General features: G+C 45.3%; 1 long non-coding RNA gene across 1 annotated transcript; it reads left to right on the plus strand.

Moving 5' to 3' along the window:
* The first annotated feature begins 6,385 nt into the window (after positions 1-6,385).
* Positions 6,386-19,449, plus strand: LOC138540856 (uncharacterized). Its single transcript, XR_011289386.1, has 2 exons — positions 6,386-6,470; positions 16,480-19,449. It is a non-coding gene; the product is annotated as an uncharacterized lncRNA (long non-coding RNA).
* Positions 19,450-72,089: the final 52,640 nt, after the last annotated feature.

Raw genomic sequence — 72,089 nt, forward strand, 5'->3', positions numbered from 1 at the left:
CACACACTCGAGCCTGACGTTGACACAACATCATATGGCACCCCAGATGATAGGCACTCGGACAGCAGCAGCCCCATCCAAGCTCTAAGCATGTCCCCATGCAGCCCCCCCCAGGCAGCGCACAACTGCCAGCCCGGTCCCCGTCGCACCCGGGGTACCTTTCGTTACGGGAGCTGCCGTGATGGCACGTCTGGACATTATAGAGGCCAAAAAAGTAGAAGCCATGGCCAAAGTGCACAGCCAGCACATCAAGGCCATCAGCGCAGCCATACGGCATGCCAACAAGTACATTGCCCGAGACAACGCGCGCACCCGGAAAGTGGTGGATGGATGCACCGTGACCCTGACAGGTTTCAACCAAAGGGTACAAGAGTTGTGCGAGGCAGTTTCTGCACATACAGAGCAGACTAGGGAATCGAAAAACCTTCTCTGCCAGCAGCTGCAGGTCATCGGGTCGGTCCCATCGACCTCCACTATACCAATGGAGGGATCCCTGGAGCCTTCACCCAGGCGCCGTTCATTGCACCACCTGATATCCCACACACCAGAGAGGCCAGGACTTGGAAAGCGCCTGCAACCATCATAGATGGACATGGCACTGTTGTGGGTTCCCTGAGAACATGCACCTACCTGCACTGTTTTGGGGAGTGCACTGGGAGGAGAGGGGATTGTGTGCTGGGTGTTCACTGGGTGAAGGGGGGATTGTGTGCTGGGTGTTCACTGGGGGAGGAGGGATTGTGTGCTGGGTGTTCACTGGGCGGGGGGATTGTCAAACATATAATAAATCACATTCACAAATCATACAAAGCATGGACAGTCATGATTGTGATAAAGTGCTCTTTAATGTTCAAGTGATATGTGTCAAATGTAGCCATCACCCGTATCAAAAATAATTCTCAATCAAGCCCTGTCTGGCCAACCTCCCCTCCCTCACCCCATTCCTGTGTACACGTGCAATAGCTTCTGGCACATCATCATCTTCACTCCCATCCCAAGGTGGCTGCACATCAGCATCAGGGGGCAGTGGCACATTCCTGCGACAGCAAATGTTGTGCAGCATGGCACATGTAAGTACGATTTTGCCCACTTTTTCAGGTGCATACATCAATGCCCCTCCCATACGGTCTAAGCACCGGAAGCGTGCCTTCAGCAGTCCAAATGCCTTCTCGACGCAGATGCATGTATGTCCATGGGAAATGTTGTATGCCCGCTCAGCTGGAGTGTGTGGATGACGCACAGGGGTCATGAGCCATGTGTACTGGGGATATCCCGAATCACCTGCAGGGGAGAGAATGCAGGTATGAGGACAAGGTTGGTTCAGTGGGTACACAAGGCTAAGTCATCAGTGACATTGGCAGCAGAATGAAGTTTGTGTTGAAGAGGTCTGCTATCTGATTGCAATGTTGGCATACACCCCTCGCCTTCTGAGACATGCATGGTCTGAGGTTGCCATGCAGCTGTGTATCTATGTATATGTGAGTGCTTATGTGCATCACACTCATCTTTCACATGTGGACCAGTTATGGTCATTTACATTGTGGTGTGTGCTGTGCAAGGGGCCGCATTGATTCGATGGACTACTTACTACTAGTACCACCCCTGTTTCTGAATGTAACAGTAATCTGTCCCTTGTCACTGGAGGAGGCGACCCTTCAATCTGCTTATGCATGCAACATGTTGTTGGCCCATGTGTCATTGGCATTCCCTTTGGCTGCTGTTGCGTTTGCTGATTGGCACAATTATGTACAGTTCTCCAGGCATGTGATTGGCCAATCAGGGGTCCGTGTTTCATTGATGTACTTTGTCGTGAATCACACTACTTGTGGGTAGTGCTTTTGTGGATGTGCCTACTTTTGCGCACCATTGGCATGACTTTCGGGTGGCTAGGGTGGGATGTATCTGCTGTGTCAGGGTGAGAAGCAATACTGCAACATACACAGGAGGCTTTGTGGTAGTTGGGCTTCCATATGTGACTGTGCTGCCACATGTCTTTTCCATTCAGACTGGGTGTGTTCTGCTGTGTTGAACATATCCAAGGGTTCTCATGCGAGCTACATGCATGGGAATGTTGCAGTGCTGGTGCTGCCTATGTCTCCTGCTGGCATGCAGGGATTTCACTGTGTATGTCCACTGCCATCAGATGTAATTTAACATGCATTTTGGAATACATTAGTACTCACCCAGCATCCATGTGTTTTGGCCTCAGTGCCTTACCACGTACGCTGGCAGGGTATTGTTGCGCAGGACCATGGAGTCATCGGTGGATCCTGGATAGCAGGCGCAGCAGTGGCTGTAGGTGAGGTCAGGGCTACATGTCATCTGCACATCCATGGAATGGTAATTTCTACGGTTTCTGTAGGCTGCCTCATGTGCCGGGGTGGTACTAGTGCTACATGTGTGCAGTCCAGGGCTGCTATGACATTGGGGACTTGGGCAATGGCATGGAATTGACCCTTCAGTTGGTTCACCTGTGCCTGTGTGGCTGGCAATGCAATGTGCTCATTCACATGGAGCAGCAGTGCATCCAGCACCTGTCCCAGCATGGCGCTGAAGGTGGACTGGGCCATTCCATGCATCATGGCAACAGTGTGTTGGTAGCTGCCAGTCCCAAGGTATTGTAGCAGGGACACAAGCTTCATGATCGGGGGCACTGCAGTTCTGATAGCTATACGGCTGCCGATGTCAGCCTGGATTGTGTCCAGCAACTGGGTGATGGTTGCCCTGTCCAGCCTATACTCGGTCACCAACTGCCCATCAGTCAGGGCCCAGGGTGTTGGCCTGACCCTGGGGAAGGCTGGCCGCCTTGCTGGTGCTGCTCTCCTCCTCCTTCTCCTCATCCCCACCACCCCCTGTGCTCCCAGGGCCCTGGCCTGGTTGGCTGGCCTCTGTAGCTCCAGGAGCACCAGGTAGATGTCCACATCAAGGCTCCCAGCTTCAAATGGCAGCATGGTGTTTGAAAGTGTGTGTTGGGTATGAGTGGGTCCTTTGTAGGTCTCTGATTTGCATTGGTTTCACCTGGGCCTTTATTGCTGTCTCCTCCCTGCTCCTGTTGGTGTAATGGTGTTGGGGAGGGTGTGTTGTGCATGGGTAGGTCTTTTGTAGGCCTCTGATTTGCAATGGTTTCACCTGGGCCCTTATTGCTGTCTCCTCCCTGCTCCTGCTGGTGTAATGGTGTTGGGGAGGGTGTGTTGTGCATGGGTGGGTCTTTTGTAGGCCTCTGATTTGCAATGGTTTCACCTGGGCACTTTTTGCTGTGTCCTGTGTTCTTTTTCCTCCAGCATTTGGCTAGGGGTATTTTTGGAGTATTTTCTGCTGCTTTTCTGGCGCTAATAGCACCTACGCCAGACTTGTGATTGCTCTGTAATAGCGCAAATGGATACTGGCGCTGTTACAGCCGGCGCTATTACAGCCGGCTGTACTTGCGCCGGCTGTAATAACACCAGCGGTATTTGTACTTGTGATCCGGCGGATCCTTAAATGCAGCCTTAATAGCGTTACTGTCGGATTTAAGGTTTACCGCCCAACTCGCGATGACGCCCTCTGTCTGTTGTGAAAATGTTATGGTCCATTCTGCTTATAGGTAGGAAGCTACACTCGCAATTTGCCTATATACAAGCAACCATATTGTTAACTTGCTGTCACAAATCTATCCATTCACTTTCCATCTGCGGTGAAGGGGTTTTGACCAGCTATATGCATTTATGAGCGGATATATCCAGATGTTGTGGTTATAAAAGATGGCACCATTTACTTGAATACACACGCTACAAAGTTAGTCTCTGATCTTCTGTGTTTACCCTCCCAATATACGGGCACTGGCAGATCCATTTTGATGCAGGACACCCAGTGACCATTTATTGAGGAATTTCCAGCACTGTGCAAACTGAGCATGTGAACTTTATGAGACTGCTCTTATTTTCATGTATGTGTTATTATTATTTTTCTTTTATTAATAGGCACGCAGCCACGAGGGTGCAGAGCCGGGACATACAGCAACTCTATACCAGGGACATTTTGATGGGAGCGTTTCCCTTGGTTACTTAGCAACCGTAAGTTCACTCTCAGGGACAGCCTTTTCCAGCTCCTCGGACTGCACACTGCATGCTGCTGTGAGTGACACGGGCATCTCATTGATTCTTATACATCTCTCCCGTACGAGCAGTGAGACCAGACCCATTCAATCCAGGTAGATGCTCTCAGCGTATCGTCCCTCTAGAGGGAACAGGTACGTGTGTCATGCATTATAACAAGAGTGCTTGGCAACACCTTTTGAATGTTTTACATACGGGATGTCCCTCCCAAACATAACACTACTTTCCTTTTTTTAATGTTAGATTCAGGCTTTTGGCAGCCATCTTCGGGTATTTTCGGAAAACGTTTATCCAGCCATCCTAATCCTTTACAAGTTGTCGAAATTGAAACAATATTATGCCTCCTATCGCAGCAATTGCATGTGTATTGGCCTACGCCAAGTTGTCTAAACATCATATGCGAACAAACTCTGTGGCAAGGTTTTGACCTTAGAGAAAGTAATGTAAGTCGCCATCTTGGATTAAGCCGCCATTTTAGCTTATCTTGTAATGTGGAAGTCACCCTGAACATCAAAATGGAGGCCGAATGACATTCTGAGTAAGATTCTGGCCGTTGTGACCTCCGTACATACGAATAATTAATATGCCTGCAGGCCACTTGTCGGGGTCGCGAACTGAGACCTTGTCCTATTGTAGACCCATGTGTAAATGTACAACTATATCAGCGAAACTAATCAAAATGCATATATTATAGGATTGACCTGGCAAGGAACCCATAAGCCCGATCCCTAGAATGGTTAACCCGCGAGGGGGTTGGCCAAGGGCTGGATAAAGAGTATAAAAAGCCCAAGTATTCCAATGTACGCTCTCTCTTACTTATGCATCGAACCTTCGTTGAAGTTCGTTACGTTACTCTGAGAGCCGAATAGCTATCCGTTTTTAAATTGACTTTAGTAACTGTTGTAGCTTTTAAATAAAGCACTTGTATGTTCTTTGTAACCTGTGTTGGTGTGTTTCGTTTTGGGCTTCCCGGCCTCATATTATTTTTATGTTTTCACAGTTGGCGCCCGAATAGGGACCCTCAAGATTGATGCCGGATCATTGAAGGTTGACGCAGACTATCGAACCGGGATCGGACGGTGTGATACTGCGGGCCCGACCGAACGAGACGCGATATCTCGGCAGCGCTGCACGATCCGATCCTTGGACGATAGTCGTGTGGTCTGACACAGCATCTTGACGAGGGTCCATTTTTGAGGCGGGCAGATTTGTCGAAACCACCAAACACAAGGTAAAATTTGTTAGGTAAGTTCTTTGGTAAACCGTACTGTCCTCCTTAGGTTTGGTCAGGTGCAGTCATGACCCGGCTCTTAATTTAACCCTGACAATTTGAATTTAGCGTATTGTATCTGCAGACACAATTACTGACCAGGTAACACCAATTTTTTGTGAAATGCCTGGGAAGTTGTCTAGCTGCTTTAGGGCTCTGTTCCGCAGCGATCGACAATCTTTGGAATTTAGCCGCCCGGCACCCCAGGAGGGGTCGCCGGCATGTACTATGTACTGTAAGTATGGCATTCGAAGTATAGTATTTAATGATATTTGGCACAAACAAACCAGACATGCCTCCGAATTTCAGTGGCCAATCAATGGTAGTTTCGAGATCCCCCGTATTGAATACCTAGAATCGGTCTTGCTAAAAAAGAAGGCCAGACCTGCAGCATTTGATGTTTTGCAGAATTGGAAAAAAGAAGCGTTGCAGCAGCTTAAAAGTAGGGATAAACATGCACGCCGTCATAAAACAAATGCCGAAAAAGCGTTGTTATATGATAAAGAAAAACATTCGGAGTCAGACAAAAATATGGATAGGGCTTTCTCACTAGGTATCCAGAAAATGTATCCTTCTAAAGATTTCCATGTTTCTGAAGAATTTATTGAAAAATTGTTAAACGAACGCAGGCCTGGTGCCTCTGCGCCACCTCCGTATGATCCTCTCCCGGGTGCTCTGCCCATTCCTGCTGTTGTTCCTGTTGTTATTCCTGTTCCCCCTGTACAACCTATTGTTCCTATTCCTCTAGTTCAGGGGTCTCCAAACAGTCGATCGCGAGCGACTGGTAGCTCGCCAGAGCCTTTGAAGTCGCTCGCGTTCGACTTTCAGAAAGAAAAAAAAAAAGATGCAAGGAAGTGCTCTGACCAATCACAGGCCTGCAAATCTGTAAAGCATATGGAATGCATCCTGTGATTGGCAAGAGCAAGTTCCTTGCTGTGCAAGCTGTGCTCCTATTGGCTGAATGGTTTCCCTTTGTGCTGTGTAGGAAATCCCGGGCTTTCTCTTTTAAAAGCACTGTGGCGCACGTTTTTTTTTTCTTCATGTTGTGGCTGCCCTGGCGTTTGGAGTGTGGATAGAGGTAAACAGAGGCTGCCTAAGCTGAGTTTGAGGTGAGGTGAGGTCGGGTGGGTGGGGAGAGGTGAAATGTGTGTGTTTTTTTTCTTTGTATCTGTTTACCTAACTGCGGCCCCTCCTCTCATGTGTCCACATGCCGTCAGAGGAGGGGTGGGCAGCTTGGCAGAAAGGAGCCCAGGGTGAAATGGAGCTGATTACTGTCTCCGCTCACCCTGGGCTATTTTGCAGTCATGCAAGTTATTTTTAGAAGGCAGGGCTCTGGCGAGGAAGCCCCCCTCGGGACTTCCTCGCCAGAGCCCTGCGTTTCTCAAAGTAACTTAAATGACTGCCACTGACCTAGAGCGAAACGGAGACATTCAGCATTATAGCTGCTTGTCTCCGTTTCGACCCTAGGCTATTTTGCAGTCATGCATGTTATTTTTAGAAGGCAGGGCTCTGGCGAGGCAGCCCCCACTCTGGACTTCCTCGCCAGAGCCCTGCGTTTCTTAAAGTAACTCATATGACTGAAAGTGAAACCTGGACAGTTTCACTTTTAATGGCACTTCTCAATAGGGCTTCTATACTTCAATAGGGAATTGCATACTCTGATGCCATGGAAGCAGCACTTCCGCCCACCAGAGCTTCTTTATTTTTAATGGCACAGTGCGTGTACTTCGCAGCCACTGTGCTTTACATTTAAAGAGAACGAATTGTCATTTCTCAGCAGGACTGCAACACTATACCATTGTGTTCTGTATGTTGTTTGCTTCTTCACCACCAATGTGAGTTCATGGCACTGGCCCCATGTCTCAATAGTAGATCTGGCTACATTCAATTGGCAACAGGCATGTTCACTCCTGAATGAAAGAATGAACTCTCTCAGACACAAGTTATCACCCCTGCACACATAATGAATTAATATGGTATGATCTATAGCTCGAGAAAACTGGAGTGAGAATTTAGAGTGTTTTAACTGAAATATAATTGTCTTCCCAGATGGGAGACTGACTCCTTTAATATACATGGGGTCACTGAGATGAGCAAGAGTCAACCTGTATGTTTGCAGTCATGTATTGGCTGGCGCAATATTTGCCGAGGAATTGCATGCATCATTCGCCCGCATTCAAGTATTGAATTGATGAAACTGTTGTGTATTTATTTATAAATGTCGGGACTTGCAAATGCAGTTTAAAGAAATTCATATATTTCCATAAAATGGTATTGTCCTCTAATACCTAGCACGGCACTGTATATTAAGTTAGCAAACCCTTTTAAGTGAACTATTCTTGGTGTTTTACTGGGAGAGGGTATTGAAGCTTGTTTGCTTTCAATCTGTTTGAAGGATCACCACTTGATCATAGTCAAATGCGTACCTGACATTAAAAAAAACTCATGCTTTTCCCTTTCCCAGCCTTCACCTTTGAGGACTCCTCTCTGAAGTCCATGCTCTGTGAACCTGCCAGCATCCTTTATATCAGTGTAATGACAGACCTAGCTGCTTATTCAGTCTCCCTTGTCCACTAGGGTGATGTCTCTTCGTGTTTACCACTGAACACTGACAGGTAGCTTAGGCCTTGCTTGAAAATGCACCATAGTGAGGTTAGTAAACGCTGACAATAACGCATCGGAAGTATGTGGCAAAGGTGGTTCGAATGGTCCAAAATTCTATGATGGCCAACAGCACATCACTGCTCTCTTGCACTTTTCCAGCTTATTCACAATATGGATGTTTTTAAGTTAAATAACCTGTGGTGAAATTCACTTTTCAAATATGAATGGACTAATAACAAGTTTCAGCAAGTAGAGTTTTAAAAGCAACCAGTTCACTTTTTTGGGATGGAATTGAGTGGTGAAAAGAATGAGACTTTGTGTACCAACCTGACATAGCGGTCTTAATTGGATTGACCTGTTTCCCATGGGTTATAAACACATGCTATCCTTTTTCCTCAATGCTTCACTGCACAGGGCAACCTAAATGCAAGTAGCCCACAACTAAATGTTTTTTAGAAGAAACATTGATTTTTTTTCTTGTAATTAAAGAGTGCTTTGCATTTGAAGTTCTGTGCCAAAACTAGCTAAAGATTACAGTTCTGAGTTGTTGAATGACCTTGCCAAGACTTTGCACGGCAAAAATACACTTTGCACAGTTCCATGAATCAGTTTGTTTCGGCAGTACAGTCACTTTTCAGCAGCGCAAATTCACTTTGAACCGGGCTAAACCGGGCCCAAAATCAGCAAGTGCACCAAAGAAAAAGTGGTGCGCAAAGGCTTAGGAGAGCAGAGAGCACAGCAGAGGGAATATTTAAGCTTAGTTTGAACTACAGCACGCCAGTGGGTTCGCTAGGAATCAACTTTAGGGGGCCACTGACAAAGGTAGGGGGACGACAGACAAAAGTAGGGCTCGCTCACGTACTTTCATGCTTATTTTCCACTATGCGGAAAGTGTTATCTGACTGGACCACACTATGATTTTGTGTTTGTGGTTCGGCCATTGCCCTATATGCCCGGGCAGGAGTGTCATTCAATATATTCAGGAAATTGCAAATGTGCTAAAATGGCACTGGTTTCTATTTTTGGACTAAGCAGAACTTTGTGCTCAATTATTTTTAAAACCATAATAACACATTGAAATCCTCCTCAGATTACATTGTGCGTGCAGTCCCAAAAGAAACGTACAAACGACAATTGTTGAAATCATGGATGCAGAAGTAGGCGGACCATCCAACAAAAGGCAGAAGACGTATCATTTTCATCAGGAGTGGGAGACCGATTTCTTTTTCGCAAGTGTAAAAGGGAAGTGTGTGTGTTTAATCTGCAGTGCCAAAGTAGCAGTGGGAAAAAAGAGTAATGTCGAGAGGCATTTTGTGACAATGCATACAAATTATGAAAAGAATTTTCCTAAAGGAAGCCGTCTGAGAACCCAAAAAGTAGCTGAACTAAAAGCTGCCCTGCAGATGCAACAGTCATTTTTTACTCAACCAGCAAAGAAAGCAAATGCTGCAACAGAGGCATCCTTCAAAGTTGCAAATTATTTGGCAAAACACAAATGTACTTTTACAGATGGTGCAGTGGTGAAAGGTGCAATGGCTCTCGTGGCCAGATTTTAAAAACTGCCCTGAAATTATGTCTGCCATTTCAGATGTGCAGTTGGGGGCAAACACAATGGCAGGGAGGGTATCTGCACTATCTGCCAATGTGATGGGGCAGTTAGAAAAAGATTTGAGCATATGCAGTTTTTTTTCCATTCAGTGTGATGACTCAGTTGATGCGAGTGATACTGCTCAGCTGGCACTGTTTGCTCGAATGGTGTTTGAAGACTTCACCAACAAAGAGGAATTTTTGACCTTGCTGCCTCTGAAATCCACAACCAGAGGTGTTGATATCTACAATGAGGTCAAGAATTATTTTGTCAAAACAAAGATTCCATTGAACAAGTTGGTGGCAGTAACTATTGATGGTGCACCAGCAATGACCGGGCGTCATTCTGGTTTTGTTGCGTGTTGTAAAGCAGACCCTGATTTCCCTCCATTATTGCACTACCACTGCATCATCCACCAGCCGGCAATTTGTGCAAAAGTGATGGGTTTTGATCATGTGATGGCCCCTGTTGGGCGAATTATTAATTCAATTCGTGCAAAGGCCAAACAGCACAGAATGTTCAAAATATTCCTAGAAGAACTGGAAGAACTATCTGCGGCAAATGGTGATCTATTGCTACATACAGAAATCCGATGGCTTAGCAGGGGGAAAATACTACGTCGCTTTCTTTCACTTTTGCCAGAAATCAAAGACTTCATGAGGTCAAGAAATGAAGACATCGGCCAATTATGCAGCATTTCTTGGCTACTTGATTTGGCATTTCTGGCAGATGTTACTGAACAATTAAATACCCTGAACTGTGAACTGCAAGGCAAAGGTAAAACCATTGCTGACATGATAAGCGCAGTAAAGACATTTAACTCCAAACTTAACCTGTTCAGTGAACAAGTGGTGAAAAAGAAAATGCATCATTTCCCTTCTGTTACCCAAATGCTGACAGACAATAAAGCTAGCTAGTCCTGAACTCCTGAACATTGACAAATATAGCAGTCTCCTGAGCAGGCTTAAGGAGGAGTTCAGTGACCGGTTCAGAGATTTCGAGAGGATTGAACCGTGTGTGATGTTCATCGCAAACCCATTCATGGAAGTCGATGTTTGTGAACTTGCAGAACAAATGGGTGAGCTGTTTAACCTGAACAGTTGTGCTACAGTTGTGCTATGGAATTGGAGATTGTCAGCCTGCAAGGGGACATTCAGTTGAAGAGCAGGCAATCTCACACCAATTTCTGGAGCCTTGTTGATTACAAGGAGTACAGTAACCTTTGCACAGCAGCATTAAAAGTGACTTCTCTTTTTGGTTCCACCTATCTCTGTGAATCTGCATTTTCAGATATGAACTTCCTCAAATCAAAATTTCGAACCCGTCTGACTGATGAGCATTTGAGTGACTCCATCAGAGTAGCTGTATCAAGTTATACACCTGACGACAGAGCACTGGTGGGCGGCATGCAGTGTCAATCTTCACACTGAATGTCCCAATCATTTTCCCACATTGTGAATTCTTTTTATAAGATGGCTTCTAATAAAAAAGAATGCAATAAAGAGGTTTTTGAACTTTATTAACATAATCGTGAAGCACTATTATTCCCTCTATTTATAAAGGGGAAATTAACAGCAAAAAAAAATAAGTACAAGTTCCAATGTTTATGAACATCCCCCACCCCCGATCGCTCGCAAGTAGCTCTCCACTGTTAGCCCTCCACTGAAAGTAGCCCACGCCAATGAAAAGGTTGGAGACCCCTGCTCTAGTTGTTGTTCCTCCACCTATCCCGCCACCCCTTCCTCTTGCGCCGATAGTTGCACCCTTATTGAATTTGCCCACACCTCCGCTCCCGAGTGGTTCTGTATTGACTGAAGTTGATCAGGGTGCGGGGTCAAAGCTTGTCACTCGTAATACTGTTTCCGCAGACAAGAAAAGAGAATTATTTGCATGGGCTAAGCACTGTATGGAGAAAGGTGATCAAGTTAACGTTTTTTCCACATTATCAAATTCGAAAAATTTTCCCGAGAAAAATGTTTTTATCGAAGGTTTGGGGACTCATTTATGTGTGATGTGGGGTAGATTACAAAATTCGGATCTCCCACAAGGAGTGAGGGATCTAAATGCTTTAGCACTTTCGAGGGACACAGAGGAGAAAGTACATGGTCATGTTGAAAGATTGTTTGAGTATAGGAGGGACTTTGAGAAATCACGAGATGAGGATGATGAAGACGACAGTATGTATGTGCAGAAACGGTTCCTTCCGTGTCGTAGATCGGCACCTGAGGAAGTACGAATTTGTACCAAAGATGCGATTCGATGGATCTCGGATTCATCGATATCGCCAGATGAAGTATATGACAGGTATAGTCAGTATACAGTAGAAATGCAGAGGAAGGTGATTCAGGTAATGGTACAGTACCTGCAGGAAGAATGTGTAAAGAAGAAGGTTAGTTGTCCTATAGAGTTATTGGGAATTTGTAAAAGGGCTTTTTCGCCCGACACTTCTTCGACTGCCTTAGCGCTCGACCTGGCTCTGTTGCTTAGTAAGCGGTCGGAGTTACCTATATCTCAGTTGCCTATGAGAGAGGTTCCTCCGACATTTGTCCCAAAGGTTGAGATTCCCGCTAACGCTGGGACTGGTGCACCCGCTGTGGATATCCCTGCACATTATGTATCACAATTTGTTCACCTCCCGTTTTCACGACAGGAAGTGAACACTATTAGACAATCAATTCCCGATATCAGGAAAAACCTGACAGGATTCTACAAAGAGATAGAGTCCGTTTTGCAGTCCTCTGTGTTCACCTTGAGTGACATTGACTTGCTATTCCCTGTACTCCTGCCCGTAGATTTATGGAAGCAGGTTCGAACAATAGACGATGTGCCAGGATTAGGAAATACGTGGGCTAACATGACTAGGATTGAAAGACCAGCTGGTGAGAAACCACCTCAGGTAATACTTACTTTGCCTGATAGAATTGTCGCAAAATTGAAAACCATAATTCCTGAGAAAATAATTATTTGTGACAAGCTTACGGCCTGTGTTCAAGGAAAAACTGAAGGTGCCACCAAGTTCTTTAATAGATTCGAACAGGTATTCTCTGATTTCAGTGGACAGGACTTGGGCACAGAGTCTGGGAAAAGGTTGTTTGTGGACAAATTTGTACGTGGGTTGTTGCCCGACATCCAGTCACAGATTATGTCCTCTGAGAGCGCTTGGCAGGCGAAATCCCAATCTGAAGTTTTGCACATGGCTCAGTATTATGAGAACCGTGTGAATAATGAAAAAGAGAAAATAGAGAAGAGGAAAGGAGATTTGAAGACAAAAGTATTGTTACAACAAATTGTTAGAAATCCCAGAGGAAGTACGTCACAGATCAGAGGTCAGTATGTCCCAAAAGGAAACGATCCTTTGGGTCCTGTGAATGTTAATCAATGTGCCTATTGCCGCCAGGAAGGTCATTGGCGAGCACAGTGCCCCGTCCTTCGACAAATGTCAAACAATGCGTTTGGGAGTATGGGTAGATGACCTAGAGGTCGCCCTGGAGCAGGGGGCCCTGATAGAGGCCAGTTTTCACAAGATCCTCAGCAACCTTTTTCACGGGAAAATCAGACTTCGAGTGTGGACGCAAGAAACATATTTGATCACCCTTCTGCTGCCTACCTTTCTGAAGAGCTTCCTTCTGATAACATTGTATTCCGTTAGGACTGCCCGAAGCAGGGTTTGGAACCCTCACCTATTCCCGTTAATCAGAAAGGTCCCTACGTTGAATTGTTAGTGGGGAATAGGAAACATCAGTTTTTGATAGACACTGGAGCACAGAAGTGCTCCATTGATCATTCCGGGGTTCCAAACATTCCACTGTCAGGGCAAACAAATGTTTCTGTAGGGTTTTCTGGTATACCAATTGTTTCTTCGCCGGTGTCTGTTTCTTTGGGTCCCTTTACGGACCATTGTCTCTTCCTTCTGACTTCGAACTGTGGAGAAAATTTGCTGGGGTTAAATCTGTTGAAGAAATTGAATGCAGTAATTCATTGTTTCATTGTTCCTCTGATGGAGTACGACTGACGGTTTCACCACAGCAACTTCCCAATTCTCTGTTTTTGACTCGACCATTGCCTCCAGAGTTTAGTGTTGTTCCAGAATGTTTATGGGCGGCTGACGACAATGATGTCCGGGTGCTACAGATTGAGCCCGTTCAAATAGTTTTGAAGCATGGAGTCAAACTTCCACGCATTCCGCAATATAAAATATCAGTTGAGGGCAAGCGTGCTTTGAAGTGCATTGTCTCCGATTTAGTGCATCGAGGGGTGATTGAAGAGATTTCAGGTAGTTTATGTAACAGCCCAATTTTGCCTGTATACAAGAAAGGCGACAATGCAATCCCATACAGTTTTATAATTGATCTTCGTGCTATTAACAAAGTTGTTGCCCCACAATTTCCAATTGTGCCTGATGTAACAACGATACTAACAATGATCCCTGCTAAAGCTACGCACTTTAGTGTTGTGGATTTAAAGAATGCTTTCTTTAGCATTCCTATACACAAAGAGAGTAGATATTTGTTCGCGTTCACCTTGGGAGGACGTTCATTTACATTTACTCGGGCACCTCAAGGGTATACTGAAAGTCCAAGCATTTATAGTAGAGCTTTGAAAGAGCAGCTCGACACCCTTGAATTGCCACCTACTTGTACACTACTTCAGTATGTCGATGATTTGCTTTTGGCTGCAGATTCTGAAAGTGCTTGTAAAGAAGGCACTGTATTGTTACTTATTCATCTGGCCGAAAACGGTCATAAAGCTTCGTTCAAGAAATTTCAATATTGTTGTCAGGAGGTCGCCTATTTAGGCTACCTACTGTCAAAGGAGGGGAGAAGATTGACACCTGAAAGAATAAAACTCATTTCTGGCATGTCTGTTCCAAATACACAGAAGGAAGTCAGGGCCTTAATAGGTATGGCTTCTTAATGTAGGTTGTGGATCCCGAACTTTTCACTAGTGATAAAACCGATGTTGGCTTTGACGAAGAAGGGCATTTCTCTGCCGCTGCCATGGAAATCGGAACATCAACGATCATTTGAGCTTCTCAAAACCGCGTTATGCTCTGCACCGGTTCTGGGTACTCCAAATTATGACAAGGCCTTTGTGTTGTTTGTGCATGAATGTGATGGATGTGCTTTGGCTGTGTTAACACAGGAACACGGAGGGAAGAATAGGCCGTGCGGCTACTACTCCTCCGCCCTTGATCCTGTCGCATGCGCTTTGCCAAGATGTTTGTGAGCTGTCGCTGCTGCTGCCGCATCTGTAAAACAGAGTGAGGGAATGGTCCTAGGCCATGATTTAATTTTGATGGTACCTCACTCTGCAGATGTCCTATTGAATAAAACCCAAACGCAACACCTCACTTCTGCACGGCTGACAAGGTATGAATTAATTCTGTTTGCCCCTCACATTCAAATTAAGAGGTGTTGTGTTCTTAATCCGGCTGAACTTCTACCTTTCCCGCAAAATACTGTTTGCGGTGATGAAGAATTACATAAATGCCTGTATACCACTGAACAGGAAACGAAGGGCAGGATAGATCTTATAGATACTCCTTTAGGTAATGCAGAAGGGGAGCTGTTTTGTGATGGCTCCTGCTTCAAACTCCCAGATGGTACATCTACAGCTGCCTATGCAGTTACTACGTTGAGTACGGTTGTTGAAACTAAGAGAATTCCGCATAACTCTGCGCAGGCCGCAGAGATTATAGCGTTGACCCGAGCTTGTGAACTCTCCGAAGGGCATACAGTAAACATATATACTGATAGCCAGTACGCCTTTGGGTGGCTCACAACTTTGGGAGGCTCTGGTCGGAAAGAGGGTTCCTAACCTCACATGGGACCAAGATCCAGCATGGTCCCCTGATAGTGCAATTGCTCTCGGCACTCTCACTCCCTAGGCAGTTAGCGATCATGAAATGTGCAGCACCTCGTAAGGTCATAGATGATGTTGGAAAAGGGAACCAGATAGCCAGCAAACGGCTACAGACCTTAGCGCAGACATGTATGCTCTAAAGGGAACAAAAGATGCCTATGTAATGGATGAGGGTATTGGGTCTGTGCGAGATATTCAAACTGATGCCACAATAGAAGAGTCTAAAAGGTGGGCCGAAGGAATGGGGAAACTGGATGATGATGGGTGTTGGGTGGATACATCTGAAGGAAAATGGTTGCTCCCTGATTCATATGTGCTGGCAATGGTTACGATGGCACACGGTCCTCCGCATGTGTGTGCTCAGCAGATCACGAAAATGTTAGAACAAGTATGGGTAAATGATAAAACTTCGAAGATTGCACAGTGCCATGTTCAGAATTGTATGATTTGCTTACAGCACAATGTGGGGAAGGGGACAGTAACTCCAAGAGGAATCTTTGGGCATCCACTTTGATTTTATCGAGATGGAACAGTGTAGCAATCTAAAATATGTTCTTGTGATTATTTGTGCCTTTAGTAAATGGGTCGAGGCTTTCCACGTTAAAGATGCTACTGCCATGACCACTGCAAAGACTATGGTAAAAGAATTATTTCCCCGATTTGGGCTTCCAAGGGTAATTTGGTCAGACAATGGTCCCCATTTTGTTGCAGCAGTAATTTTGCAGATATGCACAGTGTTACACATTGAAAAACGATTTCACTCGGCTAGACATCCTCAAAGTGCTGGGTTGGTAGAGAGACATAACGGCATTCTGAAGAATAAACTTGCAAAAACATGTGCTGACACCAAACTAAAATGGCCAGATGCCTTACCTATTGTATTGTTAGCCATGCGAACCACACCTCAAACTAAGACTGGGCTCTCCCCCTTTGAGGTAGTGATGGGGAGACCTGCTAATATTTGGTGTCTTCTGAGGCCTAAAACATTGAGGGAGGTTGACAATGTATTGCTTGTAGACTACTTCAACCAGTTGACTAAAAATCTGTATTTCATTTATCATCAGGTCCAATCAGCTTTACCTGTACGGTTTACGGGCCCAGGACACGATATTCAGCCTGGAAGTTGGGTCCTAGTGAAGGCCTACGAAAGGTCTTCCTGTCTCGCTCCTCGCTGGAGGGGACCCTACCAGGTGCTGTTGGTCACCCAGACAGCAGTGCGGGTGGCTGGAAAAAAACATTGGATCCACGCGATGCATGTCAAGAAACTTCCTCACCCGACGCCACACGTTACAGAAGAAGCAGAACCCCTCGCTGATGCTACAATCTCTGATCCTGGAGTAGCAAACAGCACTGTGAGTGCGTCTGAGAATTTCCCTGAGCCCGTGGAGCTTGGGGAACAGTCCATTTCGTCTCCGCACTCTTTGAAAAAGTCATTTCCGGAAGACATTGTTTCAAGTTCTGCGACTTCCGTCACCTCTGATACGTCGCCTCCCTCAGGAAGTGACGTTACCTAGTTTCCGGATCAAACAGTTTTGGGTACCACCAGGTACGACCTTCGACGAAGAAAATAGAACTACGGCACGGGTCTTTCCGTGCATTTGGAAAGAAGAAGTGATTGAAAGTTTCCTCTTGTAAAAGAAAGTTTCTTTCGAACAAAAGAAAAAAAAGGGATTCTGTTGGCTAGGGTTGGGAAGGACTAAGAAGTCACGCGACCGTAGTGTCGCCAGCAACGAACATTGGGGTCGTTGATTGAGAAACTACGATGCCTGCCACCTCCACCGCTGCTCCCTGCACTGGACTTGTAAATAAGGGGGTGACCAACTCGGACAACGAACAATGTGCCTGGGCCCCGAAAAGTATTGCTGTGTTGTGTTAATAATAATTGGAATTTGTGTAATTACCGCTGTGGGACTTTGGTACTTCGAAGAAATGTACCCTCTAAAACCTCTACTGCCAATTGAGATTGTACCTACTACTTTGACTCCCTCTGTACACCTTCACACCTTGTCACCTAGAGACTCCCAGCATAGATGAAAGTATCATAATAACACTTTAATGATAGTAATGAATGCAACGCATGCCATTTTTAATAAGAGTAATTGCTGGATTTGCACCCATTTACCGCAACATGGGAACAAGGGGCTAGGATGGTATATTCACCCTTTACCTTTAACGACTGCTTGCTATGCCTCTCTTAGAGCACTATTCTTTGGCCGTTGGAATTATAGCGTCTCAGGGAACTTTGATGGAACTAATTTAAATGATTTTGAGAAACGTGAATTGACTCCCCTGGGATGCTCGCTTTTTGAAAATAGAAGTAGACCAAATGTCGCTTCTATTAGGCCATCTGATAAACTACCTCTTCCTTTCCAAACTCTAATTTCCTTTAAAATGGCTCCGATAGGCAATAAGGACGCTGTGCCCCCTTCCTACTCTATTAATCATAGCCCTGATTCAGTCCCCTTCTGTGTACAAAGAAATGGCACTCGGCCAATGGGAGATTTTGAAGGTTGTATAAACATTGTAAATTTGACTGGGGAGAACAGGCCTCTGTATGTAGGGGGGCCTGTTTATTTTGTTTGTGGTAGTTCAGCATTTCCCTGGTTGCCCAAGGATTGGCAAGGAACCTGTTATTTAGGAATCCTGTTACCTGGGGTATTTATAGCTAGTACATTGGAAGTTTCTAAGGCTCACCCACGACGGGACGAGAACGAAGATACCCCTGGGCAAGTATTGGGAGATATAGCGAAATCAGTTGTGCCCTTTTGGGGACAGATAGCAAACTCTGAAAACATTAGGGGGTTAGCAAGAGTACTGGAGAGAACCATCAACCGGACCACGGATATACTCTACAATATGACACTAGAACAAAAGGCAATAAGATTGGTAGCACTCCAAAATCGGATGGCATTAGATGTCATTCTGGCAGAACGTGGTGGAGTATGCAAATTAGTGGGGTCCGCTTGCTGTGTTTTCATACCAGACTCCTCGCCGACAATTTTTAAAGCAATACAGAACTTGCACATCCTTAGTTCTAAGGTGCATGTTCCGGTGGGAGATTGGAATATTAGCGCCTGGTTCTGGGATTCTCTACGATCCTGGGGTTGGAAGGTGCTTTCTGTTATCCTGGTTATTTTGGGAATCCTGCTATTCCTTTGTTGCTGTTTCCAATGTCTACCTAGTATATGTGCAATGCTAGGGGGGTGTTGTGCTCAAGCGGTGAGCACAGTAGGGCACAAAATGTACGCCCCAGATACAGCATCTAAAGAGTTTGTGTTACAAGAGGTTCTGATGAACGACCTAATGGCTATATACATTACAGATAATGATTCAGGATGTATGGACAATAATGCATGGAGTTATAAGTATTAGAAATGATATTAGCACTTGGCATAGTCCAAAAGTAGGGTTTGTCGGAATTGAAACAATATTATGCCTCCTATCGCAGCAATTGCTTGTGTATTGGCCTACGCCAAGTTGTCTAAACATCATATGCGAACAAACTCTGCGGCAAGGTTTTGACCTTAGAGAAAGTAATGTAAGTCGCCATCTTGGATTAAGCCGCCATTTTAGGTTCTCTTGTAATGTGGAAGTCACCCTGAACATCAAAATGGAGGCCGAATGACATTCTGAGTAAGATTCTGGCCGTTGTGACCTCCGTACATACGAATAATTAATATGCCTGCAGGCCACTTGTCGGGGTCGCGAACTGAGACCTTGTCCTATTGTTGACCCATGTGTAAATGTACAACTATATCAGCGAAACTAATCAAAATGCATATATTATAGGATTGACCTGGCAAGGAACCCATAAGCCCGATCCCTGGAATGGTTAACCCGCGAGGGGGTTGGCCAGGGGCTGGATAAAGAGTATAAAAAGCCCAAGTATTCCAATGTACGCTCTCTCTTACTAATGCATCGAACATTCGTTGAAGTTCGTTATGTTACTCTGAGAGCCGAATAGCTATCCGTTTGTTAATTGACTTTGGTAACTGTTGTAGCTTTTAAATAAAGCACTTGTATTTTCTTTGTAACCTGTGTTGGTGTGTTTCTTTTTGGGCTTCCCGGCCTCATATTATTTTTATGTTTTCACAAAGTATCCATGAACTACCCAGTGGAATGACCATCTGTCCCGTGTGATACAGCGCTATAAGCATTGCCATTCTGTGGTTGCACCAGGAACTTTGGTGGTCACCAGTGTGCGGTAGTGTGAGGTAACCTTCCCTGCACATTTTAGGCTCCCAGCTTCAAATGGCAGCATGGTGTTTGAAAGTGTGTGTTGGGTATGGGTGGGTCCTTTGTAGGTCTCTGATTTGCATTGGTTTCACCTGGGCCTTTATTGCTGTCCCCTCCCTGCTCCTGCTGGTGTAATGGTGTTGGGGAGGGTGTGTTGTGCATGGTTGGGTCTTTTGTAGGCCTCTGATTTGCATTGGTTTCACCTGGGCCCTTATTGCTGTCTCCTCCCTGCTCCTGCTGGTGTAATGGTGTTGGGGAGGGTGTGTTGTGCATGGGTGGGTCTTTTGTAGGCCTCTGATTTGAAATGGTTTCACCTGGGCCCTTATTGCTGTCTCCTCCCTGCTCCTGCTGGTGTAATGGTGTTGGGGAGGGTGTGTTGTGCATGGGTGGGTCTTTTGTAGGCCTCTGATTTGCAATGGTTTCATCTGGGCACGTTTTGATGTGTCCTGTGTTCTTTTTCCTCCAGCATTTGGCTAGGGGTATTTTTGGAGTATTTTCTGCTGCTTTTCTGGCGCTAAAAGCACCTATGCCAGACTTGTGATTGCTCTGTAATAGCGCAAATGGATACTGGCGCTGTTACAGCCGGCGCTATTACAGCCGGCTGTACTTGCGCCGGCTGTAATAACACCAGCGGTATTTGTACTTGTGATCCGGCGGATCCTTAAATTCAGCCTTAATAGCGTTACTGTCGGATTTAAGGTTTACCGCCCAACTCACGATGACGCCCTCTGTCTGTTGTGAAAATGTTATGGTCCTTTCTGCTTATACGTAGGAAGCTAAACTCGCAATTTGCCTATATACAAGCAACCATATTGTTACCTTGCTGTCACAAATCTATCCATTCACTTTCCATCTGCGGTGAAGGGGTTTTGACCAGCTATATGCATTTATGAGCGGATATATCCAGATGTTGTGGTTATAAAAGATGGCACCATTTACTTGAATACACACGCTACAAAGTTAGTCTCTGATCTTCTGTGTTTACCCTCCCAATATACGGGCATTGGCAGATCCATTTTGATGCAGGACACCCAGTGACCATTTATTGAGGAATTTCCAGCACTGTGCACACTGAGCATGTGAACTTTATGAGACTGCTCTTATTTTCATGTATGTGTTATTATTATTTTTCTTTTATTAATAGGCACGCAGCCACGAGGGTGCAGAGCCGGGACATACAGCAACTCTATACCAGGGACATTTTGATGGGAGCGTTTCCCTTGGTTACTTAGCAACCGTAAGTTCACTCTCAGGGATAGCCTTTTCCAGCTCCTCGGCCTGCACACTGCATGCTGCTGTGAGTGACACGGGCACCTCATTCATTCTTATACATCTCTCCCGTACGAGCGGTGAGACCAGACCCATTCAATCCAGGTAGATGCTCTCAGCGTATCGTCCCTCTAGAGGGAACAGGTACGTGTGTCATGCATTATAACAAGAGTGCTTGGCAACACCTTTTGAATGTTTTACATACGGGATGTCCCTCCCAAACATAACACTACTTTCCTTTTTTTAATGTTAGATTCAGGCTTTTGGCAGCCATCTTCGGGTATTTTCGGAAAACGTTTATCCAGCCATCCTAATCCTTTACAAGTGTCCATGGACTACCCAGTGGAATGACCATCTGTCCCGTGTGCTACAGCGCTATAAGCATTGCCATTCTGTGGTTGCACCTGGAACTTTGGTGGTCACCAGTGTGCGGTAGAGGTAACCTTCCCTGCACATTTTAGGGTCCCAGCTTCAAAAAATCCTGTCCTACAGAAGCTTCTTCAGCCAAGACTGGAAGGATGCCTGCTGTCGTCTGTATGTGGTTGCGGTCACTGGAACTTGCCTTTCCCCTGTCCTGAAGAGGCTTGCATTGGTGAATCTTTCATTTCTTCATCGCTAGGGGTTGCATCTAGCATTTGGACATGACCGGAAGAAAGCTTGCACCCGCAGCTCTTGGGCACCTCTCACTGGAACAAACAGCAGGAAACCCAACCTTCAGCGAGGCTGAGTCCACCCATCAATTCATATGGGAAAATTAGAGTCAAGGGGAAATGTAAAAGCAAAACATTTGCCTCCCCCTGTTCACCACAGCATAACATTGGGAACTAGTCCCTTCATAGCCTAACATTCCATTCCACTGCATTTTGATCGTCGAACTTGGATAGTGCCATCTGAAAGATAAGAACACATTTTACTTATCTAGTAACTTTGTCACATCTCTTCTTTTGGACAATCACCAAGACAAGTAATTTACCTGCCACAGATAGATTCTGGGGAGAAGCATTGTGGCTCCTGTGACTTTTTGGCACAAGACCCCACTCTTCTTAGCGATTTGACTGATGACGTTATGGATAATCACTTGTAACTTGTGTTGATCTTTACTGCATCAATTCACTTACCGCTTGTCGTGTTTAAGTCATTTGAATGCATTTTGCGATAGTATCACCTGCTAGATGCGTCTGTGTCTTTCAGGCCTAGAATAAATACATACAGTCTAAATTGAATTATTGTATGCTTCACTGTGTGGACTCATTGTGGACCCCTGACCTGACTCACAATCTACTGAGAATTGCCATGACTGCTCTCCACATTTATCTTGATTGGGTTTAGGCTACCCTCCCAGTTCCCTGTTCACTATAACTAGGGTAGCCTCCTAAAATCTGTCCACCTGGGCAGATTCTAGAAATCCATCTTAACAATGCTCAGTAAATAAATGTCATGGCAGACAGTGGCACAGTAAGAGATGGCTAGACTGGATGCACCAAAATGCGAATCTAGCATCATAATAGCTTGTGTTATCATAGATGCACAGTTTAAGATGTCATGCCACAGTAAGAATGGGTAGACTGGCTGTGCCCAAATTCCAGTCTAAACTTATAATAGAATGTATCATGCGTGCTTTATCATAGATGCCCAGTATAAAATGTCCTGGCACAGTAAGAATAGCTAGAGAGCTAGAGATTGGATGCACCACAATACCAGTCTAGCCCCCTAAAACCATGTTATACTTGCTTTATCATAGATATCCAATACATAATTTCATGCCCCAGTAAGAACTGCTAAACTATTTGCACCAAAATACCAGTCTAGCCACATAAGAACATGTATATTGCTTGCTTTTCCATAAACGGGTAGAATAAAATGTCATTGTGCCAACGTAAGAATGGCTACAGACTGGCTACACCAAAATGCCAGTATAGCCACGTAATAACAATGATTATGCTGGCTTTATCATAGATGCCAATATAAAATGTCATGCCTGCTGCCCACCCTCTGAGCCCGGCACCTCCTGCCACACACACACACATAGCCACCATTGATACTCGAATGAATACCCAGTAAGAACTAAGTATGACCTTCTCTGTCTCTCTCACGCGCACCAAGAAGCCACAGCATACCATTCCAACACTTAGCTCCCAGAGCATACAAACAAACACAATGCATTCTCATTTATTCACACAGACTACACACATATGCACAACACACACCATACACATCCTTCACTTGCTCTCTGCACACAACACATGCATATTTGTGTACATACACAAACATATTACAAACACGCACACACACATTTAAACAAATACAAAAAAAAGTTAACCTGCGTTTCCTATGCAGTAGCTACAATGCTCCAACTTTCTTGGCCAGCTCTCCCTAGTTCTGCCACACGCAGACAGAAAACCAGGAAGATCTGCAGGAGATATTCCTGGTTCCTGTCACTCAAGCACTCCTTTGCAGCCAGAAAGCAACATGCCCCATTGCCATCAGGTATGCGGCAGTGCAGAAGCGACCAGCTGCAGTGGGCCCCACCACCACCCTTGTCCAGAAACCTGGTGTCTGACTTTAGTCAGGCCAACCTGGATGATGGCAGAGGCGCGGGGTCTGAACATGTTTGTGCAGCACCACGGGCTGGAACTGGGAGCCTGGGCACTGGGCCAGGTGGTGGGCCATGCCCCCCCTTATAGAATGAGGTGGATAAATTGGTGTGCCACCACAGTTGGGATTGGGGGAACACCGTTGTCCCCCCCTACAATTTCGCCCATGGATCTACTTCCGTGCATTTAGACAAAAGGGCCAGCGTAAAAAAATTAAAAATAAAAAAAATGTACCTTGTGTGGAAATCCATTTATTTGAAGAAACCCGGTTTTGCTTTGACACAGTTGTCATGGTTGGTCCACCCATTCCTCTCTACTTCCACTTGACCTGATACCATGTTGGGCGTCACCCACGAATCTAACTCATGAGTACCAGCACGCAACCTGGCCACATAAGGAATGAAATAAGATTTATAGTTTGTGCAAACATTGTACATAATTCATGAATTTCTGTGAATGCCCCAGGAACTTGCAAAAAGTGGAAATGTTCTCACCCCACTGATTTCTCTAAACTCTTTTCCAACAAAACAAAGAAAGCTTGAGCTTTATTTGTGTCCTGAATTTGAATCTGCACGGTGAGAAATAAAACAACTCAAACTTGTTAAACACGTGTATGTTGTACTCCATTTTCATTTTGAGGTATTTGTGAGGTGGAGCCAGAGAAGGAAAGAAATGTACAACACTGCCATCCCCATCCGCTTGGTCTCATAAATGTGAGCCTTTGGTGACGATTTTAAAATGAAATGGATTCTATGGAATCTGCATGTTTTTTGTACCTGCAAAAAGCACATAGATTCCAAAGGAATCCATGTGAATGTTGTCTGCCATGGGAGGCAGCATTTACTATCCGCTTTGCTGTTGGGTGCAAACTTACTCTGAAACTCAGTTCGACCGAGGTTTCTATGTTCGAATTACACCTAAAACCGAAGTAAATTAAAATAGCGAGGAGGGGACTGCGTGCACAGAAATCCCATCTGAGATATTCAGAGGGCAATAAAAAATGAGTCCTGTGCTGTTGACTTGTCTTAAAAGCAGCGCTGGTCACTGGGCCGGATATGACTGGATCTGTGATCTGGCAAAACATGTCTCCCCTGATCAGGGAAATCTATTTGCACCCGTCAAGTGTTTCAGTATTCTTGACCTGCTTAAACGTTGGCAAGACTTTCATTGTTCCTGACCTGCTTAAACATTGCCGAGACAGGATTTAGGATTTGAACCCACGACACTAGGACCAGGGTTGAGACACTTAACCACAAGACCACTTAAACCCCTGGCAAGGATGCCTATGGAATTGTTTGTTAGGTATCAAAGGTTTTCACCATCTAAACTTTGCTTGCATCAATATAGGAAATGAAACGCTCCTCTCATGGGTTCGTTTCCCGGGACTCATGATGAACCTCTCCTGAAAAGCAATTTTTTTTTTTGTTGGGGGGGTTTGACCCCCACACAACCCCTGTTGCTGGTGGGATGCCCCAGTAAATAACGTCCTATTCCAGCACTGCTTACAACTAAAGCAAATGATTCTACCACACATATTGCTTTCAGGTTTGAAGGGAACTGCATGGAAACCATGTCTCAGATAACATTAAAGAGCAGATTTGACATTAAGACAGAAGATATTTCTGTATGTAGAACTCAGAGTACAATGTTCTCCCGGTAGACCTTCTAAATCAGAGACTGGATTGTGTGAAATTCCAAAGGCCCAGGGCAGTGGCTGCTTGTAGAATTTGTAACCGTGTGGGTGGTGCTCTTTAAAAGAGCTTAGCAGTAAAATGGTTTTAATTTAATTTAATTTTAACAATATGCTTTCAGCTTCTTTTTTTTTATTAACCTATCCCAAGAGTGTAATGAGATTTGATGCAAAGTTTCTTAGTAAATCCCTTTGGGACAATAACTAAAATAACTGTAAATAGTTAAATGAAATAAAACCGCTCTTGCAGCATTCACAAGGTTTTCTGGTGCAGAAAGCGGATAGCGTTGGATATCAGTTTCCTTTTTTCTCTGTGTGCCTGGTTCCACCACCTGCCAGGAACTGATCATGTTTTCATAGAAGCCATAAAGCAAAAAACAATTAAACCCGCATTTCCAAACTCCACAGCAAGTCGAGTGACTCTGGTATTCAGACATCTCAAGTGGAAGGGGCAATGGTATATTAATGGGACCTTCTGGACATTGGTCAGGTCTGGAAAATAGATCTGCGCACGACATAACATTATTTCCTTTGTTTAAATACCTGGGATGTACAAAAGCAGCGCACTCAGCATTGCAGTGAGGGACTTCATGCGTTTGTGTAAGTACATCTTCTGTGTCTATGCAACTATCATGTAGCATCCGGCATAGACATAAAAGAAGTTCGTATATAAAAAAAAATACGAAATTTCTTGGTTTTTGTTCAAACAGTGTGCACTCAATTTATAAGAATTTGCTCTGGAGAAATTTAGGAAATGCTTCACGATCTCGGAAATGTAGCAATTAATAGTAACAATATTCTAACATGTGTTCCTTTTATTCGATTGGCTCCTGTGTTCTCTACCATGTCTTCCTTTCCCCTGCCCTTCCCATTTGCTTGTGCTATTATACCCTTTAGCGAGTGGAACATGGAGGAGAGGTCCTGTTATAAAAGCTGAGAGGATTGTACAGTGCACAGTTCATATGGATTGGAGAGCTGTCAGAGGTGCTGCCCAGTGGGTCTGCCTACAAACCAATATGCACTTACATGTATGTCTGGCTAAATAAACGCTACGTGTCTCCTGGAACCAATGAGTGGAGTGGTTATTCAGGGGGAGGTTGACACTGCCACAATACGGCTTTTGAGGAGCACAGCAGGCCCCTGCGGTGACTAAATATAGTTATTGATATTTATAATTATAAGATCCGGATGCTCCTGACCACCCTACTTTAATGAATGCTTTGCAGCCATTAAAGAACATCTTCGGGCCCTGTGCATTCTTCAAACAGGTACCTACCAGGGCACAGTGGCATGAGGGGTAAACAGTGCGTTTGCCTGGATTTGAGTGACACTGTGGGTGGGTAATGGTACATTTGACACTGAAGTCACTCACTCCTGTGAAGTATACAGAAGGGCACTAATAGTACCTAGGTCCCGGGCCTCTTGAGTGTTGGCATTCAATGTCATCCAATTTCTTTACGGTAGTTCTGATCATGCCAAATGTACAACCATGCATCTAAAGTAATGGGAACAGGAGTTCAACAGGAGTGAGCTGAGCTAGAGAAAAGCACCCTGCAGTGCCGCTCAGAGGCACTGGGGGCTCAGCATAAAAAGCACAACATTCAGCATAACACGCATGCAGCATAAACAACGCCATACAGAAAGAGAAAGAGAAAGAGACTCTTACAGGTGATGAAGAGAGCAAAGGGGTATTCCATGACATCATTTTAATGGATTGGCGTTGAGAAGATTCTCGGGAGTGGGGAGGGGCAATTAAAAAAAAACCTAGGAGGAAAGGTAGAAGGATGCACACACCACCACATTACCCCCTTTTATAATGAGTATAGTTTAGTTCATAATAAAGTCGTTGTATCTTTCTAACAACTGCGTGCTTCAGCAGGTTCTCTGGGGAGAGCAATTCTCCTTACTTATGTCTTCATTGCTCTCCTCTGTTGCTTTGTTTCTTTACCCTTGACTGTGGTTGTCCATCTCTCTGAGTGACTGATTGAGGCCTTCCTGTCTCTTAAATTCTCCTTTTGTCTGTGTGTCCTAGTTCAATGCAGGTAGAAACATTTGTCTTTTCTTCCTCTCCCGCCTTGATACTCTTCTAAACTTCTCCTGCTTTACTGTTTGCTTTACAGGGCTGCCGCCTCAGAGTTCCACCTTCTCCGTCTCTTGTTTGTATGCAGTGGTCTTCAGTTCTTTGCACTTGGATTCAGGCACTAGACTGCGGCATTGCTTCTTTGTCCTTGTGAGGCATCTGGATTTTCACCCAGTCGCTTTGAAATACGTTGTGTTCCTTCACTGCTTTCTTTGCATGATGTATGTGTTGCACCTTCCTTACTCTGGTTCCTGCTCTTCTTATTTTGTTTTCCAATTCTGTGTGTTTTTGGGCACCCGTGCTGGAGATAAATTCGTATTTGATTACCTTCGCCTCATGATGAAAAATGTTACCATGCTTGTCACCTCACTGCGCCCAGCCATTCTGTTGCTTTGGTGCGTAGCTGTGCCTTCGTGAGCTTCTTCGCAGTCTAGATTTCCTCTATATGCTGCCTGTATAATTCTTTTCACATATCTTTTCACGAGTTCAACTGGCCATTCCCCTGTGGGTGGTACAAGGGAGATTTCTGTGTTTTATACAATTGCTTTCTAGGTATCTCTTCACTTCGTCTGAGGTAAACTGCGCCCCGTTGTTAGCTACTTTGGATACCTCTCTCGTTCCTAAATACCAAACATTTCACAGTTGACCATGTCCTGATCTCTGGCATAACGTGTTCTTCTGTTCATTTCGAGATGCAGTCATTCATTACTATCGCATATTTTAAGTCATTGGATAATTGTTCCACTGGACCTATGAAGTCAACTCCTATCTGGGGCCATGTTTTGTCTGAGCATTCCACGTTCGCTTGGGGTACTGGTCTTGTTATTAGTCTTTTATCTCCTACTCTGTATGTCATGCAGTTGTTTAATCATCCCTCTGTCTTTTTGTCCATTTGACGCCACCAGTACTGATCCCTTATTCTCCTTTTCATCAGGTTCATGTCTGTGTGTTCTTAATACTCACACTCCAACCATGCCATTTGGTCCCTGAGACTTGGTGTTAGCGACCTCTCATGGCCACCCTTTCTTCATGCACTCCTTTACTTTCTTTAATGTTTCATCTTCCAGTAAGCTCTTCTGCCATCCTTCTAGACTTTTGCCTTGTTCCCCTTGTTTTGAGTTATCTACTTCTAGGACTGCATGCAGTCTTCCTTCAGATATATTTAATTTTCCACCCTGGACGTTGGTAGACTGGAATGCCAATCTGCTTGTCAGTTCTGCCATCCAAGGATGTGCGCTATTTTGAAGGTATACTCCTGCATTTTCTGGCCAATCAGACCAATCTTGGAGTTTGTCCTCCTATGTTTCTGGGTCCAAGAATGTTCACTAATGGGTTGTGGTCCATTCACAGCTGGATTTGCCTTCCCCAAAAATACGTCCTGAAGGCCTGTGGGAAGGCCAACATCTCTTTGTCACGACCTAGTCTCAGGCCAAGGAACTCGGGCTCTCTGGCCCTCGCCATATTATTTTAACAAGACCCAAAGGGCCCTATTTTGCCCCTCTTGGGTCCCTTGGAGTCAGTCCTAGCGCCGTTGGCATCATGCTCACATAGCAGGTGCGGGTTTCAATGGGCAATGGACTAACATGGCTGCCCCCACAAGGACCAATGGGGAACTGCAACTAGCAGTCTAGCATCCAGGGCGGGGCCCACCCGGGCCCACCCCGAAGGCACCTGGGATACCTGCTGGGTATTTAAACCACGCCCAACTCGAGGGACGCGCTTTGCGTTATTCTGCTCTAGCAGCGTGACGTTCACCAGGTCCTGCTCAGCATCTTGGCCTGCACGGGCGAGAGAAGACGAAGAACCACAGTCATCCTTACTTGCCCAGCCTCAGCTCCTCCATCCATCTGGAGTCTTCTTGGACATCATTACCTTCCTCCAGCAACATCCCTGGGAAGAAGGACGAGAATAAAGACATCAAGTAAGCTTGCTTACCAAGCTCTTCTGGAAGGCCATTGCCACTCGAACATCGTCCACCGGCAACTGGTCCCGTTCGATCACTTCTTCCAGGATTCCTCCCGTGACCTGCAAGGAACAACAGCACAGGTTAGACAACTTTCAAGGACGCTCTCAGCGCAGCGCTTTGTGCTTCCTTTACCTTCTTGAGCTCTGCTCCCAGTATCAGCTCGTTTCCACCATCATCCCTTCAGCACCTTCAAGAAAGAAGGAGAAGGTTATTCGGAACAACTACAATTACAGACATTTATTCTTAATACGAAAGACTTACCTGAAAAGTGGAGTTGCAGCTGGTCTGGACTCCAGGCACACGCCAGTGAAGTAACTCAGCGGAACGTTGCCCAGTGACAACGCGCCCCTGACCAGCACAACAGGACGGAGAGTGCACCTTAACGAAAACCAAGGAGAACCGCAAGGGGAACACCGGGAGGTGGGTCTCGAGGGAAGGAGTAGTAGCTAAAATCCACCTCCTGTCTTCTAGAACTGACCCCTGGCAGCACGAACCCTGGAGAAGGTGCAGTGTTCCCAGAAGCATCCCTGACCAGTCGAGCGGCGTCCCTGTGGATACAAGCTGAGCGTTACATTCTTTTTCTATAATCGGGTACTGCTGCTCCGTTGTCGTCATTTCTTCGTCAGTGCTTTGGGTGCAAATGCTATGGTAGAGGATTCCTTTCTTGAGTTTTGCATGAGCAAGGCTCCTACTTCAAATGCACTGGCTTTGATCACTACTATAGTCTTGTTGCTCACATTGAATAGTTTTAAGCTGGGAGACTTTGCTATTTCGGTCTTTACTTAATCAAATGTTTCTCGGCAGTGTGCTGTCCACTTGAACCGTTCACCTTTTTTGAGTAGTTTTCTTATGTATTCTGTTTTGTCATGGAATTCTTTCCCAAGTTTTCCCCAATCAGACTTTCTTTTGACTGACTTCCTGCTGCTGAGATTGTTTGACCTAGAACTTTTCGTTTTGTCTTTTCTTTTTTGTACTGTTCGTAAAAGTGCTGTGGTGTTCTTCTTCATTGGCTATATAAATCAGGACGCCATCCTGAAAATATTTGGTCTTTTGTAACCCCTGAAGAATCAGTGTCAATAATGTTTTGGAGCACGGAAGCTGCTGAACACAGTCCAAGCAGCATCCTCGGATATTGATGGCATCACAAATGCAGTCAATTGCTTTGACTCAGGGTGACATTTTACCTGATCATGTGCACTTGTTATGTCTAGTCTAGAGAACATATATCTAGTGACTGCATAATTTCTGTTATATTTGGAATTGGGAAATTGCCACTTACTATAGCCTGGTTGAGTGTCCTGAGGTCGAAGCATATTCTCAGCTTATCGGACCCATTCCTTTTCATTATCCCCACTGGGCTCAGCAATTCTGTTGCTTTTACTATTTCTATCATTTTGATTTCTTTTTGCAGGTTCTCAATTAGCTTCTTCAGTTCTTCTCTCAATGATGTGGGAACCGGTGTCACCTTTTGCTTGACTGGCACTGCTCTTTCATGTAGTTTGATTTCAGTGTCTCTACTGAGTTTTGGAATAGTTCTGCGTTGGTGTATCACTTCTCACTCACTGTCATAACTTGTTCTTCGGCATTGGGATCCAGCTTGATTTTTATATCTGCATGATGTTGCCTTCCTAAAAGTGCATCTCCTACATCTTTGACGTACACCTATCTTTTTATTTTCAGGTCCTTGAATGGTATGTCTGCTTCAAATTGATGTATTTGTTCTTATAATATTTTGGTTTGATTCCAGTTTCCTTCAACCTTTTTTCATCTCCTTCCTGTATGCATTTATATTGCTTCTGGAACATTAGGGTAAGGGCCGACCCTCATTTGTCCCATATTCCTATCTGGTTGCCATCTATCAGTACTTAACATTGTTTAAAAAAAATATTTGTTACCCTTTCAAGTTTCTTCTGCTTTGTAGCCTGACTGGCTTTATTTCTAGCTCTTCCTCTGATTCTTCGCTGTCACTGTCTTCATTCTGTACCTGTTTTAAAGTCGTTTTCTACATGCTCTGGCAAAGAGGCCTATCATCTGGCACTAGACATATTTTTTTGTGTGGGGCGTTCTCTATCATTGCTGGGTGACTGCGCATTCTGCATGTGAAGCTCTCTCTTTGGTACCTGGGTTCTCTTTCGTGGCCATATTCTCTTCTCTCTTGATGGCTCATTGTTCTGCCGCTTCCCTTCGTAATAGTCATCCTCCACTGTACTTCATTTATTTGTATGACTCCTCTCCCTGGGCTTTGGTTGTGTTTCCTTTGTCAGTGTAGTCTACCCTCTTCTGCACTGCATTCCTTCATCATTACCTGGTCTAGTGTGAGATCAGTAGAATTATTTATTGCATATCTATGTTTTTGCATCCTACTTCCAGGGGTCCCTTAACATGGGCGCAAGGCTGATTCCGGTTTCACTAGCTCCTTTAGTGAAGTGTGGTAATCATCAACTAGTTAATTTACTCCTTGATTTCTCTCATATCAGTTAAGTCTCTGCCTCAGCACGTCCACCTGCTATAAAATTTCTTTTTTAGCCTATTCAGTGTTTCCTTATACAGGCTTTCACGTTGAATCCATCCTCCTCCTTTTCAACTGGGAGTGTCTACATTATGTATGGCCATTCTATCTCCAACACATTAATTAGTACCGGAGCTTTCCTTTTTCCACTTATTTCTTGATGCCAGAGGCTTCTATTTATATTTAAAGCTCTGCAGCCATTGTTGCCTTGATTTAGTTGACTTTTGTTGGAGGTTGTGTCTTATTGGGGAAAATTCAGGATTTGGCAGTATTTTTTTACCGTGATATTTTGGTGGTAAACTGGCAGTAAACTGGCCTTACCATCAGAGATAGTTCAGTATTACCCTATTCTGGTGATAATATAGTGTTAGCTTGTGTTGGTGGTAATTTTAGTGGTATCTTACCTTGTGGTATTTTCAGAATTACCTTATTTTTGTGGTATAGTAGTGAGCATAGCTTTTTATACTACAGCCCCATCATAAAACAAACCTTTCCTCTCTATTAGAATGTCTCATGGGTGCCTGTAAAGAACCCCCCAGACCTATCACACTTTTAGAGAACCCATCTATCGTATGTGGCTTGTATTACTGGCTTATTTACATCCAGTAATCTATGTGTCTTATCTGACACTGCCTTCTCTTTCGCATGCAAAGAAGGACTCATTCACAACACATACACACACCTTCCTACCTTGCAGGTATTTATTCACTCTTCCCCTTGCTTGCTACTTTAGCTACAGTGTTAAAATAGCAAATGGTTTACCGCTCTGGTATAAACATCAAACCTTTGTGATTTCCTTGTGTAGAAATGATTCACAGACGCATGAAAGGACACCAAAATCCCAGCCTTTGTTTTTTTGTAGACTATGTATTACACAACCATAATAAACATATTTAGCATCGGGCCTACAAAATATAAAAGAGAACAGAAAACAACAGACACATTGCAAAAAAAACAAATTTGGTGTTCAGCACTTTTAAACATGGAGAGAGAGACATGAACATGCAGTATTATTTTTTCTAACTCCCTGCACTGCCAACAAATTACAAATTACAAATGCATCTCTTCATGGAAAAAATATAGAATGCATTTCATTGTGCACAGGAACTGCATTAATAATGTTAGAGGGATTGGGGTTAATATATTAGTAATGCAGTTAGTATAGGGTTATTTAATTATGTATTTCTAATGCAGTTCCACACAGATGAAGACATCCCAATTGTAAAATATGCACATTTTTAAAATGACAGCACACTGTGCTAAATGCTTCCAAAATTAAACCCATTTTGCTGGTTTAGCTTAATTCTTTTAAAAAAAAAAAGTTTGCTGAAAAACTGTGCCTCGCACCTTCTTTGAAATGGCTGCATTTACATACTGCATACTCCATACTGCCAATAAACGACATGCTTTTATGCTGAAAAACTGTGCCTGGCTGCCTTTCCATACTGCATAATGCATACTGGCAGTAAAATCCCCATATATATCCTTACACCGCCCTGTGCTTTGTAAGACGTTCAGCGGTGCTGCTACCAGTTGTTACATTTTTCTCCTAGAGATTTATCAGTCTTATGTGAAGCTCTGTTTCATTTATTGATTAGGTTACATGTAGAATGTCCAGTCACACAGGAACTCAATTTGCTGTGCTCTGGTGCTCTCTCTTTCCTTGCTTGCAATTTGAGGGCTTTTCCACGCTTCACCCTTCACTCTTGAACCACTTCCCCATGTGCGTGTGTCACTACGTGACATACACGTTACACACTTCAGTACTAAGTGTTTGTTAATTTCCATTTTTATTTTAGTAATTTTTGTTTGTTCATTGTATCAGTTTTCCTCCAATTTGTTGTTTGTGGATATTTGAGAGGAACTTGGTATTATTATTATAATTATAATTATCATTATTATAATTACTATTGTTATTAGGATATTTATTGAGTGCAGACCTAGCTTGGGAAGGAACACAGCTCTTTACAAGTTATTGGGGGAAATACACAGAGAGGTAGATTGCAGGGATTAATACACAGTTGTGCTGAGCTGACCGCAGTTGAGGGGGTTCAGTAATTCACAATTCTACAAGGACCAGGGTTCAATCGCCACTGCGTGTGCTGAAGTTTACCACATCATTGTCTACATTCTGGGGCCACTCATATTCCTCACATCCTCACGTGTACCACTTGTGAAGTGGCAGGAGTGAAAGGAGGATTTTCAAGACTATGGGCCTCATAATAAGTGACCCGGTCCAGAAATAAACGTGCCAGTAACAGGTTGCCAGCACCTTTTCAGGACCGGGTCACTGCGAGTCTACCGGTAGGCGTACTGAACTACCAGCAGGCCTGACATGCAGGCCAGGCCTGCCACCCATGCCAAAAAGATCCCATCTTCACTGAAAGACTTGCCCAATCCGGACGACCGGAAAGAGACAGCGGTCCCAGAAACGAGAGAAACTGCTGCCAGTCCGCTGCCGCTAAATCTGTCCGAGCGAGAAGTGAAACTCGAAACAATGCCTGAAAAGATTGCCAAAAAGGGGGAAGGGCAAAGAGTGCCCCAACGTTGCCCAGCAGAACCTACATCACTGTTGGCCGACACGAAATCTGCATTGCAAATAACGGCAGACACTAAACGTGTACCCTTTTGGCGCCCACCAGCACTTGCCATTGCACCAGAGCCAAAGACCGAATCCGCATCACTGTTGCAGCGCACATCAGCATCTGCCATTGCACCACAGGCTGGCTCTGAGCCTGGATCTGAAAGTGCACCGGCACTGTTCACGGATCACACAATACCAGGAGTGAGGCGATATGATTTGCAGCCTCGAAAGACAGAGTGATCCACAGTTCTTTGGTGTTTATGCTAACCTCTGGTTCCGCTCATGGATGGAGAAGGAACTACAGGTGTAGAGGAGAGAAGCGTGAGAGTTGTGCAAGTCGGACAATTCAAGACTGGCGGCTCCTCGGTGCGATCATAAAAAGTACATGTGTTCTGAACCAGAGCGGACAAGCTGGGCGCACATGCTACAAAGGCAATAGAAAACTGTTCAGAAGTCCTCTGAGCAGTGTGAGAGAGGATAAGTGATCTTGCCTAAGAACGAATAAGCAATCCAGGCTGCAAAGGGCTGGCAGACTAAACTGTTGACAATTCCTTTGAACTTATTGACATCCGGAGAAGTACGACGAAGAGAGATATCCACGACAAACTTTGTCAGGAAGAAGAAGGACGGTGAGAAAAACGTCGGGACTGGTTTCAGCCTCCTCCTGCACCACTGCTGAGAATAAGTTAGTTATAAAGACTGTAAACTTAGGGAAAACGCATGGTAAAAGAAATTGTATGCTGGCTTTGACAATAATCATGTGCTTCATGAGTGTGGTAGCACCAATAACGAAAGCCTTTGTGTTCTGGTATGTGGAGTCTATACACCCACTGGGAATGTTCTTACCAATAGTTAATATGTCCACTACTGAAAGCCTGGTTCAGGTGATTACTTATACCTTGTCCCCAATGGAAGAGAGACACAGAGAAGGGTATGGGAACAATACGCTATTACTCATCATGAACATGACGCATGCAATTCTAAAGAAAAATAATTGTTGGGTGTGTGCCCATTTATCGCAGCACGCAGGGAAAGGAATAGGCTGGTATGTACAACCATTACCATTAAGTTCTGCATGCAGTGCATCTTTAAGTGCATTGTTTTATGGGAAGTTGAATAAGAGTAGTACGGGTCAATTAGATAGAACAAACATGAATGAGTTTGAGGAAATAATTATGAGGCCTGTGGGTTGTTCCATATTCCATAAAGCGCAAGCGATGATCCCAGAACCTACGTCTAGAAGTACGTGAAAAATAACATGACAAAATAGACAAGATAGATTGTCCCCGCCAGTTAAAACATCTGTGATGACGTTTCGTGTAAGGACAGATGGGAACAAAGATGCAATCCCCCCTTCTTACACAGTGAATTATAACCCGAGAACTGTCCCCTTTTGTCTAAAAAAGAAAGGCTCCTATTCAGTAGGAACATTTACTGGATGCATGAATACAGCGGTACTAAAATGGGAAATAGAACCAGAATATGTGGGAGATCCTGTCTATTTTATATGTGGAGAAAAAGCATATCCTTGGTTGCCCACAAACTGGGGAGGTACATGTTACCTAGGTCTACTGTTCCCGGGAGTGTTCCTCTTAGAAACAGCAGACATGACCAGGCTATCCAGATCTAGAAACTGAAGGAGTAGCGAAGGTGTGTTGATAGCAAAGGACGTAGCAAAATCATTCATACCATTCTTGTCCCAGATAGTGAACTCCTATAATATAAGGCAGCTGTCCAGAATACTAAAGGATACGATAAACACAACAACAGATATATTATTTAACATGACGTTGGAAGAAAAAGGAATTAGGTCAATGACGCTGCAAAATAGAATGGCTCTCGATGTAATCCTGGTTGATCTTGGGGGAATTTGCAAGATTGTGGGATCAGCGTGCTGCGTATTCGTAGATGACTACTCCCCTACGATTTTTGAAGCAATAAAAAAAATGCATGTCCTAAGCTCCGAACTCCTTACTGGAGAAGGGGGCTGGGGAATAGAGTCCTGGTTTTGGGGAATACTGCGTTCTTGGGGATGGAAGTTGATTGCGATATTAGTGGTATTGTTTGGAATATTCATAACGTGCTGTTGTTGCAACACTGCCTACCGATAGTTTGCACTGAGATAACTGAGGGATGTACTAAGGGATGTATGCATATGACAACAAAAAGAAAAAAACCTATGGCCGGGATGACAGAGACACGAATGAAATGAAAACAGAGAAAGAATTAATGGCTATAGATATTAATGATGATGATGATGCTTATAATAGCATGCAAAATTCAGACATAGATACATTAGACTTATCGTCATCAGAGGAGGATACAATGAATGAATGAGACATTTGGCATACGGCCAAAAGGAGGGTTTGTCGGTCTAGAAAAATGGACACCTCTCACGATTGATGGCAAACGTATTTTGGTGGCCGAAGGCCAACCGTCTCATGTACATAACAATAGAAATACAGGTTTCCGAGTTTGACCAATGAGCGGCCATTTTGATGTAACAAGGACCGCCATTTTGTTTTCTAACGATTGCTCATTGCTTTCTGTTCAAACTGCTTCGCAACACATTTCTGCTTACTCTGCTCAACTGTTAACATTGTTGTCTAAACATGAAAGGACAAGGCTGCAAGGCCGCGAGGCTAATAAGAGTTTGTTGAAACACAACGTAGGCAGCTCCGAATAGGAATGCCCGGCTCCCTCACGAATGTAGTCTTGAAGCAGAGCCACAGGGCATTTAATCATTTCACAGCTGCCAGCCAGTCTCGTTATATGGTAGAATATGTTAGAATAAAGCAGCTAAAGGCTTGAATTATGCTCTTCTTACGGCCCCCCTTTCCAGAGCCCTGTATAGCGTGTCGGTTCCCAGGACACGAATAGCACCTCAAAGATAGCAAGGTCTGGAATGTGACTCTTCCCTCGTATGTAGCTCGCTTACAAGAACAGAAGTACTGTCTTCTGTTTAACATAGAAAAGATGTCTCAACACTTGCAAGGTTGCATATTGTTGCTAGAATAGATATTTGAAGGTGTCATATTCGTCGAAATTGTCCATCATCAAACAGAGTTCAAAGAAACCCAATAAAGGGGGGTGTTAAACATGTCACAGCTGATTGTATGATATGCATTTTGTAAATATGTAACTGATGTACGTAATTTGCTCTCTTGTGTCCCTCAAGGTCTAGAGATACACGTTGCGGGACGTGAGACCGAGTTGGCCAACTGAGACTATTTGCTTTGGAATAAACCCTAGCTTTGGGAATACAACCTCGTGTCTGGTGTATCTATCGTGTGTGGTGACTTGCCTTGTTTCCATAATGCGAGGGACCCCTAGGGGCCCCTTTCAATTATTATGTCCAGTTTCGCATTTGAGGATCCTGTATACCCCATTCCCAGGTGCAGGTGCTTGGCGGGCTGTCGTAGGTAAGCCCAAATATGTTTGCAAGGGTTGTTGTATGTTTAGGTTTTCGGGGTTCGGGCGACAGGTGCTTCTAGTTGAGGGGAGGTAGGCGGTGGGGGTGTTCTTGTACGCACTAAGGGTTTTTAGGGGGGATAGTGGGACTGGGTGGGTTTTTTAGACAATTGGAGTACTGGAAGAGATAAACATTTGGGAGGCTTTTCTGTTGTTTGTCCAGAATAGGGTGAAGAGTGGGTCACCTCTGTTAAAATACTGTGCTTGTCTCAAATGTACAGCAGAGGAGGATAGACCTAGGACAATTTGCTTTTTAACCTGGAATGTGAATGGGCTGGGGTCAAGTATTACGAGATGACTGCCGCTACAATTTCCTAATCACCACTCAACAGATGTCGCCTTCCTTAAAAAACTCATTTGGCAGGGTCGGAATGCTGTTTCTTTAAATGTACAAACTACCGCACAGTGATACATGCCGGTTTCTCTAGGGGGGTGAGGGTCGTATTGATACTACTGCACAAGCGCATTCCCTTCCGGCTCCTGGAGGTGATGCAGGATCCGAGGGGGTGATTTGTGCTGGTGACTGGGGAACTGTGGGGAGCAGTTTGGGTAGTAATGTGTGTGTACACCCCTCCACCCATGGCACTGGACCTACTGAAAGAAATCCAGGCAGAGCTTTGGCATAATCAGGTGGATGGGTGGGTCATGGGGAGGGATTTCAATGATGTCATGGACCCAGCACAAGATTGTATGCACACAGGGGTAGACTGGTTGGCACTCCTACAAAATTGAACACTTTCGCCCTCACAATGGGGTTGGTGGATGCCCAGAGAGCGGTTCACCCATTGCATATAGGTTTCTCCTTCTTGTCAGTAGTGCATGGCTCATTTTCTAGGTTAGATAACTTTTTTATCCAGATGGGGGATATGCATATGCTTAGGTCGGTTACTTTCCTGGCTAGGGGTATCTGATTATTCTCCTTTGGTTATGGTGCTTGATATGGGTAGAGAGAAGGGGAGGCCTCCGTGGTGTATAAACAGTTACTATCTGGGGTTTCCTGAGTTTCTGGAGGGGGTGGTTTCCAAGACAAATGAAAATTTAGACATAAATACAGGGTCGGTACACAGTCAAGAGGTGTTATGGGAAGGTTATATGGTGGTCCTACAGGGTGAGATGATCTCCCTAGTTGCAGCTCAAAGAGCTGTTCATAGACAGGCTGTGAGGGAGGCAGAGGAACTGGAGAGTGCGGCAGATGAGGCATATTTGGGGCAGGGCACCCTGAACAGGCGAGAGGAGCTCTGCAGAGCATAGGAGCGACTTCGGAACACTGCCCTGTATAATGCCAAACTAATGCTTTGGCTCAAAAGAAGCCAGATCTATGAATCAGGGGACTGTGCTGGCAAAATGCTGCCCTGGCTGGAAAGGGAGAGGAAGGGCACAGGTATGTGAGGGAGGTGGCAGGTCCGGAAGGTGTGTGGATCGTGGAAGACGCAGGGATAGCAAAAGCATTTGCCACATATTATGAAGATCTTTACCGCAACCGACAGACTGGGGATCAGACAGGAGCTTTCCCTTCCCAACGGATATCACTTTTCTGTGGCTGACCCCGCCCAGAGAATGACGTGGAGGCAGATATCACAGGGGAGGAGGTGTTGGCTGCTGTATTGCACCTTCGGTCATTGAAGGCCCACGGGTCCCATGGGTTTCCAGTGGAGGTCTGGAAAAAGCTCGGCGAAATGACGTTATCCCCCATGCATATTCAACCATTCGAAGACATCACAATAGCCCACATAGTCGTCATTCCCAAAGCAGGTAGAACCCCAGTTTTCTTTGACTCGTATAGGCCTATCTCCCTCGTTAATGGAGAGGTTAAGATCCTGGCATGGGTACTCGCAGAACGCCTCGTTAGAGTAATCGCTTCCTTGCTCCATCTGGATCAATGTGGATTTATGCCTGACATGTCTACCAGGATGAATATTCGTCGATTATTCATGGCTGTTTCTCAGGCACACATGCAGGAGGATCCATTATAGCTTCACTTGGTGGACCTGCAAAAGGCCTTTGACTCAGTAGAGTGGAGGTTCTTGTGGGAGGTGCTGTCTTGCATGGGGTTTCAGACAGAGAAAGTGTTCTGGGGTGGGTGCGTTTACTATATGCGTCTCCAAGTGCAGAGGTCTGGATCAAGGGGTGACCTTCCGGGCTTTCCCCCTGTCGCGGGGGACGAGGCAGGGTTGTGCTCTCTTCCCCCTCTTATTCACACTGGCTATTGAGCCATTGGGCATCAGTTTAAGAATGGACCACACTTGGTTAGGCTTCTGTTGGAGACATGGTGGCGAGGACAAAGTCTTGCTATACGTAGATGATTTTTTAGCGCCTGGGTCACACATACCCTGCAATAGATCCAAGGGGCCCGTGGACTCAGGGTGAATTGGGATAAATCCATCTTCTTCCCCATCCAGGGGATGGAGAATGATCTTCCCCAGAGTTGTCTATACCGGGTCTCAGTCGAAGTCTTCAAATATTTAAGGGTGTGGGTGGGTCCTGACCGTAATGACTATTTGCGTTACAATTTGCACCCTATTATGGTAGATTCTTGCAAGATTGTCACTCCTCGGGAAAGTGGCCCTGTTCAAGATGTAAACCATACCGATCCAACCATATGTACGTCCTTCAGAATGCCCCTCTACAGATTTCCAAGTTTGAATTTGACAGAGCGGATGCCGCTCTCCAGACCCTTCTTTGGGGGTGGGAGGTCAGTCCTGTATTGCTGTGACTACAGTGCAGTGCTTGGTTTGGAAGGGGGGTATCAGGCTCCCTAGCTTGCGCAGCTATTACTTGGCTGACCAACTGGCAGTTGTAAATGATTGGCCGCATGGGGGTGTGTCACTGCCGCACGTCAAGGTGGAATGGGGATGGATGGCGGGTCTCCCTCCTCCAGATTCTTTACAGTGGTCAGAAGAAGCGGCTGCTCCTGCCCGTGATGCAGCATGCAAGGCAGGTATGGAGGGACTCCCATTGCCATCTCGGTTCAGGTGCAGGACTACCCTTGCTAAGCCTCTATGGGATAATGCCAATATCACAGAAGTGGGTAAGATAGGTAGATTTCGGGTCTGGAAGAGATGTGAGGTGTGGGGGATGTGGTGATAGAGGGGGCACTGATCCCATTTCCTGACCAGTGTGACAAATTTGGCTTGCCAGTGACCGAAATATACCATTATCTAAAGCTGTCACATGCCCCATCGGCTCAGTTCCAGTCACTTTGGGATGTGCCCCTGCTCCCCGATAGAAGCAAATCTTCTTGTGGAGCACATAAGTATGAAGTTTATCTTTAACCTTTACCAGGTCCTCACCTCTTTCACCACAAAGGACTTTGTTAGCCTTAAGACACAGTGGAAGAGGGATCTGGGCCCACCGGAAACTGAGGATTGGGTCGAGGCTCTGCTGTTCCCTAGGGAAATTGGTAGCTCGGATTGCATAAGGTTGATAGAACTTAAGATATTACATAGGGTTTATTTTTCCCGCACTTCCTTATTCAAATGGGGTCGGTGGATCACGCTGATGTCTCAGATGTGAATTGAATTTAATTGATATTTTATTTCTATCGTGCTCACACACAAGTGTTTCAGAGCGTGACAAGGCAAGGGAACGGGAACAGGGGATTACAAAACAACGATCTTACAAGGCCCAGTGACATTGAGAATGCGCAATTGCATGGGAGAGGGGGAAGGGTGAAGTGCATGGAAGGGGGAGAAAAGGAGAGTGTGGAGCAAGGAGAAAACAGATAAATAATAATACATTCATAAATAATAAAGGCAACACACAGTGGTAGTGCAGCCAGCAATTGGCAAGTGCTGGCTGGGTATAAGGCAGCAGACTGGGTAGGTCTGATAAGTACAGGAAGAAAAAGGGGGGAACCGTATGGGTACAGATACAGACCCCAGTGCAACGGGTGGCCTGGAGGCAGTGCAGGAGGGTGGCAGGGTGTGCATGTACCTGGGCCCGGAGGACAGGGGGTTGGCCAGGTGCACAATGCCAAGGGAGAACAGAATCAGCAGGGGAGAGGGGGGCGAAGGCAGAAGCAAAGAGGAAGATCTTGAGATGCTTCCGGAACCAGAGATGGTTCTCCTCAGGTTTTAGAGTGGCAGGGATGCTATTCCAGAGGGAGGCCCCAGCCGAAGAGAGAGATCTACCCCCAGCTCATTTCTTTGAAAAACAACTGACCCGAGGGAGTTAGAGGTAGAGGAGCAGAGAGCTCGAGAGGGGAGGTATTTACGGAGGGATAGTTAAAAGTATTTGGGACCCAATACAAGGACCCAGAAAGCCTTCGACAATGCAGAAGGTTTTAAATTGAATCTGTGCATCCACTGAGAGCCAATGGAGAGATTTCAGAGCTGGAGAGATCCCAGGGCTTGAGGCCAAGGACAAGTCTTGCAGTCCTGTTCTGTATAAGTTGCAAAGAGCTGAGAGTAGAGGCAGGTAGATTTAGAAAGAGGTTGTTGCAATAGTCCAACCTAGAGAGAACCAGACCTTGGGACACAGTGAGCTTCTGGCGGAAGGAGAGGAAAGGCACAGTACCTACCACAGAGGAGGTGCAGTCGGAGGTTTGACTTTTTTGAGACATCAGTGATGTAGGCGGAGAAGGAAAGTGTGGAATCAAAGGAGACCCTGATGTTCTTAGACTTGCAGGTGGGGATAGGAGGAGGGCCAAGGGAGGCCAGCCAGAGAGTGAGGGGAAAGGATAGTGATGGTGTGCCGATGAGGAGGATCTCAGTCTTGCTGGCATTCAGACATAACTAGTTGACGGTACACCAATCTTGAATGGCAGTTAGGCAATCAGAGATGAGAGAGGGAGAGGAGGTGGCATAGGGCAGCCTGAAAATGAGTTCAGTGTTGTCCACATGTGGGGGGCGGAGGATATGGTCCACTCTGTTTCAGGATTGGTAATACCTGGGGACCCATAACTACTGCTCTTGGGGGTGTGGGGAGAAACAAGCTTCACTAGGTTTGAGAAACTGTTTGTGTCTACGGCCGCGGACTGATGAAACAAACTGTTGCAGCACAGTGGGGGCAGCAGACCGCCCAAGTTTGACAAAATGGGTCGATTGTTGTATGGCCCTGGAGAAGAGAATATATAATGCATGGGGCTACCCTGGGAAATGGAAGAATATTTGGGGACAGTGGGAAGGGGTGGCTAGGGAGAGGGGATCATGCAGTTTCAAATGGGAACTCTCTGTTTTCGCTGGATGTTTTTTCTATTATTTGTTTGAACCTGGCAGTGTCATCCAATCGTGTTTCAGTATTTTGTTTTCTTCTTTGTTGGGCTGTTTTACTTCTGTCTTGTATGCAAAACAATAAAAAGTGTTTTTAAAAACAAAACAATATTTATGCCCAAAATAATTCCCCTCAGAGAGAGGAAAGGCTGAGTTGGACTTTCCAGTATTGGGTACTATGATATGGAATAATAACACAGATTTCGGCAAGAAATATTGACTGCATGAGAAACCCAGAACTATCAATATACGCTTTAAATATTGCATTTGATAAATGTATTCTTCAAAGAAAGATGAACATGCTATTCAAGCTGTGCTATAGTAAATGCACAAACATATGTACTAGAGAATGCAATATAGGGTACATTGATCTGATCCGAAGTTGTCAACAACAGTCAATTCCTCTGTGCCATGTTTCAGCCTCATTACTAGTTGAAGCATTTTGGTGAATGCGGGACACAGACAGCAGCAGGGCCAATGGTCATGTCCTTGAATCCGGCAGCACAGCTGAAGAAGGCAGAGAAGAAATCCCATTGTGCTAAGAGGGACATGTTGGAGCTACAGGGAATCAGGCTCCTTTTTTTAGCCTGTTAGCTCCCTGACATCTCTTCTCGATGCTTCAGCCCCATTGGATAGGAATCAGGTGAAGTAGAGAGCCTCAACCTGATGGTGCGAGAAATCAAGCAATAGCTTCCAGTAATGTCTTTGCTGAAAAGTATGTGAGAAGTGTGCATTGATATTCGTTTGCCTATAACCGCTGAGATGGTATCAGCCGGGAGGCCACCACCCCTTGAAGCCTTCTGTCCCCATGAGGCCAAGGATGGTTTGCCCCACTGGATCCTTAATGGCTCTGGTTCCAGTCAATGTCGTCTGCATTGGACACACTGCATTGTACTAATCCCCCAAGACAGAGCTATCATTCAGAAAGCATTTCTTCTAGAAATGTTATGAGGTCTATGTAATGGATTCTACCCAGGGCTGGAATAGGGTCCACAATTGACCTTGGAAATGTTCTTCAAAGTGGCCCAATATCACACCTTGCATGCAAGACAAACCCCTCTATAAAGCGTTTGGGGGAGTCCTCCCACATGACATTTAGAAGAAATGGGTTTAAATAGTGAGTTATAAGTCACTTTTGCCCCTATATGTGGATTAGAAAGAAGTTGAACATAACACAAAAACTGACATAACATTTGCTAAGAGTGAGGGATAGCATACTGGAAGCCTAACAACTTTCTTACTTCAAAGGGATGGGGAGGAGAGATGGGAGGGGTGGTGAGGGGAGATGCGAGGAAGGGAGTAAGGTGAATAGGAGAGGAGATAAGAGGAGCAAAAATTCAGGGCATCCATGCAAATGCAGCCCATGGTGCAGAGGCCCACCGGGAGTTCCCTGTAAGCCATCCCACCTGTGATTCCGCCATGAAAGGCAAATCTGCTAAACCAGGGTTGCCCAACTCCAGGACGCGAGGGCCGGATACATGCTGGGTTTTCAGGATACCCATCATTAATATTCATAAGATAAATTTGCATACAATGATTCTAAATGTATGCACATTTTTCCCTCATGAATATTAATGAGGGATAGCCTGAAAACCCGTCAGGACTTCGTCCCACTTGGCCCAGAGTTGGACAACCCTGTGCTAAACAGTCTCACTTTCAGACAGTGCTCTGTGTTTAAGGTGAATGCTGAAATTGGACATGTGAACACCTGCATCTGTGGCATAGCTGACATCTATTTGACTACTTGGCACTCACAGATGAATAGAGGATGTCCAAATCTATTGAAACATATTTTGAGAATCTGCAGAAATATATTAAAAATGTATGGGTGTGACGGAAGTTCAAGAGTTACAGAAGGAAAATCTTTTGGAATTGTCCAAACATTTCCAAATCAGTAGGTGATTTCTAAAATCTGCAGAAATATTTTAAAGTCTGCGCTCATAAAAAATGTGTATTTTCTGTAGATAAATCGTCCCTGCGGTTTGGACTGTCTTTACAATGACCTGTGCACAGATGTAAGTAGCTGGCTGGGACACAAATGATGCAAAAGCCAGGGGTTGCCTTTTAAACTATGAGCACTTTTGATCTAAATTACAAATGATTGTGTGCTCCCAGGGTCTGAGGACAGATTCATATCTAAATATAAGCCATGTTTGGTATGACATGATGGTACAATTTGAAAAGTCAATCACGTTTGATGTCACGTTATTGATGGCCTGGTGACTGAGGTCATTCAACTGTGAGAATGAGTGTATTTGTCGGACTAGACAACCATTTCAGTTCATCCCATGAAACCCTCCTTTTGATCCTCGTCAGAGGGCTTATAACTTTCTCTAGGAAGGAGGACATCTCCTTGGCGATTAACTGGAAACTAGTGCTTCAAAGGTAAGTTATGCCAGTACAATGGACAGTTTCCATCTGGATGGTAATTATTGGAGTATTTTTGATATAAGATGTCAAAGGAAGGGGGTGGAGTCTCAATAGCCCGGGAGACAGTTACTTCCTACAGAGGGCTCCTGCCATCTTGGATTTGCTTCCAAACTACCTTTCCCTTTTTAAAAAAACAAAACAAAACACTCTCACTATGGTATCAACAGGCAGAAGATTCTGAAACAGCAGCCAAGACTGGATCCCTTTCAGAAGGCTAGAAGGGGGCCAATCCACTGTAGTCATTTATGCCTATTTAAGGGGGAGGACCTCCCCCTCGATGATTTATCTTTGGACACTTGAAGAAGAAGGATCTACCATTCACCTGGTTGAGCTTGCTCCAAAATCCTCTGCCATAGTGCTGAAGACCAAGATCTTCAAGGAAGAGGAGAGCTCTTCTGACTAACCATCCCAAGAGAACATTTGGCGTGACCTGCTCTGTGGACAAGAACTACTGCAGCTGAGACCAGTGGTTTACAGTACTGGACCCTACAAGTGCACTCTAAGAAGTGCAGAAGAAAGTCCTTAACTTGTCCCTGGAGAACCTGCACAGGGCCCACAGCACCCAGAAGTCAGGAAACAGCTCTGCACCCTATTTTCAAGTTATCCCAACTGCTTCGCAACATTTTTCGAACCACCGAGAGTACCCAACACTGCCTTTGACATTGTCGCTTTTTCAATCCGCTGTCGAAGCCATCTCCTGCCTAAATTCAAGCTTTTTTTTATCAGATCACAGTTGAAGTAGCCATCATGCTATTAGACCTCACGTGACAAATTTGAGATGCTGACTCCACCAATCATCACTTGGTTTATTTACCTGATTCTATATGATCAATGTTACAGGTGTGCATTGCATCTTTGGATCATCTCTATGCTGATTTGTCTTTATCTACACTTGCGATCCACTGGGAATCGCTGACTCAAAATGCCTCATCCCCAAATCGACCCCTTAAAAGCACCACCTAGAAGAATGGCATGACACAGGTAAATGCAAGAGAAGCATGCAACAGTATTTGAAGTGCCTCTGTTCTTCTGGCCCACCGTAAAGGGCCCTAGTGACTTATAAGACCCCATTCTCTGCCTTAGCATAGTCATCTTTTGTGATTTTGACATGGCTGCTGGAAATATTGCATGTGCATCCCTGTCTTCAAACCTGGAGTGCCCCCATCACTCCTAAATCTACATTCTCTGCGTTGTCCTTTACAGGGGTGGGTGATAGTGTTTTTTGATTAGTTGCTTGTATTAATTTTCTTAAAGTATACTCTGTTAAAGACCCTTGGTTGCACATTCTTTCATTCTGGTATCACAGTACTATTGTTGTTTGTTCTGCTTCTGTACTAGCTCACACCCCTCCGATGGTATTTAACCAGACCTCATCCCACATTTCCAAAAGAGGCAAAGGAGGAATACCTGTTGGGCTGTGCTTGTTTCATATTTATGATTGGGATCAATGCTGATTTATTAGCACTGTGGACCTGAGCAGGAGTTTAATTGATTCCTCATCTCCATGCTCCTGCTGAGCAGCAGTCATTTTGTCACACAGTGAGCAGCAAACAGTATCAGAGAGTGGCAGATACCACCCCCTAGAGGAGATCCCTCCTGTTCTCTCCTTGTAATTCAGGCAGTGCTGGAGATGGCCAATTAGGATTAATACAGTCCAATCTTCACAGGATCCAATACCAATAAGAAATCCCCTCTGTTAGGGACAGGAATGGGTGGTCTTGTTTCTATAAATATGCTATGCCTCGGTATTGCTCAAAATACTTTTCAGAATGGTTGAGGAATACTTCACCCACCGGATTCTTTGAAAAAGGCTTGCCAGCATGTAACAGATGTTAACCGCATTGTGTTAGTGTCAACAATCACTCACGCTCTCACTCAAACACTCACTAACGCACTCAATCACACACTTTTCCATAGAGGACCACCATGGCTGCATTGTGGGATTGGATAGACTCCTGGCTCCTTGGAACTGAGAGGAAATATTTTGTACTGTCATGAACTCTTTGCTATCAGCTCCAGGCGGTGAAAACACACATGGAAATGACTTCTTGTGCTCGAGCCAATCAGTGTTGGGATCAAAAGCACCTCCTTCCAATTTAAATACAGAACCAAGCCTGAAGTTAAAAATAATCTTCCTATATTTGAACATTATTTCCTTTGTTTTCATGATGTAGAAACCTTTGTTTATCTACATTTTCCATTGCAGCTAATTTGATGTTTTCGCGTAGAACAAAAACTGCGTTGAAAATCGTGTATTTCTGGGAATTGCAACGTAATGGATGTCTGATTAACCTCCCTGCTAATGAAGGGTATCGATGCATCGAAGTCTGAGATATTTTCCAACCCTCAACTCTGAGGTATTTTCATCTTCTTTTCTGGTGTCGACTTTTGCTTAATACATTCTTTGTATTTAAATTGACCAATGGTTTGTATTTAATTTGGCCAACATGGGCATGCTATTTATTTTCACTGCTATTTGAACTGCACTGTGGTTGTGTACTGGGTTTCAATTCTTGCCTTCTGTTCGTCCTCTCTCCCAGTGATCTCAACGGGGACTCTAATCTATGTGTGCAGGAACCTGAGGTTGTTGAACTTCTCTCCTCTAACAAACAAACCATCATGCCCATGACAATTAGCATTATGTTGTCTGCCCCACTATGCAGCACTTACACCATTACCTTTATATGCAAATAGATTACTTGTTCCCTTCAGCATATCACCCTAGCATTCCTTTTGTGATTATTTCATCGACCTCTACAGCACCCTTGAATCAGCCTTCAATGCAATTTCCTCATCCCCTCCTCAACGTCTGCCCCTGTCCTGCAGAGATGACATTTGAAGATGAGGACCCACATGCCCACCCACGTACATAATGGCAGAAATCAACACTTACAACCTGCGCAAGGCTTTCCAAACTCACCTTCTCTCTTTGACTTTGAACCTCCTTCAATGTATAGAGGTTAATCTCCTCCCTCCACACCTCTTCTACATCCACAACCTTCTCACCATCTTCTGATCTCTCATAGCCACGTCAGAACCATCACACAATCTCTGAACAACAAATGACTTTTCAAACTGCTTCCCAGCAAAGATACACATGATCATTGTATCCCTTGCCTCTCACATCATGCTCCCACCACCATCAACATATTCCATACCAGCCCCTCACCTATCTAACCATCACCTCTCTGCATTACACCCAATCTGACTGGCGAAATGTGTCCCAATTCATGATGAAATTAACCTGTGCCACATCTGTCGCACTCAAAACCGTTCCCCTTTTGCTATAACCAATGTATGTGGCATATGCAATCAATCCCCCCTCTATCAGGTTTCTGCCCTCCCTTCATAAACATACTGGAGAAACCATCTTCAACTGACACCCACTTTAAGCAACTGGCCTTTCCTTCAGTTGGAGACAGGTGGTCTTTTTGTGTAAGTAAGGTCTGTCCCCAGATGCAGCCACAGCTGTCTCAGAAGACAGAGAACCCGGGGTCCGTGAGGGGTCCAGGCCCACATTGGAAATCCTCTGAAAAGGAAAACCGGATCTACATGGCAGGAGGCTGTGTTGGGAGAAAGATGGAGACAGATGAATATGTCACCCACAGCTACTGTTCCTCCCCTGGCCCAGTACCTCACAGGTGAAAAACTTTACTCACTAAACCAACGATACCGCCCATATCCCAGGCAGGTACAACAGGAGATGGGCATGATTGAAGCTAAAGATGGCAAGAATAAACAAACTGACAGTAAAATAATACATGTGCATGCATTAGACATGATGTAAATATGCACTCAACATGAAGGACATGAACACTACGTAATATATGCATTTATACATGACAGATATTAACATGGCATCTATAACACATGAAGAATACTAAAATATGCGATGTATAAACTACATGTAACATGAACGATACTCAAACTTAGCTCACTAACATAGAAACACGAGAGTAATGGGCAGCAATCTTTTCCAAAATGGAAGCCATACCACGCTTCTAAGTAAGGCCTCAATACTTCACAAGGACTTAAAATGCTGAAATAACAAAATACAGATCCGTGAAGAGCTAAAACGGTAGCTAACAATTATCAATTTTGTGCGTCAGAGAAAATTGTGGGTGGCAACTATGCTAATGTGGGCTTGGTGTACACCAGATAAGCCATCCAATCACAAGGTTTTTTTCTCTGACTAAGAAAAGTATTAATTTGCATAAGGATGTTGCATATAACTGAATAACTGAAGAGTGTCCCCAGTGGTAAAAGAAATTAACTGGGCATCCTCTTCTCATCCCATCACCCAGTTGGCATCTATGAACAGAACATTCCTCACAGACAGAGACAGGAGACAGGCGACAATCAGGCGCCTGGGAGTTTTCTCTGCAGTTTTTATTAGGTGTAGTTACAGGACACGCTCTGAAAAATACCCACCAACATTTTGCCTTCAACCTGCTTATATAGGCTATTTGGATATTTGGATGATGCAACATCCTTATGCACATTTGCGATTGAACTGGATCTCCAATACTTTGTGCCTTACATAATGCAACATATTCCTTCTTCTCTATCCTCTCTTGGGTTTTCTGGGGTTGTCCTGTGTTGGCTCCAGTCCTACCTCTCCAATCGTACCTGCTCTGTATCCTGGGCAGGCAAATCTTCCTCCAGTCTCCACCTGCATCATGGTGTCCCTCAAGGCTATGTCCTGGGCCTACTTCTTTTCTCCCTTTACACCTGTCCCCTTGCTTCTATAATGTCATTCTTTGGTATGTCTCACCAGCTCTACACTGATGATACCTAGCATTATTTATCCTCTTCTGCATTTTCCTCTTCTATTCATGCTAGCCTGACCTTCTGCCTCCTCTCCAGCCAGTCTTGGATGTCAGACCATTATCTCATTCAGAATTCCTCCAAGACAGAGGTCCTTTTCTTTCTTGCTTCAATCCTTTCTCTTCCACTGTCCGCTGCTAAAATATCCTTTCCTCCCTCTTTGCTTCCCATTTCTGTTTCTGCCCATAAGCTAGGTGTCTACCTTGATTACTCTATTTTTATTTCTCCACCCACATGTCATCTCCTTTTCGCTCTTGCAGGGTTTATCTGTTTAACATCTGCAAAGCCTGGCCTTTTCTCACTTTCCATGCAAGTTGTTTTTTTGCCTCCCTTATTGTCTCTTGTCCCATCTATTGCTCCTGTCTTCTCTTAAGTATTCCTGTCTCTTGACTAAGCTGCCTAAAATCTATCTATAAGACTTCTGTTTGCCTTCTTTTTTCACTTTCCCCAAAGGATTTCATCTCTCCAGCTTGGTCTCCACTTCAATGGCTACCTTTTTACTCTTTGCCCAAGTTCAATTTCCTATGTCTTGTCATTAAGCCTCTCCATAATTTTGCCCACCCCTACCTTTCTTCCTTGCTCTCATTTTATTCCCCTGCTCGATCTCTCTGCTCCTTGTCTCAATTCCTTCTGTCTGTTCCCCTCCCTCCCTGTGTCCAGTCTCACTTTCGTTCCTTCTCTCTCTTGGCCCCTCGTCGCTGGAATGCATTCCCTCTCTTCCTCCACTCTCTTTCCTCATATCCGTTGTGGCCTTAAGGCTCATATGCTTTCTTTTTAATTTTTGGTCCTTTTGTTATTTTACCATTTGATTTGTACCGTTTTTACATATCACTGTTAAGAGTTTTGGCATAAAGCGCTCTATAAATCCAAATACAATGCGAAAAAATACAAAATCTAAAATCCAACTTTGCTTCTGCCTCAGGTATACACATGTCCACCCTTAGCGGATAATGTTAGTCGACTACTAGTATACGTATATACTCAATGTTAATATTGAAATATGAAAACTTCGGTGATTGCAATACCTTGATGAATAGTGTAAAGATTATTGACTGAAGTCATAAATGTTCTAAAAGGGTTTGTTGGTGAAATGCACTTTGGCTCAGGTAAACTGGGATTGTTAGAGATCACTATATTTTGTGTATGGTGCAGGACTTGTGTTACATACATGAATCACCTTGGCAGAAGAGGCCTTAACTCATCTCTGTTACCTCTTTTGGGCATAGAAGCTGTTTTTGATTTATGGAAACACAACATGTGGCAGATTGACTGGGCATTTCCTCTCTCAGTCCACTTGCCAGTAATTTCTTCAAAATATGGCACTCTACAACGAGATACTGGGCCTCATTACAAGATTGGAGGTAATGAAAAAAGGAAGGCGGAATGGTAATACCGGCATCATTAACGGGCCCGGGGCATTACGACCTGACAACCCGCTAATACCGGCATCGCCCGTACCGTGCCCCATAATACTGGCATGCACGCGTACATGTGCCCCTCCGGGGAGTAAATACTGGGATGCCGGTAATAGGAGGAGATCACAACCGACGCGGAAATGCAAATACCGGCATCCCAAAGGCGGTAATTATGGGCTGCACAATGGCACCCATACAGGCATCACGGACCACCCGCAAACAGCAATCAGCAATCAAGCCAACTGCCACATGTGCACACAATCACCACAGGTGGAGCCAATGGAGCCTGGGCCACCACAAAAAGGAGTACACCCCCCAACCACCACAGGTGGAGGCAATGTAGACTGGCACAGTACAAATGGAGCACACCCACACCCGCCCCCCAGGTGGAGTTAATGAAGCCTGGCCCAGTACAAAAGGAGCACACCTACACACCACACCCCTTCCCACACCAAAATGCTACCACTAGCTGTTGCAATCATGGCGCTGGAGGACATGCCTATACTGCTACAACTACAGCAACAACAGCACTCCAACAACAACTACAGCAGCAACAACAGGCAGCACAGAGGAGACGCAGGAGGAGACGGAGTGTGAGACAGGCCCAGCAATTACCACCAGCGCAGCCAGCAGTGCCTCGTAGGCAGCCACCAATCCCCGCATCAGACCCAGGCCATTCAACCTAACCCCTGAGCAGATCCACACCCTGTACCGGTTGGACCGGGACACCATCACCACCATAGTGGACATGATACACAATCACATTGCCAGCCTCATAGAAATATGCACTGCCATCCCCAGTACTAAAGGTGGTGTCTGTGCTCTACTTCCTGGCCACAGGCACCTATCAACACACAGTGGGGCTGCTGCATGGCATTTCACAACCACTATTTTCACGCATGCTGAACCAAGTGCTGGATGCCCTCCTGAAGCACGCAAGCACCCACATATCCCTACCACGGACTGCCAAGGAGATAGCCGACACGAAAGTAGGCTTCCATGCACTGGCAGGCATGCCCAATTGTGTTGGTTCCCTGGACTGCACCTATGTGGAATTGGTATAGTATGCATCTAGGTAACAATCTTGCATACGTACAGGGACATGTGCATGTCCACACTAAATAGCTGCGGCCATGACTGTGCTTCCTGAAGGTGGCAGCTCAGAGTGACACACACCTATTTGTATTTGCTTGCAGGTGATGGAGGATATCCCTTGAGGCCGTGGCTACTTACCCCTGTGCAGAACCCGCAGAACAGCCATGAAGAGGAGTACAATCGTTTGCACACCCGTACCCGTGTTGTGTTTGAGCAGACCTTTGACCTGTTGAAGGCGCATATCCTCTGCCTAAGCAGGTCTGGTGGGGCACTCCTTTATAGGCCTGAGAAGGTGGCAAAGATCACCATGGCCTGTGTCATGCTGCTCAACATGTGCGTCCGGAGAAATGTACCACTGCCACCTGACAGTGACATGCATGCATTGGGTGAGGATGATGAGGATGGAGACAGAGGTGAAGTAGCACCCCTGCCAGTACGTGATGCACGGAATGGCCATGCAGTACGCCAATCACTGATTTTCGAATAATTCTGAACTACAGGGACTATGATAGACATGTGTCAGTGACACACTAGGTCCATGTGGTCATGCACACAGGGAATGTTGGGAGCTGGGCACGGAACACCATCATTCAATAAATGGATACACACCAAATCACCAATGTCCAGCCATTATGTTTTTTCCCACAACGGGTGTATTGGATTAAACAGCAACAATGTGACAACCCCCCACACCCCCAGTGAACTCCCAAACCCCCCAGTGAACTCCCAACCCCCCCATTAACTCCCAAACCCCCCAATCAACTCCCAAACCCCCAATCAACTCCCCCCCCCCCAATCAACTCCACCAAACGCTCCCATTCACCCCAAACTTGTGTCCCACTTCCATTGTCCGCCCACACTACTTGCGGGACTTTTTGCTGTCCGGGGGCAGCATTTCGGCGTGCCTTGCATCCCTCCTGGTGGGACGCACAGGGCTGGTGGGGACTGAGGAAGCAGGTCTGGTGGCTGAAGAGGAGTCAGTGGCAGGGTCCACGGCTGCTGAAAGGTGTGGCCGCTGCATGTGGAGCAGTATGGACGTAAGTACCTGTGTCACTCCCCCAGGCAGTCCCTCATTAGCACTTCTGACGCATTCACTGCGGTTGTGTTGGCGTTAATAGAAGCAGTGGCCCCCTCAATGGCAGTGCCGATTTCCCGCCTGGTGTCCTCGCCATCTGCCATGTATTGCCGCAGGATCTCCAACATGGACAACATGGATCGCCAACCAGACGTGACTCGAAGGTGTTGGTGGGAGTAGGAGTGGTGGGTGCTGCACTCACAGGGCCTTCTTCGGTGCTGTGCTCCGGGAAGGGGCTCAGGTCCGAGTCATGGAGGCAGGGATCAGCACTGCTGTGGGTGGGTGAGTGCTCAATTTGGGGCGTGGGGGTGGACACAGTGCTTTGGGTGGGTGGACATGTCACTACCGTGGCTTCCCCCTGGTCCACATTCTCCTCCAAGTCATCCTCAGTGGTAGCCAGTGCTTTTAGGCACTCTCCTTCATCTGGTGTGGGTGTGGGCTGCTGGGTCTCAAGTGTGTCAGGCACACTGGCAGCAGGTGTTGTTGGCTGTGTCTCGGATCGGTCAGGCACACCGGCTGTAGGTGCGGCCTGCTTGGCTGCCACGGAGGTGGTGGTGGCGGTAGCCCTTTTCTTTGGGTGGGACATGGATGCCCTTGCTGTGGTGTCTTGGCTGGCATCTTCGCCATTGGTGCTGGGGGGGTAGAAGAGATGCAGGGCATAAGTGATGGTGTTACATGCCAGAAGCATACTGTGGTGCTGTTCATTATTCATTTAATCATGCATTCATGTCTTATAGGTGTGTCACACAGGGTAGTCTGAGGGGGCATTTTGGCATTCGCTGCATGGCAGGTGGCATGCCGTTTAATTGGGGTTTGTGTGATGTATTACATGGGCACGGTCCATGTGTGTTGGCTGTGTGTTGGTTATGGGATTGGCACTCAGCATGCATTTCTGTCTGGCAGGGTTTGGCCCGCCATCTGGACTTATATGTGGCCATGTAGGTGTTGGGACATGCATTGCCTTACCTAGACTCTCTTCCACATCACTTGTGCTACGTCATGGTTTCCCCTACAGGGATCTGCAGGGTCACTCACCTCCTTCTGGTGTTGATGCCGCACCCGTCTCCATATCCCCGATTCCCACGATGCTCCCTGGACTAATGAAGGTGCTTGCGATGTCCTCCCAGGTGGTCATTTTTACAGGAGAGTGGGGACCCCTGCCTGTGGCCATGGCCTCCCTCCTGTTGCTTGCCATGATGTTACTGACCCGCAAGCGGAGGTTATCCCACCACTTTGTGCAGTTCTTCTCACTACGTGGGGTGGTTCCTACGGCCGACACCTTGCGGGCTACCTCCTGCCAGATGTCCCTTTTCTTCTGCTGCACCTCACACTTCATGCTCTGGGATTTGATGATGTCTGCGTGTTCAGCAAGGGTGTCAGTCAACATATTTAGTTCTGCGTCAGAAAAGCACTGTTTCTGCAGCCGGGGGGTTGTCTTCCTGGTTGCTTTGGACATTATGGAAGGATTGGCACAGAGCTCTCCAGGAATCAGGTGGTTTTGAAGGATTGCAATGGATTGGGTTTTTAAAGATGGCCGCCGGCCCATTTCCCGTTCCGACGCAATGACTTTATTTCCGGGTTCGGGATTATGTGCCCGGTATCAGCATGTTGGTATTACCGGGTCGGTATTTAGGGGTTCCTCCTAGGCAGTGGCGGTATCGGCGGGTCCCGTGATGGCGCTATCGGGGGGTTAGAGGGCCTTTTGCGGCATGCCGGTATGGCCATTACTGGCATGGGTTTCGCGCGTGCTTGCGCACTCGTAATCACCCGCTATTAGCGGGGTCATACGAGCACGGGCCCGCTCGTTCCACCATACCGGTAATGACCCCGTTTTTACTGCGCTACTCTTAATGAGGCCCACTAACTCATCTGCTGTAGGTATTCTACTTTGAAGCACTAAAGGCGTATTGTAACAACTGGGGTGTCAGCAATATCATTTGTGTTGCTTCTTTCTCGAACGGCTCTGAACATTGAAGATTTCTCATTGAATCTCTAACAGCTTGATCAGGTCCTCCTAAATGCTGATTCACATGTTCCAACCATGAATACAACCATTCAAATGAATGGTTGTATTCACTTGTCCTTGGCAGCATAGGATATGCAGTTACACTTTCATCCACTGCAATATTTCCTATTCGATCTAAACGTCTTATAACCTGACTCCAAATTCACACTAGGAACAGAAGGAGGCCGACGTCAGTCCTTAATTGTCATTGTTGAAAATTAATTGCTATATAAGAAAGTAATTAGTGCACAATTCGGCAATTCATCATGTATAAAATGTTTTGTAACTCGTATTACTGGTCTGTGGCGAACACGCCAAACCATCAAATCTGGTTAAAAGTAATCAGATTCCTGACTTATAGTTTATTATTGCAAGGTAACTATAGGTTCAAATTATTTCAATTTTTAAAATTGTTTTCATTGGCATTTTCAGTATTAAATAATAACCCCTCCCCAACTCCCTAATTTTCCAGCGGGACAAATTCCAATTCACGGGATACATGTAAGTGTGTTCCATACATTGATTCCTTATACAATATTTAATAGCTTCAGGGCCTGATTCACAGAAGCGTTTTATAATGGGGCAATGCCATAGGAAAACGCTCCATGAATCAGGCCCTCAGTCTTTGAGCACAAGGTGGATTCACATTGTCATTTTGCAAAAATATTCAAGGCCGGACCCCAGTCCTGTCAAAAAAAGGAATACTTCTTTACTTTACTTTACTTTAATAAATTTGTATTGCGCAGCCATTGACCCTTGGGCTTAAGGGCGCAACAAAAACAAAGGCAACAAACAACAAGTAAGATCACAGAGCCAGAGGCAACTGCAAGGTCCTAAAGTATTAATCTCATAAATGTACCCAAACAAATGAGTCTTTTGCTTCTTTTTGAATATATCCGTTGAGTCGATGCATCGTAGTTCTAGTGGGATGTCATTCCAAGACTTCAGGGCGATTGTAAAGAAGGCACCTTATGCGACCTTCACAGTTCTGCATCTTGGGATGGTAAGGACATTCTGATGGCTGGATCTTAATGATCTGACATAGGTTTTATTGATCAGAAGTTCTTGTAGGTAAGAAGACATTTTTCCTTGTAAGCACTTCTGAGTGATGGTCAGGATACGAAAGAGAAATCTTAATTCGACTGGTAACCAATGCAATGTGCATCTTGCAGCCGCGACATGGTCTCTACACCCAAGCTTCTTCACCACTCTTACTGCTCTATTTTGTGATACTTGTAGTTTGTTACACACAACTTTGTCAATGCCTATTAAAAGGCTAGAGCAGTAATCAATTTGTGCCCCATAATTGCTTTAGCAATTGTTTCTGCATTTTCTTGCGAGATGAACGGCCTAAGGTGGGCAAGCCACTTTATATAAGCGCAAGAGGATACCAGGCTGCTTACATGTGGCTTCATAGAGAGGTGCTGGTCAAACACCACCCTCAAAGTTTTAACTTTTTTCAATGGGTTAATGTTTGTTACTCCTAACAAGAAACTCCCATAGGTGGAACCCAATTTCTGTAACATGTGAGGAGAGCCAATAACCAACAGTTTGTTTGTTTCTCTGTTAAGTACTAACCTATTAGAAATCATCCATGACTCAACCAAAGAGTAGATCTTATTAATCACTACAGTATCCAAGTCGTAGTTGCCGGACATAGGAATGACGCATTGCCTATCGTCAGTGTAGTTCGTAAATGTCATACCGTCATGAGCCAGTTTGGGAAATAGGGGTGCAGTAAATATGTTCTATAAACAGGGCGATATACATGCACCCTGTGGTACACCCAAGTCAGCATTACTAGGGGCCGACTCTGCTTTCCTGAAGAAAACCCTACTTTCTCAATTACTGAGAAATGAGGAGATCCAGTTGACCGCTGGGGGGGAGAAATTAGCCACCTCTTTCAACCTGGTCGACATGATGGAATGGTCCAGCAGGTCAAAAGCGGCCGAAAGATCTAATAGCATCAACAAGGAAGCTTTGTTTTTGTCCATACGTGCTAGGAGCTTAGATATGAGCTCTAGGAGGGATGTTTCTGTACCGAAATCCACACGAAAACCTGACTTGTGGTCATTTAAGACCGGATGAGCTTTTAAATGCTTACCTATTTCTTCGTAAACCAAACGGTCCAGGATTTTAAGAAGAAAGTTGGTATTGGTAATAGGCCTGTAGTTTTTGGCCACATCCGCAGCTAGGCCTGGCTTTTTCAGGATAGGCATAACCCAGGCATCCTTCAGTTACTGTAGGACACTCCCTGTTTCCAAGGAGGCATTAATACATTTGCAGATCGCAGTAAGCTGTGTTAATCATCATGGCAGTGTGGATGTCGTTTTTGTATTTGATGGTTTTAAGTTGATTAATTATGGTAGCCAATTCAATTACGGTGATGGGAGAAAAGTTAAAAACAGGAATAGAGGGACATCTTATATCGCTCTCCTGTGTTCCAGCAGTGCAATCTTCTAGATTATTGCTTTTGTAGAGATATCCTTTAAAATGTTGTGGAGTTTATCTTGCATATCTTTTGCATAGAATTGCACCAGTCATTATCCTTGTTAACTTGATCTAACTTTGCATGGCTGGTACTTTCCTGCTCCTTTAGGATTTAAAACATGTCCTTAGAATCAGATTGGGGAGTTTTATCATGTTATTGAAAGAATTTCTTTTTGCATCAGTATTGGCCGCTTTATATTAATTTGCATGGAATATGTTACCCACTCCAATGCAACACAATGCCAGATCTTTCTTATGCACTCTTATTCTGATGGCACCACCTTGCTTTTCCATTTCTGTGTTATTAACAAAAGGGCCACCAGAATTAGCACCATGCAATCTTTAAAAAATGGTTTAATGTGTGGGATGTTCCGGGTCTCATAACCCCAGAATACATTCAGCAGGCAGCAGTTCTATGCGCAAGCAAAACATCTCTTCCATTCTAATGTGAACATTTCCCAAAACAAGTTTCAACATCTGGGCAAGTTCACCAAATATGGTTCCGATCACCCCTTCCTTGCAGCCCCTCTAACCATCCGGTGAGGATTGGGGAAACAATTTCTGGTGAGTAGTCAGAGCATAATGACACTGTACCATTATTTTATACCACGCCTCTCTAAATTGTATAGCCCTTGTTAACCTGAGTATGTTCTTCCAAAGAAATGACCATTTGTACTGTGAAATGTTACCTCCCACAGTCCTCTCCCACTTAATCGTAAATGGCCATTGTATATTTTGGGTGATTTCAAAGAATATCTTATACAAGTGTTCACGAGGAGAGGAATTCGCTGACGGGCCCATTGGTCAGCACTCACCCTCTAGAACTTGTAAGACAAGATAGCTGCACCATGTGAGGACAGGGGGTGCAGGATTCACTTACTCCAACACGACTCAATAACGAGGACTCAGTAGTTTGGCAAAGGGAAGTCTGTTTAATTATACATACATCAAACAGGGAAACAAATGGGAATAAGCTGTAGTGCGATCACCGGCCTAGCTCCAACTTCCTCGAACTTCAATTGAACAGAGATTCTTATAGGCAATATTCGTCATCATTGATGTCTAACTTTACAAATCTCGACATGCAATATAATTGGTTAGGAAAGGTAACAAGTATAGGTGTTATATCTGTTTATGATAATAGGGCATACGGATTGGATAACTCTTATCGGGTGGGCGTCTACGCCCATCCCTCTACATCACACGTGATAGACATCACCACAACTACGACGTCCTATTGGTTCCAATATCTATAGGACTTAAGATAACTTGGTCCATTGTGATTGGGCAGGTTTGTATTTGTATTTGTATTTCTTTTATATGTAAAGCGCAACCTTCAGGCCCGGGGGCATCAGGGCGCAACTTAGACATGGCTACATAAGCATACATCTATTCAAACATTGAGCAATGCAAAGTATTCACGGTATACAACAATATACATATTTCCAGGATGTGAGTTCAGGGCATACAGCAATAAATATATTTCCAGGATGTGAATTCAGGGCATACAGCAATATACATATTTACAGAATGTAGATTAAGGGCAGGCGATTACCTGGGGCGGGCTACCAAGTACATGAGAGGTCCAAAGGTCAAGGCTGGCTGAAGAGCCAGGATTTGGTTTTAGCTTTGAAGGCACTAAAGCATTCTTCGGATCTGATGGTGAGGGGGAGGGCATTCCAAAGCTTGGATGCTAGGACAGGGAATCAAGATCCACCCGCTTTTTGTAGTTTGAACCTGGGAATGGTTAGACAGTGGGTCTGGGCCTCTAGACATAAATTTCCTCTTTTAATTAGCAGCATGCAGAATGGACACCCCTGTGCCTGGTGTCCCAAGTTTCACCCTGCCTCCCTTCCATCAATCAGTGTTTTAGGGCGACGTGTCAATTAGTTGGCTAAGGATGGCCTCGAAACTGTGGTCTCTTATCGGGAAAAGTTATGGCATCCTCGGGTCCTGGATGACATCAGGCAATTGTACTTCTTCGCACCTGGCTGGTCACGTGTTAGGTCACCATGAATCTGCTTCAGTTTCCAGCTTTTAGTGCATTTAATTCTGTGTCGGCCTAGCCACCTGCATGGGCGCCCCTTATCTTGACCTTCATGAGGCAGGCTGGTATGCTCTGAAGTTGGAGTCTTGTGAGCTGACGCTCTCCTCCCCTTCTCCGGTTGACCTCGCTTTCCTAGGCATGAGTAGCTCTTTGTTGAGTTTCGATTCGGCTCCTTCTCTTGCCTTTGGCTGGGTTTCGAAACTTGGCCTGGCAGGCCTCTGGCCACCTGGGTACCTTTCTGCTTTTACAAAATGGAGTCACACTTGTATAATGTGCCCTATTGAGGTAGATATACGGTTGGCGCTTGCCGCTCTATCTTCTACTAAGCATTGCAAGCAATATCGATTTCTTAGCATCATGCGTTTAAAACCTATTTACACACGGTTAACAGGGCGGTTGCTTCCATCTTGTCTCATAACACTGTTTCCTGGCATTGTAACATTGTCTCCTCTCTGTGCCTATTTCATTCAATTTCATATTTACTCGCACTGGCGTATTATCTTGGATAGCTGCTCTTGTTCATTCTCAAATCTGTTCAGGCCCTTGTGTCATTTCCACTGGCCTTCCATTAAGGCTTTTGGGGTCTCTTCGTGGACCGTGTGTAGGTACTCCTCATTTTGTATCAGCAGCTGGTATGGCTGTCTGATAGGGTACCGTGCTGCCCAGGGTTGTCTGGTTATGGGTGCTTCAACTGGTATGGATCTTCTGATATATACTGAGCAGGGTCCCACTGCAGCTGTTTGGAGGTTCATTTGCTCTTCATACGTCATATACCTTGGAGAGCATTCCTGGTACCTTGAAATGAGGGGAAGGTGTGCAGGCCATGTCTGGGACCTCCTTTACACTCCCCCCTCTGGTCGGTTCATCGACCACTTCTGCAACCTCCTTTGCATTCATTTCTTTTGCTTCTTCAGTGTCATGATCATCCTCCTCTGCGTTGGTACATGATGGTGTGAATGTGTGAGCCTTTGGAGTCCATATTTTTATCACTCCCTTCAAACTGCCTGCTGTCTTCACATGTTCGTCTTTGTTCCACGTCATTAGCTGAAATTGTCCATTTGGGCTGCAGTAGATCCATTTTCTTTCATACCTTCTTCGTTTCTTAGGGTATGTGAACATTGTTCCCTCTGGCGCAAATTTGCCTTCATAACGTCTCTTATTTTTTCATCAGTCAGGTCTCTGGGCTTCCATCCTGGTTCAACATCGACCATAATTTTCATCCCTATGGCTTTCTTCGGATTTTTCTGGCACTGTGTCATGATTATCTTGATAACACAGAATCCTAGCAATACCATTACTAGTAGAGCTCCCAGAAACTTTAATATATCTTCCATCCATTGTGGGACCCATGAGAATAGGTCTCCAAACCAGCTGTCATCGTCTACTTCATCACTTTCATCGATCATCTGGTTTTTCAGGCTTGTCAGCATGCTTATAGCCTCTGTTAGGGTTCCATTTTCTTCATCGTGTGATGGTACAAATGTGCAACATCATTCTCCGATTTTTGCACAAACACCTCCATCCATTGCTGTGATCATGTCAAACACATATCTGTTTTAGAGGGTCATCAGTCTGATTGCTCTCAGCTCTTCTTTGATCATGTTGAATCCTTTTACAGTGATATTGATGGTCTGGAATAACTCCCATCTGGTTATCTGTAACCATTTAGCATTCATTCCACCTTGGATGTGGGGCAGGAGTAGTGCTGTGAATACTGTTGAGGTGAGGCTGAACATATGTTCGTACGGGATTGCATGGAATGCCTCTTCTGATTTGGGAGAAAAGTAATTTTCCCTCTTCATCCTGGATATCAGTTCCACAGATCTTCTTCTTCTTAGATGAGCATCTGCTTTCGGGAAACTGTCCAACTTCAGGTCATTCTTAGGGATCACTAGTGCGGGAACGTGGACGTTCACTAGTGTGCATGTGCCTCCCCAGTTTTTCGGCAGCCTTATTTATGCCTTGGATCCACACGCCCAGTAATGGTCCATCATAACTGCGGTTCCTTGTGTCATTCCCGGAGCTTCAAAGATTCGTCCGCAGTTTTGAGTCTCTCCCATCTATCTTGTGCCATTGTTTCTGAAGCATAGTTTCGGGCTCTCCAGTGGCACTATCTGTAGGGGTCCCCCTTATCTTTGACCCATGTTAACAACTTTACTAGCTTTGGCCACAGAGGTTTGCATAACCTCTTCAAATTATCTATTGCTTCCTTGCATGCTCCAAGGAACATCCACGCTCGGCAGATTACTACTCCGTCTTCCCATCCATCTGGGGAGACCACTGACCCCCAGATCTGCATTTGGCCTCTGTTCTTCCAGATTTGAGCCTCCTCTGCAGTTTTTCCTTGAATGTTCAGTCTTGGGTTTATTTCCCATCTTATCCCAGATCCTTTGATGCCAGGGTTCTCGTACCTGATCACATGATTTCTGGTGTGCGCTCGGTTTATTTTTTTAATGTCCTGGATGTAGCCGTCTTCATCTGGGTAATCCTTTTCGTTGGCCCATATCAACGAGGCTTCTCTTCCCATAAATTGTCCTCTGGTGTTGCACATTGCTACATGCAACTTACAGTGTGCTGTAGGGACATCAATTTCTACAGCCACGAATATCTTGGACTTTCCCATGCTGTATGGTAGGAGTGCACAGACGAAGCATTCTCCTTCTGACTGCCTTCGTCCTACTTCCTTCATGTGTTGGTACCATATGTCGTTTCCGAGATGGGCTGTGCTGCCCAGGTAGTAATTACGTTCATTGTTATCTTCATGCGGGCTTCTCTTGATTCTCAGCGTTCTTCTGTAGTTTGCATCTGTGCTGCTTTTCCACTTCGGGTATCTCAATGGAGCAGGCTGCCTCGACTGCATCGCTGTGGTAGGGGGAGGATTTGTGCTTCCTTTCCTTCCCTTTTGCAGTCTTCCATAAACTTCCCGTAACCACCATTGGTTCATCAACCTCCCAACTTGTGGCAGTGTTGTAGGCCTGCGGCTTGTTCCTTGCGTTGGAGCAGGTGTGCTTGCAGTTATAGTTTCTATAGTTCTGTTTTTCAGCTCCTCGTGTAGTTTCTTTTCTTGGACTATGAATGGGAACAAATAATCTATTAGCATGTGGGTCTTCTCTGTGAGTTCTTTTGTGGCCACTTCTGTTCTTTCGAGGGATTTTGCTATTTCCTCCCTCTTTGGGATTTCATTTGGCTTTTCTTGGTTATCTCCACCATTCTCTGGAATTGAGTGTTCAGCAGGCAGTTTCTCCATCTCTGTTGCCTTAGTTGGAGGCCTTATAGCCATTGACACTTGCCCTTGTTTGTGTGCATTCTGTGTGTGGGTGCGTGCCGTGGCCAGTGCTACATTATCATTCATTCCATGCTGACCCTGTCTCCAGCTTTTTCTCTCATTCATCACCTCATGTGTATACGTATCGCTGCTAATTACATTCAAATTTAAGTCATTTGCTTCATCATTAGCTTTTCTTGGAACTGGAATCACTATATAGGGTCTGGGTGCTCTTGTAGGCCCCAGATTTTCATTATCTGGTGGGTGCACTGATAGAGGGACACTTTGTGCACCAATAAAGAAAGCAGTTCTGATTGTTATTAATAGAAAAACAATTATGATCACTGTACATATACACATAATCGTTCTGAGTGAAAGTTTGCAGCATTTTCTTCCAGGAAAGCGGGGGTGCACTTCTGTTGGGGGTAAAACCAAGTTACTGTTCTGGGCCCCCATTTCGAATGAGTTCATAGCCAGTTATTTATTCCTTCTTTTGCTCTGTTCTCGTATTTCGAGAGTTCGTTACTATCAGAGGGATGAGTGCTTCTCCTATGTCCCCTCTTGCGTGAGTGACGTGGGTAGTCTCTGGGTCCTCAGTACATTTCCATTTCCTGTGCTAGACTAAGGAAAAGGGTTAGACTAGCAGTTCTGATACATCACATTTTTTATGCATATCTATAGTAGGTAAGGTTCCAGTGCACTCCTCAAATTTGTTTTGGTCCTGAGGACATGCTGGAACCTGTTCAATGCAAAGGAATGAAAAGATGCAACTGCTAAAAATCACACAAAAATAAAATGTTGTAAAAAGAAAAGTAAAAATAAAAACAAAAGCGAACATCACATATAAGAATAAAAAATAAAATAAAATAAAAATAAAAATAAAAATAAAAATAAAAATAAAAATGAACATGTGGCAAAAATAGAAACCGAGTCAAAATCGCAAAGTAAGATGTTGTTCAACAAGGACAAAAATAAAAGCAGAAGTCAATATATGAAAAAATAGAACAAAAATGTGTTTGCTCCTTTTGTTTTGTCTCTCGGCAACAAGTGAGGAACAGTGTCTCTTTTCTCTATCTGCTCCATGGTGAAACAATGATGACAAAGTTCTATTTTGGAGTTTCTCCTTGAAGGCTCTCCTCAGTAGTGGATGTCCATAATTGCTCCTTATTTGTGCCATGATAGCCCTCAGGAGCCTATTTAATTGCACGTTTTTTGCTGGATCACGGAGGAATACGGGTATGTCAACATTGCTGGGTCTATCCACTAGTTCTGGAAAGTTTTCAATGAGATGGAAGAAAACACGGTATGCATATTGGCTGTCTTCTGGTGTTAATGACATTTGCTCTGATTTTCTAGTCTCTAGATCATAGACCTTTCTTGCAGCGTGAACAGTCCTTATCTCTTCGATCTGTCCCTCGGCTAGAGGTCTCACTGGATTCGCCTTAGGAAGTTGGACAGCTCCACCTGGAGCATTATGCCTTGGAGGAGTGTGCCCATGTGTGGGGTGTTGGCCGGATCTCTAAGAAAGGTGATGACGTCAACATCTGCAGGCCTCCCCACCATTTCCGGATAGTCTCTGACTAATCTAAACAGGACATTGTGCACCAGCCGGGTGTCATCGGGTGATCAGAACATTTGCCCTGTTTAGTTGTGTCCTGATCACAAGCTTTTCTTTTGATTTGCACAGTTTTTACACTTTACTGCTGCGTAGATTGCAACCACGTAATTTAATTTGTACCACACTTGGTTCAGGAACTTGTTGTTTCTTGGATCTCTGATGAAGGTTAGGGTATCTGTGGTTCTCCCGACGAGTCTTGGGCATTCCTCAATGATGCAGAAAAATAGGGTATATGTAAGTTCATCAATGATCACTTGAGGTGGGAGCATCTGTACTCTGATCACCGTACTCTGGTAGTACAATGAAGGCTTCCGTGATGGCAGTCAGTAATTACCAGATTATTTTCTTGTTGGCCGGATCTTGGATAAAGTCTGTGACACTGGCTTCTCTCCCTATGAGTGATGGGTATGACAACGCCACAAGTTGAAAGTAGGTTAGCACATACCACTTGAGATTTCTGCTGGAATGTACCATGAATTCTGTGATCAAAGTCTTGATACTGGTTGCTTCAGGATACTGTGTTACACTCTCAAAAATATTATGTTTGTAGTCTATCAGAGTCTTGATTCTTTGGATCACTTTGGGTATGTTGTGCTTTGAACAGTTCATTTTATCAATGTTGTTGTGGCTTTGGATGTGCTTCCCTTTACCATGCAACTGGGATGTACAGAGTGTTCGTTATGTCCTTATCCTCCTTTGCTTGGGGAACCTGTCCAGTTTTATGCCACACTTGCATTCAGGTTCTTTGTCTTGGTTTTCTTCTCATGCGTCCTTCTTCCTCGCCATGGATCTTATCTGCACGTGCTGAGGTTCTTCCCTGTTGTCTGTTGCTTCTTTGCAGTTGGATGCAGCAGGAGGGCTCTCTCCTATGTAGAGTTTAATGTCATTTAGAAAGATCCATGCTCTTCTGCCCTGGAGTTTGACGGCGGAGGGGGTGCAGTCTTCTACAATGAAAGGGCCATTAAATATTGGCTCGTCCCACCTTTTCCTGGTAAAGTTCTTCACCAAAACACTGTCACCAGGGAAGACGAGGGGCGCATGTACACCTTGTTCGGTGTCTTCTTCAGCACTTCCTGCTGCGTTTTGTGCTGCGCCACCCCCTTTTCGCCGTCGCTGCAGTTGACCTGAATTGACAGAGGTACTGGATTTCAAACAGTTCAGGTACTTTTGCATCTCTGTTCCCAGAACCTCCCTAGTCGGCTGGGCATCACAACTAGCTCTATCTCTGGTGGTAAGAGGGGTCCTCATCCTTTTGCCTGTAACTAACTTGTGCGGCGTGAGGTGATGGTCGAGCCGGGTTGGTTCCGAAGTGCATACAATGCCAGTGGTAGGCAGTGCAGCCATCCCTTTTTTAATGTGAGCTTCAACTTGGCTATCCTCTCTTTAAGCAAGCCATTGATCCATTCACATATCCCATTCCCCTCTGGATGATACGCCGACGAGAACTTGTGCTTTATACCAAGCAATGAACTAATCTGTTCGAACACTGAATTTACAAAGTGGGCCCCATTATCTGATCTCATTACCTCGCACACCCACCATCTAGGGAACACTTCCCTCACCATGAATTTAGCAGCACAGGCAGCGTCGGGTTGTGTACAGGGGCCTGCTTCTATCCATCTTGTGAAGGGACACACCACCACAATTAAATACCTGTTCCCGTTGCACACTTGAATCATGTCGACGTAGTCGATATGAAAGTGCTGGAATGGTCCATTTGGTCTGGGAATGATTCCTCTCACTACTTTTAATGTGTGCCCAGCGGTGAATTGCTGGCAGATAATGCAGTTCACCATAAAAAATGCAACATGCTCCGCTAAATTCGGCGTGAACCAGTCTTCTGTGAGCGTTGTGGCAAGATTTTCTTTTGTCATGTGGATGGGGTAGTGCAGTTGTTCTAATGCTACCTTCAGGAGGGCGACAGGTATTACTGGTTTACCAGTGCTGTCTTGCCTCCACAGCCCGTCAGAGGGGTTTAAAGAACACCCTCAACGCTTCCATAAATTCTTCTCCTCTTGTGGTGCCTCCCCTTGAAGCTCCTTTAGCTGGGCCTGCCCCATATTGCTATAGGCCTCTGGTGTGGCTCGCACTACCATCATTCGTTCATGGGTACGTGCCACCTCCACGTCCATGATTGTTTCAGTTTTGGATGCCATGCGCTTGGCTTCCGTGTCTGCTTCATGATTCCCGCATGACACGAAATCGGTCCCCTTGGTATGAGCGGGGCATTTCACGTCCGCTGTGCCCACTGGGAGCTGTAGTGCTTTTATCAGCCTGTCCAATAAGGCTGCATGTTGCACTGGTGTGCCATCTGCTCGGAGGTAGCCCCTCCTTTTCCAGCGTGCTAAGCTGCGTGCACTGTGGATGTCACATAGGCGGAGTCACTGTACACCGTCACTTCCTGGTCTGCATGATTCTCAATGGCGAGTATCAATGCCAACAGCTCTGCAGCTTGTGCTGAATAATGAGATGGTATTCGTGCACTAACAAGTACTCAAAACTCCCCATTCGCTAGGTGTTTTATCAAGGCAACGCCTGTATACCTTTGTCCGTCTTCTTGGTCGATTCTTGAAGACCGGTCAATAAAGACGATCTCCCCACTCGCCAGAGCATTCTCTTTTACCCTGGGGATCTCATCATAGAATTCCTCATAGTTCGCCCAGTCGTGTATAGGTTCTCCCTCTGTGACTGGTTCAGCTATGAATGTAGCAGGGTTCACAGTCTTACATCACACTATTTTGATCGATGGGTTGGAGATAATCACCTCATAGGCGGGTGCTCTTTGAGATGTAAGTGTGCCCTTTGGCTTCTCCAGTATGGCAAACAGTGAGTGGTCAACCTAGAATGTCATGGAGCATCCCATCACAATGGACAATGTCTTTTCGATAGCGAATGCGGCAGCAGCTAGGTTTTGTTCGCATGGTAAGTGGCCCTTCATGACTGGGTCCAGATTCCCGCTGTAATATGCTAGGGGCTTGTACCCCAGCGAGGTTCGCTGTGCGAGCACTGCCGTCATAAAACAGCCATCAGTATGTGAGAACAAGTAGAATTCCTCTGCGTAATTAGGAATCCTGAGAACTGGGGCCTAACAAATTGCCCCTTTGAGTTCTGTAAACCCTTTCTCCATTGCTTCATTCCACTCGATATCTTCCCTTGTTGTCTGGGCCTTTTTTAAGGCCTGAAGCAAGGGCTTGGTGTAAGAGCTGTAGTGAAAGACCCACGCTCTGACATAAGTGCACAGCCCTGAAAAGCTTTGCATCTGTTTTATTGTGCGCAGCTTGGCCGTGTTCATGATAGCTTCAGCCCTTTCTGGGGTTACCTTTTTCCCTCCATGAGAGATCAGTTGGCCTATGTATAATACTTCTGGCTGACAGTACTGCAACTTCTCCTTATCAACCTTGTATCCCTTCTCAGCCAGTATAGTCATTAGCTGCACAGAGGCATGCCTGCATTGCTCTTCAGTGGTGCTGCAGATCAGAATGTCATCTACATACTTCAAAACAACACTGTCCACCGCAATTGCTTAGGTCCATCTGCAGGACTGTTGAAAATGGATGGAGACTTACAGTACCCCTGTGGCAACCTCGTACTTTTCAGGCGCATTTGTCTGAAAGTAAATGATGTCAGGTCTTGAGAGTCACGGTGCAACGGGATTGAGAAGAATGCATTTTTCAAATCGATCACAATGAAATATTTTGCCTCAGTGGGTATGTTGCACAGAATTGTGGATGGATTAGGGACTAGAGGGAATTCGGCTTCAACTACATTGTTTAATGCTCGTAAATCTTGGATTAAACGCCAAGACCCTCCTTTTGATTTTTTGACAGGGTAAATCACTGTGTTGCAAGGTGATTCTGACGTCACTAGGATACCCTGCTCCATCATGGCGGAGATTGTCTTCGCTATTCCTTCATCTGCCTCTCTGGAAATGGAATATTGACGCGCTCGTGGTACAATTGCCACTCGTTTCAGTTTGATTTTCACTTCACCCGCCCCTTTCCGGAGACCTTCATCATAGGGCCCTGTAGTCCATACTGCGGCAGGCACTTGGGCCATGTCGTCCTCAAAGTATTCTGGGCATGCCAGTGCCAACATCATTCTCTGTGGCACTTCTCGTGAGATCATTTTGACCCAAAATATGAGACTCACCTCCACCCTTGTCTCTTCTAGGTCAGAGTGTTCTTCGAACAGATCGTCATCGGTGACGTCAGTCACTCGATACCCTTCTTCAATGGCAATAATCGCACACTATTGTCTGCCTTCATCGTCTTATCGTTTGACCAATACCACTTTTCGTCGCACTGCGGCAGATTGTATTACCAAGGGAAACACTTGTCCCTCCTCTTCGTGCATGGGTATTCTTGGCCTGAATAGAAACTCATCAGGTGTCCTCATAGATTTATCTGTGAGGCCTGCCAGTCCCGCCATAAGCACCTGCACGCCATATGTGAATAGTTCTGGTTCTAATGGTATAGCTCTCTTAGCTATACGTCCTGAGTATGCTCTGATCATTTCGCACACGTTTGAATAATGCATTCCTGGAGTGGAGCATATTATACCATCCTCGGTAAACGAGATGGTCATGTTTAGTTTAGTCATCAGGTCCCGACCCAGAATATTTACTGGGGTCTGGCATGAATATAATAGAGTTATAGAGTTAGAGTGCATCTGTAAAGGGAACTTCTACTCGGAGCTCCAGTGAAACTCTGGGTATCTATGGCCTCGCCGGACAAGGAAAATTTGCCTTCTCGTATGCACGAACGCGTTGCACCCGTGTCAACTAGGAAGGAATATTCTGTACCCCCTATGGTGACATTCACCCTAGGTTCCCTATTAGGGTCTGGTGTCACTGATAGGATAGGACACATCAGGGTCTCCCATGAGCTGTCCTATTTTATATATAGGTTCGGTCCACTGTACACTTGTGGGTTTCCCTCATTTCCAGAGTTAATTCCCCCTCTGGGATTATTGCACTGAGCCATCTGCGGCGGTGCCTGCTGGGGTTGTCCTTGTGGCATATTCCCCATGTTCGGTAGTTGAACCACTTGCTGTGCACCTTGTTGGAAGCCTGCCGCCTGCTGCTGCACTGTGTAATTTTGGACACCGTCCTGTTGCGGGATGGCAGGTTGATTCGCCATGCCTGCCCCCATCCCTTGGTTATTTTGCCACATGCCATGACTTCTGCACATGCGCGCCACGTGTCCAGTCATTCCACACAGCCAACATACTGGCGGTGGTCGTGCCATCTGTCCATCTGGCAAAGTTGGATTGCCCATCTGTGTGTTCTGGAAGCCACTTTGAACATTCTGAAACCCTCCTTGGTTACCTCGAAACCCTCCCTGATTACTCTGACATCCTCTATTTCCAAACCCTCTTCCCCTGTGGTAAAATCCTGTGATAACTTATTATTCTGTGAGGGGTTAGTCGCTTGCTGTATGCTTGGTTCGGCCGGGCTGGTGAGCATTGCTCCCTCGAGAGCATACTTCGAGAGCTTCCTTTGCACCAGCTTTGCCTCCTCCCCCTTACGCGTTGCCTCCTTTTTCCGATTCTTTTCCTGTAGCAATCTACAATAGTGCACGATTGTCAATTGTATTTCGACCCATGGTTTAGCTTCTATTCCCACCAATTTCTTGAGCTGTTTTTGCACCGGTTCTGGTAACCCTTGGCACAATATATGATAGAATACAGGGATGGATTTCGTCCAAGATTCATGCGTTTCGAGCACCCATGCGTCTTGAAAATTCTGGATATAAAGCAAAGGATCCTCTGACTCTTTCATTTTTCGAGTCATTATAGCTCCCATATCAGACGTGTCTGGATATAGCGTACGCAGCGCTTTCCACACTGCTGCTCTACAGTTATTAAATGGTGCTCCATCATGGGAAGTGTCAATTAGGGTTACCCTAGGGTAGCCTGCCCGTTTCCATACATCATCGGCTCTTTCACCAAGTATGGCGATTAGGAGGCCCTTTATGTCTCCTATAGCTAAGATGACACCCCCGTCATTTTCTCTAACTCATGTATCCACTTTCCGGCTCCCGATGTCAACATTGGACGTTTATTTTTAAGGTTCTCTCGGTCCATGTGTGGCCATGGAATATATTGTGGTCTTGCTCCCCCCTTTTCCAGCAACGGGAATGGGAAAGCACAGTCCTCCTTCTCTTTCCCCATAGTTCTCTGGTCTACCGCCGGGGTTACATTCCCACCTTGCCGTCTGCTTGGCAATGCCCTTAACCTGTCTGCATAGGCAGGCCCCGACACCCCCCTCTGACCGTGGGGTGTTTCTTCATGTCGGCTGGATTGTCCAGCGGACTTTGGTGCCCTACTTGTGGACCCTCTAGCATCCGACCATCGTACCTTTCGATCCCTTTGGAGCCATTTTTTCGCACCGTCTCCCTTCGCCACGTGCCACTAACTCTGTTTCCTCACTGGAGTCAGATCCTGAATACTCTCAGTTTACACAACTTCTTGCATCTTCTTCGTTCTGCCAAATCTCTAGCCTGTCTAGGGACAGTCCCCTGCTCCCACTACTTCGGGTGACATCCTCAGTGTCATATAGCTGAGTGCTCTCTAAGCGCTCATCCTCCCTTCCCCCTTGGGAAATTAGTTCCAGCCCCATCTCATCATAAATTTTATCAATCGTTTCCCCGATGCTTCTGGTGTCGAAGTCATCTTCAATATTTGTCCCGCTTGTACCTGGTACCGCATCGCTTTCAGGAAAGAATTCTTCTATGTCTTCCCATTCTACAACCGGGTTGGGTTTTTTAACTTCCCGTTGGAAATATTCTAGATCTCGTG

This window comes from Ambystoma mexicanum, chromosome 1p, assembly GCF_040938575.1.
Source record: "Ambystoma mexicanum isolate Mex_15411 chromosome 1p, UKY_AmexF1_1, whole genome shotgun sequence".
Taxonomy (NCBI): domain Eukaryota; kingdom Metazoa; phylum Chordata; class Amphibia; order Caudata; family Ambystomatidae; genus Ambystoma; species Ambystoma mexicanum.